This window comes from Elaeis guineensis, chromosome 15 (genome assembly GCF_000442705.2).
Source record: "Elaeis guineensis isolate ETL-2024a chromosome 15, EG11, whole genome shotgun sequence".
Classification (NCBI taxonomy): domain Eukaryota; kingdom Viridiplantae; phylum Streptophyta; class Magnoliopsida; order Arecales; family Arecaceae; genus Elaeis; species Elaeis guineensis.
The window spans coordinates 62,621,447-62,693,535 of NC_026007.2; the positions used below are offsets into that span (position 1 = coordinate 62,621,447).

At 37.0% G+C, this 72,089-nt stretch overlaps 1 protein-coding gene across 1 annotated transcript; it reads right to left on the minus strand.

The window, feature by feature from the left end:
* Window positions 1-2,418: 2,418 nt before the first annotated feature.
* Window positions 2,419-41,525, minus strand: LOC105058182 (homeotic protein knotted-1). The gene is made up of 5 exons (XM_010941025.4): window positions 40,807-41,525; window positions 40,584-40,706; window positions 40,339-40,474; window positions 3,358-3,608; window positions 2,419-2,930 (listed from the first exon to the last, which is right to left on the minus strand). Exons 1-5 carry the CDS (start codon window positions 41,140-41,142, stop codon window positions 2,721-2,723), a joined length of 1,056 nt encoding a protein of 351 aa, XP_010939327.1. The 5' UTR covers window positions 41,143-41,525; the 3' UTR covers window positions 2,419-2,720.
* Between the last annotated feature and the right edge of the window lie 30,564 nt (window positions 41,526-72,089).

The following is a 72,089-nucleotide window of genomic DNA, read 5'->3' on the forward strand; positions in this document are numbered from 1 at the left end:
GGAGTTCTAGACTCACTCATGACCACCATGATGTACTTTTACTCGTAGAAGAGACGCAAGGTATTTAATAAGAAACTAAACAAAGTTGTGGTAAAGACATTGTATTGAGTTTCATCACATGACAAAGAACAGCACTTCATTCAAACAGCACCAAGTTCACGTATATTTCAGATGCATCTAGATCCATGCCGTTGTGTAGCACTACATCAGAATGTGTTATTGAGCATCATACTATCTCCAGCTCAATAATAATGTAGACATGCACTACTGCTTCAGCTAGCAAACAATACACCAACTTAGAGATAGCTACTTATTTGGTATTGGCACCAATGGTGAAAGATCCAGTCTAGAGGCATTGAAACGTACAATATATATAAAGAAGCCAAAGATGTTTTCCGAACCACATCATCCGAGAGCTTTCACCATTGCACATCTACTTGTTATGGAGAGGATTCGAACCAGTTGGTACAGCCCTCTTCTCCTCCAAAGTAGTATTGATAGAAGAAGAGTAGGTGGGAGAAGGGGAAGAAGATACCGACCCGATCTCTTGAGCCAACATGACGGAGGTAGCAGCGACGGAGGCCAAGACCATGATAAAGATGATGACTCTGCCAACATTCTCCATCGGTGATGAGCCCCGAGAAGCCGATGAGAAATGAGAGCCTGTGGGGGGACTCACCTTTGGTGGTGATGAATTATAAGGGTGGAGAGGAGGAAGGGAGTACAAAGGAGAGGCTGAAAGGATGGTGAGCTGGGTTCTGCCATCTCTAAAGGAAGAGGGAAGAAGGAGAGGAGGAGTAAATGGCTGCCAGAAAGCTACCCAGAGGCCTTTGATCGCCCACCGGCTGCGTATTTAGTGCTGGTCTCTCAAGGGAACAAAAAGAGCCTTCTCTTTCTGCACCCTTGTTAGCCCCACCAGCTCTTCATTCTTTTCCCCTTTTTTGGGGTGTTGAAACATAGACACAAACACATACACGCAGAGAGAGACAGAGAGAGAAAGAGAGAGAGAGGAAATTTTTCCAAGGGCTTCCCAAAGGGTCAAAGGAGATCTCATCTCATCCTCTGTGGTATCTGTGTGCAGATGATTCCTTTCTACAACAATAAATAGGTGGAGGATTAGCTGCTTGGGAGGAGGTAACAAGTTGGTAGTACGGCCAAGCATCAATTAAGTGCAGTTGCCAAGGTTGCCGTGGAGGGAGTTGGGATGTTTTTTGGTTTGTTTAAACTAGCTGGCTGCTTTTTTTTCTTTTTTAAGAGGAGGCTCAATAGAACCAGTCAAATTTATTAAGAAAGTTCAGGGAAGATATGAAACAAGAGTTGCAAGAGAAGGATTACAACTTGTAAGCAGGGAAAAAAATCAAACAAAAAGATACAAAAAGAAGTGGCAAGCAACAATCTATAAGTCAAATAGAAACCATTCAATCAAATAGAACAACATCATATTGACGTTAGAGAATAACTAGCTAACTAGTTACTACAGTAGAAAGAAGAAAAAGGACCCCTCTGAGATCCCATCATGGAGACCTCCTGAATAGTGGAAAGTGGGGCCTTGGATGTAATCATCAGATCTCTGTTGTCTGCAAGTTTACTTGGTTCCTGTTGTCCAGTTCTAGTCCTCTCTCTCTCTCTCTTTTTACCAAGATGAGAAGCAACTAATTAACTAGTTCAACTAATGTTTGGGGGTAGAAGGATAGCTGAATGTTATTTATGTGGACGATCAAATCCGCTGCAGGACATGGCGTGAAACAACGAAGCCAAAACAGAGCGGATTTTTATCTAATCTTCGACTTAAAACGGTTGGATTCTGCTAAATGGAAAATAGTCGATCCGTGATTAGCAGCCTCCTTAATATACTGTTGACGATATACCGCTCTCAACCAGCTCTATGGTATGCCTGGAGCTGAAATTCTCCATCATGACTCAAGCCACCTTTCTTATCCTTATTTTGTATCAATTCATTACCTCAATGAATTGGGTTGGGAATTGGCAACCACTCTTCTCACAGATTTCTCTTGGCAGGGGAAGGAATCAAACCTTGGTGATGGTACATTACCTCCATATTGTGTTTAAAAAATCATTAATTGATGGTGATTTGATCAGCCGGACCCAACCTTTAATATCCAATCATATGTCCTAAGCGACCTGCAATGGGATTTGCAAAGTATGTTCACCTCATTTTAATTTTGGTTTCACTAATAGACCCATATCTGGCCAGGGGACAAAAATCCAAGCCCATTTTAGGGGCAACTCAAAATGGTTTAGCCCATAGACCATAGTGTGCCATGCCATATGATAGAGCTACTGTAAGGGGACTTGAACAGATTAAGGTCCAGCCCAATGGTAGTGCTAAGGCCGCCCAACGGACGTTGCCTTTAAATAAGGATATATTATGACCAGTCAGCAGATAACCTCAAAACTGATACAAAATTTTTCACACCATAAAACCATCAATAAAATTCAGAAATATTGCCTGATGATAAATAGATTTTTACACCAATAACTTCAATATATTTAACAGCGTACTAACATTCATAACCACTACAAACAGCATTACCACCTACATCACCGTCACCCAAATAAAGGCCATAAAAAGATGATGGGCATTCAAGAATCATGATTATTCCTTACCACCCACAAGCATTAGCATACACTTCCATTTCCCAAGCAAACCAGACTCCAGACAGTTCCAAGACCCGGCTCGGGTAAATACCGCGACCGGGTCATTGGCCCAGACGGTATAAGCCGTCACCCATGAAGTGCCCATCCATGTACAGAGCAGCGGCGTTCTGTGGATGATGGTAACCATCCATCACTACAAATTGCATGTCTTCTGATGGCTTCCAATGCCGCTTCCTTTGGTTTATGAACCAGTTGTTGATCTGTTTCTGATCAAGGCCCGTTGATTCAGCCAAGGCCACCTTCTCTGCCTCCTGCTTGTTCTTAAGCTATCAGTTTTACCATCAATGTGAGATATGATATATCATAAAAACAAGAAAAAATAAGATATCTTCTGTTAAGGCATACTTCCTATCTGATTATTGTACTGGTCCAAACATGATTAATATTTCCTCGTTTAGTCTTCGTTTACTTTCCTCTAGGCTATATATTGGCATGCATGTTAGTGTAACAGATACGATATATAGAGAGTAAATTTATCTTTATTGCACTTTCTCTCTTCTCTTATTTTTTCCTCTCCTTTATAAGACAAGGATCAACAAGATTTAAAGAGAAGATTGCTCAAGAAGGAAAATGATGGAATCTAGTTCTTCTTGTCAAGGAATGTTCATTACTAACACTACGGAGTGATGAACTTGGTTTGATTAGATGCAGTAAAAGAGAAGAAAGTGTAGCACCCACCGATGGATATGGCCACTTATAATGCAGCTCCCACCAACCAAGCAGCTTCTGCCGGGCTTCCTTCGGAAGCTTACCTTTCTTCTTCTTCTTGCATAGTTCTTGCCTGAGGCTGCTCAGGTATCCACTGTACTTCTTCAGAAGGTGGCGCTTTAGTTCTGCGTCTTCAGCACGGGGATCGATCTCAGGAAGCTCGGTTTCTTCTCCACTGCCTCCTTGGTCATCTTCAGAGGAACAAACTCCATGTTTATCATCTGGATGGTTTCAATGGAACAGAACCAACTTATGAGCAAACATTCACAAATCATCGGTTTGGGAGCTTCTCCAAAGAAAGAAGGGAGGCTAGAAAACAGCCAACCCAATTTTTATTAGAAAGAAAAATATGTCCAAATGATAAGAATCTCAGAAAGAAGTCATCAAAGGACAAATAAATACAGCTATTTAGTGCTACAGAAAGGAGTCAAAGCAAATTTAGAAACCAGAAGCAAGAAAGAAGATGTCAACTACAAACAAGTTGAACATCACAACAGAAAAGTTCTATAAAGAACCAAGAAACTTGAACATCACAACAGAAAAGTTTTATAAAAAACCAAGGACTCCAAGCACCAAAGATTGATCTATCCATTGAAGAGTTGTTGCACGGAAACGAGGACAAAACAGTGTCTTCACTTAGAGAGCTGCCCATCCACTCGAGCCAAAAGCATTAAACAAAGTTTTTGGTCCCCAACAAGTGATACATTTATTGAAAAGGAAATGAGTTTTACTAATAAAGACTCTTGGACAGCTCTAGCTATTGAACCGCATCCAAGGTACGGTCCACTTCAACAGCAAGAGCCATGATAAGAACGACCAAGTGCCATGTTAATATGCCAGGTGCATTGTCAATTGTCCGTGGATGAACCTTTATAACATCATAATTCTCAAATATCTACATAGATTCTGGTAAGTGAGAAATCAAATAAGGATTTAAATGAACTATGTTCAAACCAGATTTTCCTTACACATAGGTCTCTAAATTTTTTAACAAATTAGAGTGGCGCAGAAGATGCATGGTGCGCCCAAAACCCACAGGTCCGAACATGGAAACCTGGCTCTGATAAGTGTGGCTTCCGTCCCAACTCTTTACCCTTTTTTCCCTTTTTTTTTTTTTTTTCAGTACAAACAAAATTCAGGACATGCGCATATATCTAGATAAACCTATCTTTTTCCTTAAATTTTTCCCTCATTCTTTTTTTTTTTTTTTTTTGCAGTACAAATAAAATATGGGGCATGCACATACATGTCCTTCTATTTTTTTTTTTATTATTTTCTTTTTTTTTTTTGCCTTTCTCTTTTTGAGATACAGATAAAAACTCATAAACCCTTTTCTCCTTTACAAATAAAAATTTAGGGCATGCACATAAACGCAAATCGATAGTCTTTCTAGATATTGTCGTTGATGTATTTTAGTAGATCCGGGAGAAAAAATAGCAACATCAAGCACAATATTTCTCACTAAAAGACAATACATGACTAAGAAATTAAAATAAGAAGCAAAGTTCAATCAAGCAGGCAATTAACTACCCCAAAAAGGTTTATCAGTGTCCTCTCATTCATTGAACAGACTAGTATGCTTCAACTTGCATGAATCCTAGTCCAACAATCACAATTAAGGACATCTACAAATTGTAAGCATCGATCTAGAGGTCAATCATTGTCCAAATTCAGATTTTAAGAGACCTGGTCATTCATTGTCGATCTTTTCCATTCTCCCTATTTATTCCATGTGAGCACTAAAAACTCCACATGATCCTCAATACAAAAATAGTCTTTTAGTGGCCAAAAAAAAAAAAAACCATAAAAAGTCAAAAGAATTGCCAATAAATACTTGTAGGTATGCAAATGGTGCAAACCTAGGCTCATGATCCAAGCAAAATTTTGACATAGTTGGCACAAACAAGAGATGCAAATTGCTCGAGTCGACCCATGACCCCAGCAGGTCCCAACTGATCTATTTGAAGACCTGGGCATCGAGTCTGGTTCCAACATTGGATTCTATCTGTATTTGAAGTCTAGTCTGGTCCCGTATTCTTCAATCTGACTCGATCTAACCTATATACATCCAAGTCCGATGTGGATCAATAGAAAATGGGCCTGACCCAACCCAAACTTGATCACCCCAAAAACCTGAAGCATATAAACCCCACTCTCCTTCACTCTAAATATCTTTTCCATCTTAACAACTACATCTCCTCTTACTTATTTTCATTTAGTTATATTTATACACTTATATTTCATTGTTTGTTTTCATGGATAACACCCATTACAAGATCCTATTTAGTCCTTTGACTTGGGGAGACAAAGATAAGCAAAATTGTTCACTTGGTCATGCTTGCAACAAACTCCAAGGACTGTTGATATGGTCCATGTACACACATTATCATACCATATTTATGCCAAATGGTATATCTATTGCATTACAATTATATTTGCAATCAAGCATCACCTTTTCAGACACCAAAAACATCCAAGATTACACTTAAACAAGAAAAAAGGCCCAACAAACAACCCAACCATCCTCATAAAAACTTATTTTTCAAAGACATGGTGCATATGCTAAACCATGCAAGTTTGCACCTAGGCCCTCCCACATTTGGAGAGGGATTTCATGACACCTGGCTGAACTATGTTTGGTTGGTTATCCTCAAGAGCACTAATTTGTGTGCCACAACCCAATCAACCTTTGAGTTTTGATCACTATTTTCAAAATCCTTTCATGGCTTCAAAACTCCAGCCTTGGTTCCGCATCCACAAATTCTAAATTTTGTTGCACCAACTTTCAAGTATATATGAGGATACAACTCCATAAGACAACATCAATCATTGTGATATTAAATGGTGCACCATTCATCACTACAAAGTTCCAGAATCATAAGACTGTTTTCATCCACTACATAATTTGGGAACATGTAACATGTGTACTTCAGGCATAGAACCCATAAATGGAATAGTACCACAAAAGACCGTATTTTTCTCACCATGGACATCATAAAATCATATATTCTATCAAAAAGTTTCGCCATTTAGTGTTATTGTTTTGAATATAACTGTCACGCCCGGATCGGGCACGCGATGACCGCACATTCTCTAGTTGTCCTAAATAATATACAAGGCTTGTAAACACAATCTCAACATCCTATGAACATTATTGACCTCAATTTATAACAAGCATTCCATATTAATAAATATCATAGGTCGTACAAGTTAAAAAAACTCGATCATCCGATTTGTATTGATGATGCTCTATTTGATCAATCTTTTCAAAACATAATCTCAACCTTAATCTAGTACATATATCTTGTATCTCTGAAAGAAAAAAAAAAATTATGAGCTTTACAACCTAATAAGAATTCTCACACACTAATACCAATATAATAATAATTAATAAAAAACTAACAGTGATTGTTACTCATATAAATCATATGCCAAAAGATACCTCAATTCATAAAACATGCATAGTAAATATACGTCATTTTGCACCATAAATCAATCATATACCTATCTCAAACCAATATACATCAAATCCAATCATATTAAGATACTTGGCTCTAAACTACTATAATCACATTTTCAACCCATGGCAGGACATCAATATAGTGGCTAGTCCTATGGACTACTATAACCATGTCTTCAGTCCATGGCAAAGTACTAATAGCAGTTAGTCCAAAGAACCACAAGCATTCAACCCCAACTATCACAACTATACTTTTAGCCCGTAGTGAGGCACTAACAATGGTTAATTTGGGAGACCACCAATGCTCAACTCTGAACCACCATAACCACCACGTTTCTAACCCATGGTGGGGCACCAATACAGTGACTAGTCCCACAAACTACCACAATCATATTTTCAGTCTGTGACAGAACATCTACAACATGACTAGCCTAGAGCACGACAACCCTATATACCGTCACACAGCTCAATTACAAGCTTGTTAAATATTATAATTCAAAATTTTATTCTTTTACAAAATTTGATGCACATGATTACCAAAATTCATCCAAATTATATAATACATAATATCAAGTCATAAATATATCCTTAATAATTAAATATATAACATATCACTATCAAAAATATATGCATCGAAATTACTGATGCACCCAATAATTTTTATATAAATATATGATCAATATCCAAAAATTCTTATCTATATTGATGACAAACACTGGAACAGAATTTATCAATCCACGACTAGCATGTTCACTCAATGATATAATTCCAACACATCCTCAATCAACCATAAGCATAAAAAAAATTATCATGAAATTCTTATTTTAAAGCATTAATATCCGAACTACTTTTGATCCCACATATCTCGACCATATCTAATACATGACTAATTAATTAAAAAAATTAAAAATTTATCTTCATTTAGAGTTTGGGGCACCAATCCTCTTGTCCAACATCTTCTCATCAAATCAATCGCATCTTCGTACAAAAACTAATACTTATCATGAGACAAGATTGAAATGACGATGAGACTAGTTGGATAGCGGCATCTAGCGACCCTAATCAATCAAAATGGTGTAATCAAATTCTATAGATCACTAAACAGATGGCCCAATTAAGGTAAGGGCAACATATCAAGGATTGCTGACAGTGGGTCCACGTATATGATAGAAAACAAAGAAGGCAGTATGTGTAGATTTTAAAATTTTAAAAACATGCAGTGAAAAAAAAATCAGGTTAAATCCTTTAACCCCACATGCAAGATACCAGATCTAAACCTATCCAAACCCAAAAGAAAGCATATATAATTAATCTAAAATTTTAAAAAAATATGAGATCATATCTCATTACCTTTGCGCAGGTAGAAATTCACCGCTTCAGATGATCTCGGATTCGTAGAAGATGGAACCGCACACGTGTCCGACCTCAAAGGATATCTACCGAGATCAATCTCGAACTTTTCTTCTCATAAAAGATTCTTCTCAAGAAGAACCTTGACCTTGAAAACTCTGATCAACTATTTTATTCTTAACTGAGAGATCAACTCCTTGATCTGCAGCCTTTTTCTTCTCCTCGATCCTTGATCTCTAAGTCACCAGAACTCCTAGACGAGACGTGTGAAAGAGAGAACACCCAACCTTTGGGCATGGACAGGAAGAATATGAGAGAGCGGAGGCGTGGAGATTGAGAGAAAAAAGATTTTCTTGATGAAAAATCAATACTAAGAAATCCTAAAGACCTCCCTTTAAATAGACACAAGTTCTGACACATATTAGGAACCCTGTCATCTTAAAAGATAGATCCTCATCTCATAAGCATCTTCTACCTTTTAAATATGATTTATGCAAAATAAAATCAGATATAAAAAATAATTAATCAATCATTTTAAACATGTACAATAGCCATCCATGGAATACATGTCAGTTGGTTGGGATGCCAACTCTTGATGCCCCACAAAGGGATCTCCAACCATAAGAGATGGGGCATAGACCCCACCCTCTCTCCTTCACGCCATAACACATAAGAGGGAGTGGGCCCCTCTAGGATATGGCGCTCAATTTTTAAAAAAAAAATTACGCCATCCATTCTTCCATCTGTTCCATATGCATACTTAGAGATAATTAAGAGATATGAAAGAGATAATGTTAGGATAATTATGCCAACTAATTGACTTAATTAAATCCTCTTGGACTTATAACTAAGAGCTCAATTAAACCCAAATGAATTTAGATTAGGTTCAAGACTATGAATTTGATCAAATCAACATCTCGAAAAGAATTAAGTTTAACCATGTCCTAGCATGATTCTCACAAACCTAATAGAGTTTTAAATAAACCTTAACCCAATTGAAACTTCATAAGCCCCATTGGCAAATTCGAGATTAAATCCCTAAATGTGTGACCCCATATGTTCCATTCTATCTGGTAGTGAGATATATTATGATCTTTATCACAATATCATCGATACTCTTTTCGATAGATTAAAATATTTTCAATTCTACCCTTCGAGGGCCATCGATCATCAAGATGACGTCCGATGAGTCTCACAATCCACCAGTAACATCTAGCAGTATGTAGTGACAATCCAGTAGAATGAAAATACGAACCCCTAAGTACAGTTATCGTATGATTTAGTCCTATCGTGAGTTCCGATTTGACGGAGATCATGAAGAACTCGTCAAACCCCATCGTCAGTCTTATGTAAGATTGACTCGACACAAGTTTATTTGTGAATCCCATGAAAACTCTTTTTCAGTATTCATACTTGCTTTGGTCAAAAACTTTCTGAACTCAATCTCGCAAATCACATAGGACTTCTCCTTTTCTACCAAAATCGATAAAATTCATCTCAGTGCATCCTACTCCAAACAGCGAACCTGAACTTACTGAAGCCAACATATACAGCAAGGATCCAAATGGCTGGAGACCAAGAGAATGTACAGTCAAACTTAGTAGCCTCACTGCAAATAGCCAATATCATCGCAGATCAAAAGATCACTCATACCACTGCAGCATCGAGAAGACTACTGATGAGTGAGTAGACATCCATGTGGTTCTCGTGTTGGTCACGCTCAGTGCAAGTTCTCTAACAACCACCTACACCTTCACCCCAGTATCTCTATACTGCAGACCCAAGACTCATTTGCCCACAAGGAAGATGAACCATGCATCGATCTCAAATGAATTGATCACTGTCCTCCATGATGATCCCTTGATCGGGAGCATTTAGAAATTAATCACTAATTAATGTATGTCTCAAATTCTTAACTCTTTAAGAATATACAAAAATCATCTTTGTTAATTTCTAAGACAAATCATGGACAAGCATGATTGAAAAAAAAAATTCTTTATTTATAATAAAAATATTATAAATACAAATTTAGACCCTAAAAATACATAGTGTCGACCAACAATTGACTTGTTGGGCACAAATTCAATAAATTCTCACTTGAACTAAAGCCAATTGACCATGTACCTTAAACCCATCTTCTCAAGGTGAGCTTTCATTTTCTGTTGGCTGAGAGGCTTGGTTAGCGGATTCGCTATATTTAGCGCGGAGTCAACTCTCTGCATCTCGACAAACTTCTTCTCGAGGTATTCGCGTATGATGTGAAATCGTTGCTCCATGTGTTTGGACTTCTGATGAAACCTGAACTCCTTAGCAAGAGCTACGACGCCATTATTGTCACAGTGCAGTGCAATGGCATCTGATAGCATCACACCCAACTCTGCAACGAACTTCTTGAACCAAAAGACTTCCTTAGCAGCTTCAGAGACGGTGATGTACTCGACTTCCAGGATCCAATCTGCAATGATTGACTGTTTGGAACTCTTCCAGCTAACCGCACCACCATTACACAAGAAGATATACCTCGATGTAGACTTTCTATCATCGACATCAACCATAAAGTCTGCATCGGTGTATCCCTCAACTTTCAACCCGATCCTCCACCAAAGACCAACATTAAATCCCGAGTCTTTCTCAAGTACTCAAAGATGTTTTTAACAGCAATCTAGTGTTCATCTGGATTTGCCTGATATCTGCTCGTGACACTCAAAGCAAGTGCTATCTCAAGATGTGTACATAACATGACATACATGAGGCTCCCTATTGCCGAAGCATAAGAAATCTTGCTCATGCACTGGATCTCCTCAGATGCGTCTGGACACATCTTCTTGGAGAGATGAATGCCATGTCTAAGAGGCAAAAGATCTCCTCTTGGAGTTTTCCGTGCTGAATCTCTCCAGCACCTCCTCTATGTACATATGCTGTGAGTCCTATCATTCTCTTAGATCTATCTCTACAGACTTTTATACCAAAAATATAGAAAGCTTCTCCTAGATCTTTCATGATGAACTCTTTCGACAACCTTACTTTGACCGATGTCAGCATGGAAATATCATTCCCAATCATGAGGATGTCATCCACGTACAATACGAAAAATATGAGTGCTCTCATTGATCTTTTTATACACACATGGCTACTCATTTTTTTATGAAATCAAATATTTTGATCATATCATTGAAACGGATGTTCTAACTCTGAGTGCTTGCTTGAGTCCATATATGGATCTTTGCAGTTTGCAGACCTTGTGATCACTATCACTGGACACGAAACCCAGAGACTGCTCCATATAGATATCTTCCTCAAGATATCTATTTAGGAAAGCAGTTTTGACATTCATCTGCCAAATTTCATCATTATGAAATGCTGCTATAACAAGCAGAGTATAGATGAATTTCAGCATGACTACGAGAGAAAATTTCATGATAGTCGATGCCTTCGCGTTGACTATAATCTTTCGCATACCTTTGCGTTGACTATAACCTTTCACAACTAACCTTGCCTTACAAGTCTCTACCTTACCATCCGACCCAATCTTCTTTTTGTAAATCCATTTACACCAAATAGGTACAATACCTTCAGGTGAATCTACTAAAGACCAAACCTGATTAGAATGCATAGAGTCAATTTCTGACTTCATTGCTTCCATCCATTTCTCAGAGTCTACATCTAATATTGCCTCATCGTAGGTTTTAAGATCATTCCTAATGTCCCCATCTCCCACAAGCATTGCTTTTTCTAAATTCTCTATAAGAATACCTAAGTATCTTTCAGTAGGACGGGAGACCCTACTTGATCAACGAGGTCGAAGTATCACATCTACTGGCTCGTTACTAGGTTCAGATTCTCGAACTCGATACTCTTCAGAGACTTTCTCTTCGAACTCAATCTTCCTTCCACTGCCTCCATCTTGGATAAACTCTTTTTCCAAAAATATGACATAACGGCTCACAATCACATTGTGATCCTCAGGAATATAGTAGTATCCCATGATTTTCTTAGGATACCCTATAAAACGAATCCTAAAGGACCTAGCCTCTAATTTGCCCGCCTGCTGTCTCTTGACATGAGCCGGACATCCTCAAATCTTAAGATACCCAAGAGTTGATTTCTTACCATGCCATAACTCATCTAATGTAGTAGGAATGGATTTAGAGAGAATCCGATTCAAGAGATGAATCGCAGACAGCAAAGCATGTCCCCAAAGAAAGTCAAGAAGATCTGTGAAGCTCATCATGGAACGAATCATATCCAATAAAATTCGATTCCTCCTTTCAGATATCCCATTGAGTTGAGATGTCCCTGAAAGTGTTTATCGTGAGACTGCCATTTTTTTTGAGATAGGCCCGAAATTATCCACTAAGGTATTCTCCTCGATCTGATCAAAGAAACTTTATGAATTTTTCGATCTATTTTTCTTCATGTCTGAATTCTATGAACTTTTCAAAGACTTCAAACTTTCGATGCATCAGATACACAAAACCATACCATGAATAATCATCGGTAAAGGTTATAAAATAGATATAACCACCCCTGACTTCTACATCAAATAGACCACACACGTCAGTATGTACCAGGGCTAATATCTCAGCGGCCCTTTCCCTTTGTCCCACAAAAGACAGCTCGGCCATTTTTTCTTGAAGACATGATTCATAGAATGGATAAAATTCGAAAGTCAATGGTCCAAAAAGACCATCTTTCTCTAGTTTGTTGAGTCTATCCTCTCCAATATGACCTAGCCTAAGGTACCACAGATATTTTTGGCTGATCCTATCACTAGATCTCTTAGACCCTATGGCATTCACAATTTGCTCGTTAATGTTTACACTTGCATCGATATACAAATGGTATAGACCGTCAATCAAGAAAGCACGTGCCACAAGTTTATTTCCAAAATAAATAGAACACGTCTTTATTAAAATGAAAATTGTAATTATCTTATACCAGCACAGAGATAAAAATCAAATTTCTATTGACTACAGGTACAAAGTAACAGTCTTTCAAAAACAAACTAAATCCTAATGATAGTCGCAGAGGGTAGGTTCCAACAGCCACAACAGCAACCCTTGCTCCATTGCTGACTCGCAGAGTGATCTCGCCCTCCCTCAGCCCCCTAACTTCGTCAAGATCCTGCATTGAAGTGCACAAATGAGCACTTGAACCAGATTCAAGAACCCAATCAAAAGAAGAGAAAACCGTTAGATTAGTTTCTATAACAAAAGTGCACAAATGAGCACTTGAACTAGAATCAAGAACCCAATTAAAAGAAGAAAAAACTATTAGATTAGTTTCTATAACAAGCAACTCAGACGTATCTTCAGAAGATCCATCCTTCTTCCTGTTCTTGACAGTTGCCAGATAGACCGTACAGCTCCTTCTCCAGTGACCTTCGACATTGCAATGGAAACATTTTTTTTTATCGTCGGCCTTCTTCGAATCCTGTTTCTTGAGCTTGGACCTCGTTTTTTTGCTTCTTTGCGGACTTTTTCTTCTTGAAAGAAGACTTCCTTTTGGAGGAAGCCTGCTCCACAACCAGAACTGTACCCTCTGCAGTCACCAGCATATTCAATAACTCTGATAAAAAAAATATCAATCTTATTCATATGGTAGTTCATAATGAACTGTCCATATGAGTGAAAAAGAGACTGGAGGATCAGATCCACCTGCAGTTCCTTGTCCATGTTCATATCGAGCTGCTGAAGCTCCTCTATGTCCTTGATCATTGTCAAATAATGATCACTGACGGTCTGCCCATCACGCATCTTTGCTTTGAAAAATCTTCGAAAGACTTCAAAACGAGCTGTGCGACTCTGTTCACCATACAACTCTTGCAGGTGAACTAGTATTTCTTTGGCAGTCCTCATGTCTTCGTGTTGTTGCTGAAGATCATTGGACATTGACGCTAAGATGTAGCACTTTGCTTTGTTATCTTCATCCATCCACTTCTCAAGCGTAGCTCGTTGATCAGCGGATGGACGAGCAAATAACTCAGACGCTTTCTGATCGAGGACATGGGTGAGCTTTTCGAAATTGAGAACGATTCTCAAATTCTGAAGCAAATCTTTGTAATTGATACCGATCAACCTATTTGTATCGAGGATTCAGACTAGAGAGTTTGAACTCGACATGGTTATCTGCAGAGAGAACAGTTTCTAATTAAAATTTGTACTTATAATATTGTTTGTTTGAGACTTTAAAAACAAACAAAAAACTCCCACTATTTTCTCGAATCTCCGACACTCCTCAGGTGGAAAAACAAAAATCCATACGCGATCGATATCAAGTGGATACTACAGTCTCATTAATCTATACACACCTCACTTAACAATTAATGGTGAGTACAGACCGATGAGTGGACAACACTTTATCCATTGCTTCACTAAGCAAGATGCAGCGAGCTAGATCTCTAAATCCTGTAGCCTTACCTAATAGTTATTGACACATTCCTTAGTTAAGTCAAAACCCATCGTTCACCAACGGGTGCAAAGTCGTCATTGAGACCCTCACCTAACAGTTATTGGGCCCAATCCCATCTCTACCCTAAGACATCACATGTCAATAGAGTGATTGTACCTTTCCAATGCAACCGAACCACTATAACCAACCGAGAACGATCAACGCCACGAAGGCACTGTTGGAAAAGATGCAGAATTTCATGCATGAATTTCAAAATAATTTTGAAATATAACGCAGCAGAATATGTAAATTAAATAATTTAATCTATAAATGCATGTAATCAAATTACTAAATCCTACAATTAAGACCTAAAACATGTCATATTGCATTTATAAATTAAAAAATAAAAATTTTAATATTGATCAAATCAATATCCTAGATCTGAAACAGTTTCAGATCTAAAACCTAGATCAAATCTAGATAAGAAAAGAGATCAGATCTCTTACCTTCATGCGGATCGAGAACTCCACGGTTGATTTTCTTTGTTGCCTTTGGAGCCGCACAAGCGTCCAACCTCCACAGGTGATTTACACGAGGCTGCAACAAAATCAAAGGTTCGTCGAACGAAGATCCGCTCGAAGTGCTAGCTTCTTGCAAATCCCTCTGGATGGTTAATCTAAAAAATATTCTTCGGATCTCTTGGACATTCCAAGAGATGAAGAATATGAGGAATAAGAAAAAAGTCAAACCTTTTGATCTCCTTAAAATCAGAAATAATAATATAAAAGAAAAAATCCTAAGAGAAGACAGTTCTTCTCTTTCATTACATCAACGATTGATGTCCTGAGAACATCTCTATGCTAGGACATGGAGAGACCTTCTTTAGATATTTTCCAAACTTTCAGATCTCATGATATCTGATTTTTCTCATAGAAAAATCTCATGATTTATGGAGAAGGGTTCTAAAAGAAACCTTAAAAAAATACCTTCTTTTCTTCTTCTTCTCTCATCAGAACATGATCAGATTATGTCCAAAATTAGATCACCATGCTCCAACTCATTGGAGCATGAATCCACCATGCCATCCCTCGAGAAAAATCTCATGATTTATGGAGAGAAGAGTTCTAAAAAAAACCTTAAGAAAATGCCTTCTTTTCTTCTTCTCTCATCAAAACATGATCAGATCATGTCTAAAATTAGATCACCATGCTCCAACTCATTGGAGCATGAATCCACCATGCCATCCCTCTCTCTCAGATTTTTATCATATAAAAATACGAAATAAAGAGAAAATAAACTAAAAATAATAATAATAAGAAAAAAAATATCTTCTCTCTTATCCTTTGTTTCTACAAGACATCAACTTTTAATCTCTTGATAAAAGACTCTTCTCCAAAAAAATTTGATGCCTCAAACCACCCATTCCATCCTCTCTCTCAAATTTTATCACATAAAAAACACAAAAATAAAGAGAAAATAATATGAAAAAAAAACAATGAGAGAAGACAATCTTTTCCCTTACCTTTTTCTCTACAAGATATCAACCTTTGATCTCTTGATTGAAGACTCTCCTCTAAGAATTTTGGTGCCTCAAACCACCCATGCCTTTCTTTTTCTCCTCTGCTATTTTTTGTCTAAAAGCCACCATTTTTTGGCTCCTTTTTGATAGCATATAGAGCGGCAACTTTTTATATGGTAGACTAGGTCATAAAACCTAGTCTAACAAGGAGTCCATAGGGCGTCCAACTCCTGGACGCCCCCTCCCTCATAAATTTCGTGGAGAGCATGAAATAACTCACAAAAGGGGCTACAAAAAGAAGGGATAAGCTTGGAGAAAGTTGGCGCAAGAGAGGAGAGAAGAGTCCTTGTGAAGAGGGACTCTTTCAAATAATGGAGATAAACCTAAACCACTTTCCATAATTAGCCAAATCACTTTACATATTGAATCAAATCAAATCTGATTCAAACCTTTGGAGCAAGTGGTGTGAGAAAACATTCCTTGGACGTGGATATCATAGAAAAATATCTAAAAATTAATTAGTGGGCATGGGCTTGAGATTTCTTAGGTGGCGCAAGAGATGATATGGAATCCTAGTCTAACTAGGATTCTTATGTAAATTAGGTCAAACACTTTGAACCCAATCCAAATTAATTGTAACCTAATTAATGGTGATCCTACTCCAACTAGGAGTCCAATTAAATTAGATTAAATCATATTTAATTCTGATTTAAATCCTAACTTAATTAAGAATTAGGTGCATACAAGTCCTAGTCGAAAAGGGACTTGTTCTCCCTTGCAATTAGTTTATCCAATAAATCAATTAGACTTAATCCAATTAGATCCAAACTAATTCTAATTGAATCAAATTCAATTAGACTTGATCTCAACCCAATTGCTCAATCAGATTGCGCCAATTAGCAATCCAATTGCTAATCGATCCTCCTGCAACACTTGCATTAGATCAAACATTAATCACATTGATCATTTAACCTTAGAACGATTCTCAATCGTCGATTAACCATCTGATTAGGTTACAACCTCTTATGTGTGTGATCCTATAGGTTCGAACCTAAACCGATAACACAGGAACCAATTCCTATACCAGTCGAAATAACCATCTAGCAATGATTCCCGACGTCCAGATAGGTCGAATATATGCAAAGCAACATTCTAAGAACCCCGACCCATGGTTACCGTATAATTCATCCTTTTGACCAATAATGCTCAAGACGATTTCGAGTATGCTGTCAATACTCATATAAGTCATCTCTATTGTGTCTCAAAATTTTACAAATCCCGTGACTCACGAGGATTATCCAGACCTAGATTTTGCTAAATTGAAATACAGCAAGACATTCTCTTCCTGAAGTTAATCAGGAGTGGTCAATCCTATCTTGATTCACACCGACTTCACAAGTACTTGACTGTACCCAGAAATCTTTCGAACCTATATTAAAAATATAGACTGTCCGGCACCAAAGCACAGTGAGTTGCTTGCAAGTCACCGTGATCTCAGGTCGGAGGAACACTCATAGCCATTGGCCTTAGCTAACTACTCTTGACAGTAGAGTGTTACATTGATCACGTTCAATGCAGATGTATTCCTACATCTCACCTGGATGCCATACCAGTATCTCCACACCATTTGATTACGAGGACAACCAATGCATATGGCATACAGCGATCTACACTTGATAAGTTATCGTCCTTATTAATAACTTATCATTTGATCGTGAACAATTTAAGAACCATCCGATAAATCCTCCTTTATCGATTGATTGTGGTTCTAAAGACTTCATCATAATTTAGAAGTTCATTTAAGGAAGATAGAACTTTAATGATGAACCTGCCAAATAACTATTGTTATTAGATAATTTCTATACTAATTCCAATCATCTACCACTTAGATGATTGGCTTTAGGACACATTTTCCAACAAGCACCAGCATCTCTACAACGATGGAAAACCTTTAGACTTAATATTTAATGAGAAGATTTGGGTTCAAATCTCTTCTAAATCAGCAGATTTGACATCCGACTGATTAAATTAGATTACCACATCAATATATCTAACCAGCCTGACTGGCATGAGTGAACTCGAGTCAACAAGTAACCTAATATGAAACTAAATCTTCCAATATGGCCAGGTAAGTTAAAATGCGTGAAGTTCCCCCTGTTACTTTCTTTAGACACCAATCAAAATTGGTCAAGTCAAACAACAGAACCAATTAAATAACCACCATCTAAATACTTGCCTGAGACACCAAATTGGTCAATTAAAATCGATTAGATTAACCTATTAAAACAGGCTCGAGCCATTGAGCCAAATTTTAGTCTTGAGTCAATCAACTCACATCAAAATGTGCATCGATGCGACCAACTACAACTAAAGTCGATTTTGAACCCCTTTGATCTAAATCCCAATGATCTAATCCCAATCATCCGTCGATTAGATTCAATCAACTGCTCAAAATCGAAAAATAGGTTTTAACCTGATCTAATCAATTAGATCCTAATTGTAGTTTGATCATTTAGACCTAATTTGTTCAACCCATACCCACATGCAACAACTTAATTTTAGATCTAAAAATAATTTTAAATTATATTTCATTGCATGCTATTAATGATTTATAATCTTGAAACTGTTTCAGATCAGATCTAAACCTAGTTTCATATATCGAATATATGTAGTTTCAGATCTCAAATACATTAATTTCAAATCTAAAACTAAATTTACACACATCAAATATGTATAAAATCAGATCTAAAATAATGATTAAATTATTTTGAAAGTACCTTTACAAAAATTGATTCACATAAAAAATAGAACAACTTTTACAATATAGTGAATAAACCCTATATCAAGACAACTTTATACCAGTTTGATGTAAACTTTTAATCATTCTAATTTCAGAACTAAATCAAAAATAAACATATCATATATGTTAATTTTTAAATCTAAAAAATTTGATTTAATTATTTCGAAAATAATTTTCAAAACTAATCAATCTCATGCTAGGACAACCTTTACAGTATAGGAGGTAAACCCTATACCAGGATAACCTTATATCAGCACAAAATTAATTTTAAATCATTAAAACTTTTAGATCTAACCAAAAAATCAGATCGTGTTTTCAAAAAATTTGACTCTGATACCACTGTTAAAAAACAGAATAGACAACATGTGTAGATTTTAAAATTTTGAAAACATGCAGCAAAAAATAAATCAGATTAAACCCTTTAACCCCTCATGCAAGATACCAGATCTAAACCTACCCAAGTCCAGAAGAAAGCACATATAATAAATCTGAAATTTAAGAAAAATATGAGATCATATCTCATTACCTTTGCGCGAGTAGAAATTCACCGCTTTAGATGATCTCAGATTCGTAGAAGATGGGGCCGCACGCGTGTTCGGCCTCTACGGATATCCACCGAGATCAATCTCGAACTTTTCTTATCGTACAAAATTCTTCTCAAGAACCTTAGTCTTGAGGACTCTAATCAACTATTTTGATCTTAACTGAGAGATCAACTCTTTGATCTGCAGCCTTCTTCTTCTTCTCCTCCTCGATCTTTGATCTCTACTTCACCAGAACTCTTTCTAGACGTGTGGAAGAGAGAACACCTAACCTTTGGGCATGGAAAAGAAGAATATGAGAGAGCGAAGGCGTGGAGATTGAGAGAGAAGATTTTCTTGATGAAAAATCAATACTAAGAAACCCTAAAAATCTCCCTTTAAATAGACATAAGCCCTGACACATATTAAGAACCCCGTCATCTTAAAAGATAGATCCTTATCTCATAAAAATCCTCTACCTTTAAATATGATTTATGCCAAATAAAATTAGATATAAAAGATAATTAATCAGTCCTTTTAAGCATGTACAATAGCCATCCATGAAATACATGTCAGATAGTTGGGACGCCAACTCTTGGTGCCCCACAAAAGGATCTCCAACCATAAGAGTGTTGGGAAATGTGTCTTAAAACCTATCATCTAAGTGGTAGATGATTGAAATTAATATATGAATTATCTAATAATAATAGTTATTTGACAGATTCATCATAAAAGTTCTATCTTCCTTAAATTAACTCCTAAATTATGATGAAGTCCTTAGAACCACAATCAATCGATAAAAAAAGATTTATCGGATGATTCTTAAATTATTCACGACCAAATGATAAGTTATTAACAAGGACGATAATTTATCAAGTGTAGATCGCTGTATGCCATATGCGTTGGTTGTCCTCGTAATCAAGTGATGTAGAGATACTGGTATGGCATCCAGATGAGATGTAGGAGTACATCTGCATTAAACGTGACCAATGTAACACTCTACTATCAAAAGCAGTTAACTAAGACCAATGGATATAAGTATCCCTCCGACCTAAGATCACCACGGTGATTTGCAAGCAACTCACTGTGCTTTGGTGCCGGACTGCCTGTATTTTTAATATAGGTTCGAAAAATTTCTAGGTACAGTCAAGTACTTGTGAAGTCGGTGTGTGAGTCAAGATGAGATTGACCACTCCTGATTAACTTCAAAAAGAGAATGTTTCGCTGTGTTTCAATTTAGCAAAACCTAGGCCTGGATAATCCTCGTGAGGAGTCGCGAGATTTACAAAATTTGAAAACACAATAGAGATGACTTATATGAGTGATTGACAGCATACTCAAATTCGTCTTGAACATTATTGATCAAAAGGATGAATTATACGATAACCATGAGTCAGGATTCTTAGAATGTTGCTTTGCATATATTTGACCTATCTAGACATCGAAAACCATTGCTAGATGGTTACTTTGACTGGTACAGAAATTGATTTCTGTGCTACCAGCTTAGGTTCGAACCTATAGGATCACACACATAAAAGGTTGTAACCTAATCAGATGGTTAATCGAAGATTGAGAATCGTTCTAAGATTAAACAATCAATGTGATTGATGTTTGACTTAATGCAAGTGTTGCAGGAGGATCATTAGCAATTGGATTGCTAATTGGCTCAACCTGATTGAGCAATTGGGCTGAGATTAAGTCTAATTAAATATGATTCAATTAGAATTTATTTGAATTTAATTGGATTAAGTCTAATTGATTTATTAGATAAACCAGTTGCAAAGAAGAACAAATCCCTATTTGACTAGAACTTGTATGCACCTAATTCCTAATTAAGTTAAGATTTAAATCAAATATGATTTAATCTGATTTAATTGGACTCTTAGTTGGACTAGGATCACCATTAATTAGATTGCAATTAATTTAAATTGGGTTCAAAGTATTTGACCTAATCTAAATAAGAATCCTAGTTAGACTAGAATTGCATCTTCTCTTGCGCCACCTAAGAAAATCAAAGCCCACGCCCACTAATTAATTCCAGATAATTTTTCTATGATTTCCACATCTAAGGGAAGTAATCTCACACCACTTATTTTAGAGATTTGAATCAGATTTGATCTGGTTCAATATAAAAATTAATTTGATTCATTATGAAAAATGATTTAGCCTATTTCTCTTTTTAAAAGAGTCCCTCTTCACAAGGACTCTTCCCTCCCTCTCTTGCGCCAACTTCCTCCATGTTTATCCTCCTTTTTGTTGCCCTTTTTGTGGTTATTTTCACGCTATCCACGAAATAAATGAGATAGGGGGCATCCAAGAGTTGGACGCCCCAAGCACTCCTTGTTAAACTAGGTCTTATAACCTAGTCTGCCATATAAAAGGAGGCCGCCCCATATGCCATGATATAGGAGTCAAAAAATTCATGAAAAATTGAGAGAATTACCAGAGGAGAACGAGGAAGACCTGGGATGTTTGAGGCACCAAAATCCATAGAGGAGAGTCCTCTAACAAGAGATCAAAAGTTGATGCCTTGTAGAGAAGAAAAGTAAGAGAGAAGATTGTCTTCTCTTATTGATTTTCTTTCATATTTTTTTTCTTTCTTTATTTTTGTATTTTTATGTGATAAAAATATAAGAGAGAAAGAAGGATTACATGGGTAATTTGAGGTGCCAAAATCCTTGAAGGAAATTCTTCAATCAAGAGATCAAAAGGTTGATGTCTTACAAAGAGAAAAGTAAGAGAGAAGATTGTCTTCTCTTATTGTTTTTTCTTTCATATTAATATCTCTTTGTTTTATGTTTTTTTTTTATGATAAAAAATCTGAAAGAGAAAGAGGGATGGTGTGGTGAATTCATGCTCCAAAGAGTTGGAGCATGGTGATCTTATTTTGGACATGATATGATCCTGTTCTGATGGAAGAAGAAGAAGAAAAGATCTTTTCTTAAGATTTCTTTTAGAATCTTTCTTCTCTATAAATCATGAGATTTTTCTATAAGAAAAATCAGATATCATAAGATCTAGAAACTAAAAAAATATCAAGAGAAGAAGATCTTCTCATGTCCTAGCATAGAGATGTTTTCAGAATATCAATTGTTGATGTACTGAAGGAGAAGATCTGTCTTCTCTTAGAATCCTTTTCTATTAAATACTAATTTTGATTTTAGGAAGGTCAAAAAGTTTGACTTCTTCCTTATTCCTCCTCATATTCTTCATCTCTTGGAATGTCCAAGAGATCCGAAGAATATTTTTTAGATTAACCATCCGGATGGATCTGCAAGAAGCTAGCACTTCGAACGGATCTTCGTTCGACGAACCTTCGATTTTATTGCAACCTCGTGTGGATCACCTGTAGAGGCCGGACGCGTGTGCGGCTCCAAAGACAGCAAAGAAAATCAACCGTGGAGTTCTTGATCCGCATGAAAGTAAGAGATCTGATCTCTTCTTTTATCTAGATATGATCTAGATTTTAGATTTAAAAATGTTTTAGCTCTAGAATATTAATTTGATCAATACCAAATCTTTTATTTTTTGATTTATAAATGCAACATGACATGTTATAGATCCTCATTGTAAGGTTTAGTAATTTGATTACATGTATTTATAGATTAAATTGTTTAATTTACATGTTTCGCTGCGTTATATTTCAAAAAAATTTTGAAATTCATACATGAAATCCTGCACCTTTTCCAACAGTGATATCAGAGCCAGGTTCTTTTATAACATGTTCATAATTATATTAAAATAAATCTAAAAAATAAAATAATGATCGCACGGACTGTAGGTTGTCCTGCTGTAAGGTTTATCCCTTACAGTGCAAAGATTGTCCTGATACGTTGCAATCTAGAAAATTTAAAAGAGTTTAAATAAATCTTGTCATGAATGTTTTAGATTAAGCCTATTTCATTTCTTGAATTTTTATGTAATGTACATAGATTAAAATCATCAGCCTAGAACAGAATCTTGCGAAGGTTCTATTTGCTGATCGGACCGGCTCGACCAGCAAGCCAGCTCGACCAGCATGCCAGCTCGACTGAAAAGTTGATTAAATTATATTTATGACTGATTTTAATTGTTAGTATTTGTTAGTGAAATAAGCCGACCCATTTTTGAGATGAGTCGATCTATTTAGTGAAACAACACTAGATTGTATTAAACCTTTCAAAAGTTGAAAATATTTTTCAAAATGCCGAACCCAAATCCTTAGCCATGAACTTAATTAAAAAAATTAAGTGATTGTTTAGGATCTATGTTTGTGATTTAAAAATCCTAAGACAATTTCATAAAACATGGGTTAAAGGGTAATGGGTTAGCTTTGATCAGATCATTAACTGGGTTAGACCTAGGATTAGATTAAATATGGACTAAGTTAAGAAATTGATCAAACCTAATTAAAAGTTAATTAGGATTAGATCATTTCTATAGATCACTTCAATAGTTGTAGTTGATGAAAGTCCATATATCTAACAAATGGACACTGATTGTGGCTCAGCAGCTGAGCCCGAATCTTTAGGCAGACCAAATCAAAATTGATAAACCAGTTGGTGTCTAAGGTAAACTTGACCGGTGGTTTTTAATTGGAAGCATGCTTACCTGACCATTTCTTATAGTGTCTATGGCAAGCATTGGCAGACCCTCCGATCGATCATACTTACCTGGCCAATGTGGTTAATCAGGTCTTGATTAGGTTGCTCATTGATTCGTGCTAACCCATGTCACATAAAAAATTAGAGAGTCTGATTTCATTCAGTGAGACTGATCTAAGTGCCCATGGACCAAATTTGATCCTAATCCTTGTTAATGACTTGAGAAGTCAGTGAGAGGACTTGACTTGATGAAGTCAGTGGGAGCGAATTGGTCCATGTCTTTTCTATCCTTAAATCACTGATAATTTTAAATCCTCTAAAATTATTAAGCCCTTAAAATGACAAAGTTATGGAGATAACTGAGTCATAGCCTCCGATTAAGGTGTTTGATAATGAGTCCATGAACTCAATAATCATTGCAGACCCAAAGGCCTGATGCTTGTTGAATAATGAAATTATCACTCATCATATGACAACTTGGATGTCTCTCTAATGGTGGTTAGGTTAGCCAACCAAAATTGGACTTAATCATTTGTTGATTAGATGCACCAAATATGGTCATGTTAATGGTTGGACCTAATCGGATCCTTACAGTGGAGGCCAAAGCCTACTGATTAGGTTTCTGGGGCAAAATTAAATTATTAGAAGTTGTTTGGAGAAACAATTGGTGAATGAACCTACCTGTAGATGCACATGGGTTGGCCGACCAAAATCAGGCTTGTGTGTAATCTATGTGGATTCTAATACCTACTAGAAAATTAAAGTAATTTTTCAAATTAGAGATAGAGACTACCAATTTGAATAAAATAGTGGGAGAACCTTGAGACTAAAGTCCAAGTCTCTAGGCTTAAAATAATTCATATACATTAGGTCATTGTTCTCTTTTTTTCAAAATAAAGCTAAACCTTAATTGCTCCTATTGCTGTTAAACAGTGATGACTTATGGGACCCAACTTCGTTAATTAGTATCGAAAGTTGAATTTAGTTCAACAGTACGAATGGGTTCGTATTGGGGCTTCTTAGTCTAGTCAAAATAATTAGTCCAAAATTGATCCAAATCAGGCAAAAGCACGGGGTCATAGGAAGAAGAATTGTCTTGCTTCCCTTAACCATAATAGACTGAACAAGAGAAAAGAGCAAGAATTGCTCATCAAGGATGTTATATGATAACACCTTAAAGTTTCTCTATATAATTCCACTACCTGGGTATTAAATACCGATGGTTTTATGCAATTTATTGCTAGGACTACAAGTAGATGGAATATTTGAAAATGATGAGAAATTCTTAAATGTTAGGGATGGAAGTTTTATTCCAATCTTAACTTTAGAAATTGTAGAGCTTATTTTCAAATATTGTCATTTAAAGTAATTGTTACAATTGTCCATTGTTTATAATCTTGATCATCATTCATAAAGAAAGATTATTGTGGTATTATTATGAATAATGTTACAATAATACATGGACAATAAGGAAATGATATTTACACAGCCTGTTAAGTGTAATGTACACACCCAAGTTAGATAATGTCATGAATGTCTATCTTTGGCATTATAGACTTAGTCATCTTGACAAGAACAGGATAAACAGGTTAGCTTGAGAGGAAAATCTCGACATCAATGATTGTGAATCATTGATAGCCTGTGAGTCTTATCTTCTTGAAAAGATGACAAAGTCACCTTTTAATGAAAAAGATGAAAGAGCTGATAAAGTTCTAAGTCTCATACATAGTGATGTATGTAGACCTGTGAACTTAAGTGCCAGAGGAAGATATTAATATTTCATTACGACGACCTATCTGGGCATGGATGCGTCTGGTTAAATCATTTGAAATGTTCAAATGATTCAAACGATGAAAAGAATGACATATCTAGGAGAGAATTGGATTCTCTCTCAGTGGATTCTTTTTTAGAACACTGTGTATCTGAAACAAGAAGTTGAACTTTGTTAGACATGATTCAATCCACGATAGGATTCACTAATCTGCCTGTTTTAGGATTGTACTCTTGTGTGATTACTTGTTTTACTCTGGAAATATACTAAGTCTGTTGTGCAGATTCCATATGAGATATGGATCAAGCATAGAACTAGACTCTCTCACCTTTGGGTTTGGAGTTGATCGGCCTATGTCAAAGGTTTGCATACAGATAAACTTGGTTCATGATCTAATAGGTATTTAAGGGTTACTAATTCTATCATGCTGAAAAACATAAGATGCTCATCAGCAGTAGGGCATTCCTTTTGGAAAGGAGTTCCTTAGAGAAGGAACTAATGTCTATCAAATTGAACTTGAAAGTTTGACTGGTAGAAAATGAACCAACATAATCTAATAAACATACAAAACCGGATTTGATTAGATCAAACTCGGAGCCCATTAAAGTAAACGCAATGCAGTGGTCTAACTCTGAGAAGTGACTTGAAACCATTAAATCCAAATTGAAATCCATAGAAATCAATAGTGTATGGATACTAGATGATTCACCTGAAGAAATAAAACCCATTGGGTGTGAATGGATTTTTCAAAAGGATCAAAATGGTAGTGAGCAAATACCAGTCTGATCCAAGTAAGAACCACTGGAAGATTGTATAGACAAGCCTTAAGTATTTGGAAAATACTAAGATCCAATGACTCAAATATGGAAATACTGACTTTAAACATGTGAATGTTTCGATTTTAGTCAGATCAAGATGACAACAAGAAAGTGTCGGATTATACCCTAATTGTAGGAACAATCTGCTGGAAAGGATCCAAGCAGGATACTTTAGTCTACTCAGTTAATGATGTAGAGTATATCGTAACATATGATGCTGCCATGTAAACTGTGTAATTGCTAAGCTTCATTAACAGGTTTGGAGTGGCACCCTCCATCGATGGTCCAGTCCTATCGTAGCACTGGAGCCATAAATCTGACTAAAGAATCGAAGGACCAACCTACTCTGTACTTTTGATTTTAGATCAGGATGACTTCGATCTTTGAAAGATCGATGAAAAGGGAGAACTTGACCGACACATTTGCTGAGGCCTCGAAACTAGAAAGTTCTACGAACTCAAATGGAAGATAGGATATTTTATATCGTTCTGATTGGCTTTAGTACAAGTGAAAGTTATTGGAAAATGCGTCCTAAAGCCTATCATCTAAGTGGTAGATGATTGAAATTAGCATATGAATTATCTAATAATAATAATTATTTGGCAGATTCATCATAAAAGTTCTATCTTCCTTAAATGAACTCCTAAATTATGATGAAGTCCTTAGAACCACAATCAATCGATAAAAGAGGATTTATCGGATGGTTCTTAAATTGTTCACGACCAAATGATAAGTTATTAACAAGAACGATAACTTATCAAGTGTAGATCGCTGTATGCCATATGCATTGGTTGTCCTCATAATCAAGTAGTGTGGAGACACTGGTATGGCATCCAGGTGAGATGTAGGAATACATCTGCATTGAACGTGACCAATGTAACACTATACTGTCAAGAATAGTTAACTAAGACCAATGGATATAAGTGTCCCTTCGACCTGAGATCACCACGGTGACTTGCAAGCAACTCACTGTGCTTTGGTGCCAGTCTGCCTGTATTTTTAATATAGGTTCAAAAGATTTCTGAGTACAGTCAAGTACTTATGAAGTCGGTGTGTGAGTCAAGATGGGATTGACCACTCCTGATTAACTTCAGGAAGAGAATGTCTCGCTGTGTTTCAATTTAACAAAACCTAGGCCTGAATAATCCTCGTGAAGAGTCATGAGATTTGCAAAATTTTGAGACACAATAGAGATGACCTATATGAGTGTTGACAGCATACTCGAAGTCGTCTTGAGCATTATTGATCAAAAAGATGAATTATACGATAACCATGGATCAGAATTCTTAGAATGTTGCTTTGCATACATTCGACCTATCTGGACATCGAAAACCATTGCTAGATGGTTACTTCGACTGGTACAAAAATTGGTTCCTGTACTACCAGCTTAAATTCGAACCTATAAGGTCACACACATAAGAAGTTGTAACCTAATCAGATGGTTAATCGACGATTGAGAATCGTTCTAAGATTAAACAATCAATGTGATTGATGTTTGATCTAATGCAAGTGTTGCAGGAGGATCATTAGCAATTGGATTGCTAATTGACTCAATCTGATTGAGCAAGTGGGCTGAGATCAAGTTTAATTGAATATGATTCAATTAGAATTGGTTTGAATTTAATTGGATTAAATCTAATTGGTTTATTGGATAAGCCAGTTGCAAGGGAGAACAAGTTCCTGTTTGACTAGAACTTGTATGCATCTAATTCCTAATTAAGTTAGGATTTAAATCAAATATGATTTAATCTGATTTAATTGGACTCCTAGTTGGATTAGAATCACCATTAATTAGGTTGCAATTAATTTAAATTGGGTTCAAAGTATTTGACCTAATCTAAATAAGAATCCTAATTAGACTAAGATTCTATCTTCTCTTGCGCCACCTAAGAAAATCAAAGCCCACGCCCACTAATTAATTCCACATAATTTTTCTATGATTTCTACATCTAAGAAAAGTAATCTCACACCACTTATTTTAGAGATTTGAATCAAATTTGATCTGGTTCAATATGAAAATTAATTTAGTTTATTGTGGAAAGTGGTTTAGCCTATTTCTCTTTTTGAAAGAGTCCCTCCTCACAAGAACTCTTCTCTCCCTCTCTTGCGCCAACTTCCCCCATGTTTATCCTCCTTTTTGTTGCCCCTTTTGTGATTATTTTCATGCTATCCACGAAATAAATGAGATAAGAGGCATCCAAAAGTTACGCCCCAAGGACTCCTTGTTAGACTAGGTCTTATGACCTAGTCTGCCATATAAAAGGAGGCTGCCCCATATGCCATGATATAGGAGTCAAAAAATTTGTGAAAAATTAAGAGAATTACCAGAGGAGAACGAGGAAGTCCTGGGAGGTTTGAGGTACCAAAATCCATGGAGGAGAATCCTCTAACAAGAGATAAAAAGTTGATGTCTTGTAGAGAAGAAAGGTAAGAGAGAAAATTATCTTCTCTTATTGATTTTCTTTCATATTTTTTTCTCTCTTTGTTTTTGTGTTTTTATGTGATAAAAATATGAAAGAGAAAGAAGGATTACATGGGTGGTTTGAGGTGCCAAAATCCTTGGAGGAAATTCTTCAATTAAGAGATTAAAGGTTGATGTCTTGTAAAGAGAAAGGTAAGAGAGATGATTGTCTTCTCTTATTGTTTTTTCTTTTATATTAATATCTATTTGTTTTATATTTTTTTTTAATGATAAAAAATCTGAAAGAGAAAGAGGGATGACGTGGTGAATTCATGCTCCAAAGAGTTGGAGTATGGTGATCTTATTTTGGACATGATATGATCATGGTCTGATGGAAGAAGAAGAAAAGATTTTTTCTTAAGGTTTCTTTTAGAACCCTTCTCCATAAATCATGAGATTTTTCTATAAGAAAAATCAGATATCATAAGATCTGAAAACTGAAAAAATATCAAGAGAAGAAGGTCTTCTCATGTCCTAACATAGAAATATTTTCAGGATATCAATTATTGATGTACTGAAGGAGAAAATCTATCTTCTCTTAGGACCCTTTTCTATTAAATACTAATTTTGATTTTAGGAAGATCAAAAAGTTTGACTTCTCCCTTATTCCTCCTCATATTCTTCATCTCTTAGAATGTCCAAGAGATCCGAAGAATATTTTTTATATTAACCATCCGGAGGGATCTGCAAGAAGCTAGCACTTCGAGCGGATCTTCATTCGACGAACCTCCGATTTTGTTACAGCCTCGTGTGGATCATCTATAGAGACCGGACGCGTGTACAGCTCCAAAAACAACAAAGAAAATCAACCATGAAGTTCTCGACCTGCATGAAGGTAAGAGATCTGATCTCTTCTTTTATCTAGATATGACCTAGGTTTTAGATCTAAAAATATTTTAGATCTAGGATATTGATTTGATCAATACCAAATCTTTTATTTTTTGATTTATAAATGCAATATGATATGTTATAGGTCCTAATTGTAGGGTTTAGTAATTTGATTACATGCATTTGTAGATTAAATTGTTTAATTTACATGTTTCGCTGCGTTATATTTCTAAAAAAAATTAAAATTCATGCATGAAATCCTGCACCTTTTCCAACAAATAGATGGGGCATGGACCCCACCCTATCTCCTTCACACCATAACACATAAGAGGGGGTAGGCCCCTCTAGGATATGACGCTCCATAATTTTCAAAAAAAAAAATTATGCCACCCATTCTTCCATCTATTCCAAATGCATACTTAGAGATAATTAGGAGATATGGAAGAGATAACGTTAGAATAATTATGCCAACGAATTGACTTAATTAAATCTTTTTCGACTAATAATTAAGAGCCCAATTAAATCTAAATGAATTTAAGTTAGGTTCAAAGCTATGGACTTGATCAAATCAAAATTCCAAGAAGAATTAGGTTTAACCATGTGCTAGTATGATTCTCATTAACCTAATAGAGTTTCAAATAAACCTTAACCCAATTAGAACTTCATAAGCCCAATTGACAAATTCGAGATTAAATCCCTTAATGTGTGACCATAAGTTCCATTCTATGTGGTAGTGAGATATATTGTGATCTATATCACAATATCATCAAAACTCTTTTCGATGGATTGAAACATTTTCAATTCTATCCTTCGAAGGCCATCGATCATCAAGATGATGCTCGATGAGTTTCACAATCCACCAGTAACATTTAACAGTATATAATGACGACTCGGTAGAATAAAAATACGAACTCCTAGATGCAGTTATCGTATGATTTAATCCTTCTATCATGAGTCCCGACTTGACGGAGGTCATGAAAAACTCGTCAAACCCCATCGTCAGTCTTATGTAAAATTGACTCGACTCGAGTTCATTTGTGAATCCCATGAAAACTCTTTTCCAGTATTCATACTTGCTTTGGCCAAAAACTTTCTAAACTCAATCTCGCAAATCACATAGGACTTCTTTTTTATCGAGGTCGATAAATTTCATCTAGGTGCATCTTACTTCAAACAGTGAACCTGAACATACTGAAGCCAACATACACAGCAAGGATCCGAATGACTAGGGACCAAGAGAACGTACAGTCAAACTCAGTAGCCTCGCTACGAATAGCCAATATCACTGCAGGTCAAAGGACCACTCATACCACTGCAGCATCGAGAAGACCACTGACGAATGAATAGACAACCATGTAGTTCTCGTGTTGGTCACGTTCAGTGCAAGTTGTTCTCTAACAACCACCTGCACCTTCACCCGTGTCTCTACACTGTAGACCCAAAACTCATCTGCCCACAAGAGAGGTGAACCGTGCACCGATCTCAAATAGATTGATCACTGTCCTCCGTGATAATCTCTTGATCGGAAGCATTTAGAAATTAATCACTCATTAATGTATGTCTCAAATTCTTAACTCTTTAAAAATATACAAAAACCATCTTTGTTAATTTTTAGGACAAATCATGGACACATAAGCATGATTGGAAAGAAAAAATCCTTTATTTATAATGAAAGTATTATAAATACAAATTTAAGCCCTGAAAATACATAATGTATCAGCCAACAATTGACTTCTAGGGCACAAATCCAACAGTATAGCCAACAAAATCTGAGATATGGGTCAACAAGATAGTATCGCCCATAATTTTAGTCCAAAACCCTTCACTAGGTCAACCCGAGGTCCACAAATCAAGAATCTTAGACCCTCAATTGAGTCCCATAGGCCATGAGAGTAGAGAGAGAAAAGAAAAGAAAGCAAGTGAGAGAAGAGAGAAAGGAGAGAAGAGAGAGCTCTCATCTCTTTCTATGAAAGAGCGAAACTCCCCCTTTTCTTCCCAACTTAGCAGCAGCAAGGTCCGAGCGAAAATATTCTAAAATTTAAGGCCCGAGCCCAACTCGAACTCAATTAAGCCGCCCGAGCCCGAGCCCTGACCAAAACCCCTCCCTTTGCCTCTATTTCGCTTTCCTTCCTCTCTCTCTCAACTTTCATAGCTCCCTCTCTTTCATGTCATCGACCCTCTCCTCCCCTCTATCTCCTCCAACATGGTACGGTTACATAGATCGGAACTGACGTCGAAACGGTAAGGACCGTCGCCAGAGCGATGAGGACGACTGCGAAGATGCAAGACACGACAACGCCATGGTTGCTAGTGAGGTCGTAGGTGAGGTAGACCGCGATGACCACCGCAATCGTGTTTATACTTAGTCTTGATCTTGTCCTCCAACATTGCCGCACTAGCAAGGGACTCACGGAGGAAGAACATGGCAACCATGAAGACGACGGTGCAAACAACGACGGGGACAACGTACATATGGAAGGCAGCTGGGTCGTTGCTGAAGACGGCGGTGCTCAAATTCGGAGATCTGATGCTCCTTAAGTGCAAGCCACTCACACGCGATGTTGGTGAATGAGACAGCGATGATGATCATCGGACCGACGGAGAAGAGGGCACTGACATCCAAGATTTTAAATCCCATGGGATGGAGCTGTTCTGATTTTTTCATAGAACAGAACACACTGCTGTCCCGCCCTGTCCCAACACTTGGGACAGATAATGTCCTAAGACATCCTGATCAAAATACTGAGATGCTAACGAGATAGCCCAATCCCGATACATGAAATGGTACCCCATCCTAATGACTCTCGAGACATCCCACTGAGACCTAAATCCTTACTGACAATGTTCCCTCCGACCACCTGCCCCTGGCCTTCGACAAGGAAGATGGTGAGGCTAGTGACGCCTGGGGGAGCTAGGGGAGGAGTCGAAAAGGGATGGGATCTCGAAGCGGCCGTGGAGCCGGTCGGTAAGGCTATGCCTCAGTTTGAGGAAACAAAAAAGAGAAAATGAAGAAAATTAAATGGGCTCGATCTTGCAGTCGAGCTCGAGCCCAGGCCATGCTCAAGCTAGGCCAATGATAGGCCCGATCCCAACTAGAAAATGAAATGAACTCCATATCTGAACCCAAATCCGACCTAATTTTGTTCGTGCCTAACCTGCAGTCGGGTCGGGCTAAAGGCCCAAAGCCTATCAAGCCGGCCTGAGCCCATTCTAGCCTTACCGACGAAGATCCCGTCGGCAACAGCGGCGATGGACTGCGTCATCTAGAAATAGAGGAAAAAAAGAACCAATTGCTAGATCAGCTCAAACATAGAACATTAAGGCATTCCAACTCACCAACCGATGGCCAGGACTTGGCTACAACGACAAATCACTGCTAAAAACCCTCTAACCAAGAACATTGGTCCAAATCTCAAAGAATCAGGTGAAGAACCAAAATAGGGAGACAAAAACAGAGCATCCCATCTCAACCAAATCCAACAACTTGCCGATGGAAATCCGATCAACAACAGTAGCAAAAGAACTACAAAAAGATGGAAAAAGAAGCGAGGATCTTTTACCTTGACTCCGACGAGGTGTTTGGTTCTCTTCTGATGAAAACCCGCAATGGCTTTCCAAAAAACTTGGCGGAAATTGAACAAAATCCCATGGATTCACCAGCAATTGATCGAGGATTGAAAAGCGATGCATAGGAGAAGGATTTGGGGCCTTTCATAGACCAGTTCCTAAGGCTTTTGCCAAAGTACGACAAGCCCTAGAAGTCCTTTTCCCAATGAAAAATGGAGAAGTAGACCCCATCAGGAATCTGCCTTTTTCATCAGTGTACAACAAATTAAATTAAATCTTTTAAGTAGACTTTGTAAGAGTATTTGATGGTGTGACTCAACCCTACCATGAGGCAACCAAATACAACCATCATGCAACCTGATGGTCTTTCTTGTGTGACCCTAGAAGCCCCTAAGCAAAGCTGGTACCAGATTAATGGAGATATGGATTCAGTGATTACTGGTGAAACTTCTGCCAAATCAAAGGATATTCAATCACTAACACTCCAACTAGCTAGTTATCCTAAATTAGTTTTGCTTCTAGTAATCTTCTTGTTTACCTTCTAGATCTCTTGTTTAGGTTTAACCTTTTAATCCTTTTATTTATTTCCTTTGTATTGAAATAATTATAAGAAAAACACAAAAAACTACTTTTTGTTATTTATTATTCCTTCGAGAAAAGACCTTTTCTCAAGTTTTGCTAGATTTTTCCTAGCAAAATTGAGAATTCCAATTCTATCCTCCTCGCATGCATCCTTGACCTTCACTTCCATAAACTCCAATCTGTGATTCACAGTTGTGTTGCTAGAGCCCATTAGCCAACACAACATCTAGTGAGGGCAATTAATATCTTAAGATCCATTTGGTTGGAGATAATCTGGCATGAGAAAATGAATCCTATGTCATATTACCATGTTTGGTATAAAAAATGGAAGAAAGAGATGGTAAAAAAAATTGATGGGCCCCATATTTATTTTCGAAGAAAGAAGGTAAAACAAATACCATAGAGGATTTGGTATTTGATAAATTTTAAATTATGGTAATTCATACTTGACAAAAATACCACCAATAAAGCTGTATATGTGATCATTGAATTTGTTCTAATGTTTTTGCAAATTCATTCAATAAAGAGCTTTTACAAGATAGAGATAGCATTATATAAAAGGCTATGTGATTAAAATCATTACATAAAAACTAATTAGAGATGACAATGTTATCCTAATATTAAAAAATTATTTTATGTTGAAGGATATATTTGTAAATTTGGCCATATCCCTATATAAATTTACCTCCAACCAAACGTAGTAATCTTTTTCCAATATTATTTTCTAGAATAATTTTACCACCAACCAAACATAGTAAAGTTATTTTTCAGCTGCAATCATTTTTTCAGATAAATGATTCCCAGGAATTATCTAATCTCACATACCCCAACCAAATAGACCCTTAAGGAAGCATCCTACATAGCTGAAAAAGCCTACAGCATCTAATTCCCACTTCATGCACCACCCCATATCCAATAAATAGCATTCCTTCTCTAGCCTTCAAGATGCTTTAGATAATTCAAGGTCAGCTTGTGGCCATCTTCCATGACAAAAAACACATGAGCATTAGTCCATTCCCTTCACATAGATATTTAAACTTATGGACAATAAAAGGTGTCCCACCCATCATTGCAGGATCTGAATGGGTTAGATGCATGCAGCCTTAACCTAGAAATAACACTTTGCTATTCAAAATCTGCATATTTATCTTTTACTATAAGCTCATTAGATCACGAACTTCAGGCATAAACAACAAAGCTACGTAGAAGTGCTAATTAAGGTAGAAAGATCCTTACAGTCATCAGGCAAAACTCAGTCACCATCTAGATTTCTTTTTCAGATAAAGGCTACCTGCATACAACCGTAGTAATAGGACAGATCTGACATAATGTTCAATTAGTCAAGCTCTAAGCTTAAGTTCAGAAATATAATAGATGAGGTCTATATAGCAAACTTGCCAATCCAATTGCAACCTTGGCTTACTGCCAATTAAGGACCTCCAAATCTTAAAGCTCCATGGTTCTGCACCTCAAACAAAGTATATTCTTATGATTAAAAAATCTTTAGTGAGATTATGAAATCAAATGCAATGGAACCAGGTTTTGAAGAACAGCACTAGCACATTCAGTTATTTAAAAGCCACACAGATACCATAGTAGCAAATGGTTATGTGCAAACTGCCATGACTCGTATCTTGCCATCATGTACTACCACATCAACTATGGGAAAGAAAATTGGATGCCATGCATGTCTAGAGACAATTGTGGCAGTGTCGTATATATCTGAAGATAGCACCGTAGCAACATGACTTTGATACGAAAATACACAACCTTGAATATAACAATGCTAAAGAACCACAGGAATATGTACATTAGATGAATTGGAAGGTGTTTAAACCACAAGATTATCATATTTAAATAAAATCTAACATCACAGACACCTAAAACAGTCATAACCATGACCTCAAAAATTGCACAAAAACAACAAATTAAAGATGAACGGTTTTTAAGCTCACAGAAATTGCAAAAAAATATGATACTGGATTAAAAAATATATATAAACAAAATAATTCTAGCACGAGAAAATAATGAATAGATTGGACAGGTAGCAGCAACCAGACAATATATGAGAATGCAAATAAAGAAAGGATCTTGGTTGAGTGTTGACATCTCAATTGGAATGAAAATTTGGTGACAGCTGATATAACATTATTCAGATAGATGAATTTGCTGAAATACTAAAATTTCATTGGTGGACAACGCTCATGGACTAACATCTCCTTTCAGCCTCAGAAACCAGGTACTCTATACTGTAGGATACTCTCCATAGGTAAATATTCTTTCAAATGGTAAACATTGAGTTATTTCAGATCATTTAAGAAGTCATATTACCCTGGATCTTTTTAATTTATTCAGAGAATAGACAAAAGTAATTTCATTTTGAAAAAATAAAACTATCAATTCAACATCGATTGTTTAGTGATTAGCAATATGTGAAATCTCTTAGGATCCGTTTGGTTGGGAGTAACTTGGAAAATGAATCCCATGTCAGATTACCACATCTGGTATGAAAAATAAAAGAGAGATAGTAAACAAATTGGACCCCATGTTTATTTTTTTAAAAGAGAAGATAAAACAAATACCATGGGGGTTGGTATTTGGTAAATTCCTTAGTGGTAATTCATACTTGACAAAAATACCCCTAATAAAACTGCATACATAATTATTGAATTTATTCTGATATCTTTTCAAATTCATTCAATAAAAACCTTTTGCAAAAAAAAAAAAAAAAAAAAGATGAAGATTGCATTATACAAAAGGCTATATGATTATAATCATTATATAAAAACTATTTGAAGATGACAATATTATTCTAATATTAAAATATTATTTTATGTTGAAGGGTATATTTATAAATTTGGCCATATTCCTATATAGGTTTACCTTCTATCAAATGCAGTAATCTTTTTTCAGTATCCTTTTCCGAAATAATTTTTCCACCAACCAAATATAATAAAAGTTATTTTCCTTTGCAATCATTTTTTCAGATAAATGACTCATAGAAATTATCAGATTACCCTGTAATCTGACATACCCCAACCAAATGGACCCGTAGTGTCAATTCATAGTGAGAGTTGACCAATTACACTTTGTTTACATCACAAATTAATGATACTATAGTAAGAAGTGGATGTCACAACCATTTTCATTGGAAAATGGCTCAAGGGGATGATAGTTATGCTGCTACTTTAGTGTTAAACAAGCGAGATATATCTTTTCTCTTAAACCTATTGACAAAAGGAGAGAGAATCGGAATATATTGCGACCTGTAGTGAAAGTAGTATCTCTCCACCTGAAAGACCATTGCATAGCAACGTATATAGAAGTGAGAATCAAATGACAAAAATAGGTGACACTTAAATGCATTTTTCAAGGTGAGGTGGCTCCTCTGGAGCTAAGCTCACCAAATATGAAATATGCAAACAAGAAAGCAAGAAAAGAGCATTAGAAATTGTCAAAAATTTAAAAAAATAAACTCAGACCAATTCAAGCAAATTTGAAAAAGTACAAGAAATAAAAAAATATTTTTTATCATTTTAAAACAAATCAAATAGTATAAGACCAGCATAGATTTTAAAATTTTAATACATATGGGAAGACCCATAAATATAGCAATGAATTGCTATGTAAGATTCAGTGTTCTTTCTTTTTTTTTTTTTTTTGAGATGAAATAAAGGGAGTAAGAGGCTCCCTCCATTGGTATACAGACAAAAGATTAACAACCCCATTATTCAGTTGGATGTCAGTTGTAAAAATTTCCAACCCCATTATCCAGAAGATCAGCAAAACATATAGAGATTTCATATGAGGAGATAACTGAAGGTTCAGTTGTCTTTCATCAGTTCCAGAATTTCCACATATATTAACTGCAGTCAAAGGTCTTCCATCCAGTCCAGATATCATAAATTCTGGGGGTGACCCGAAACTTCACAAGAAAGCATGAAAGGCGTTACTTAATTGCTCATTAATGCTTAACTAATGCATGTAGTTGAGTTACGAGCAAAATTTCAGAGTCGTACATCTAAGCAGCTCGATAGCTAGAAGAAATAATCATTTAGTTTCCAGCATTCTTTTATAACATCCTTCAAGCATTTCAACAGTACAATCTATCCCGCATTTGCATTACACACAAGTTGTCACATGGCTTTGCTTCATGCTATAAGTTTAAGCCTTTGTGTAATAGCAGGCAGCAAAAACTCACTAACACCTTGATGCGTTCGCCTGGTGGCAATTACTTCATGATGCACCCTATACCATTTCCTTGGTACTTGAAAAGAGACCCTCCGGATCATTCTTTTATGCGTAAATATAATGAGAAAGTTGATCAACTTTTCTGTTGACCAACTTAATTACCCAGATTCTCGTACTTTTCAAGAATGATAAGTTTCTTTCCATGGATAGCATTTATCCATAAAATGGTGAAAAAATCTTATCCACCTAGAAGATGGCTAAATCATTTTCCCATCAACCAGTAAAGTATGTATTTAATTTTATTCCTAAAATACCCATCCTCATTTCCACTGTACCTAATAACTCGGTCATCAACTATCTCTAAATCTTAAAAGCATAAAAGATATTATTAAAAATAAAGATAAATTTTAGCAACTTATCCAAAAAGATAGTAATGCAAAAGAACATGAACAACAGATTTCCAAGCAACTTTCTCATATGTAAAAAAACATGGATGAATTATTTTCTCATCTAAATATTATCTGAAAAATATTTATCTAAAAAAATATAGATTTTCAAATAAATTTTTTACCCAACAAGGATCGGACCCTTGAAGCTTAACCGATTGCCAGTCAAAGCAACCCCCTGGAACAACAAGGACTGATACCTAAAACCCCAAGATCAGCTGCCGCTTATTACGAACAAAAGCCCTACAGGCACATTAACAGCTAAAAAGCAGTCTCACAAGCACAATTAGTACAATCACTCAATAGCAATGTTTCATTACATCCACTCCTATCGGTGCCAATTTATGAGCGATCCCATCGTCGCTAACTAACAAAAAAAGTTTCGCGTTCATGGGAACCGCACCCAAAGGCCAAAGAAAGCAACCTAGCCATCCCATCCGAAGCGCCAAGGCCTCTCCCACTGGCCTAAAGCCTAAAGCTCAAAGTGCTCTCTCTCTCTCGCTCTCTGCGTGTGCCTGGATGTGTGTCGGCGCTTGCACACTAGGATTCTTTTAATATGCAACATAGAACTCTACATGCAGTCATGTAGGAGGATGCATCGAACTACAGGTACCATACAAGAGACATAGTGCTGTCACACCACCAAAAGGGTGGAGGAAACCTGACAACTAAAACGTTCTAGAAGACGAATAGAAGAACTAGCAGCGAGAGTTGGAAATGTGGGTGGGTGGGAGGGAGTGATTAAAATAGCATCCGAAGTTATTTGCTCTACACTACGAAGCCCATCACATGGTGGCGGTGGTGGTGGTGGTGATAGAGGGGGGCGAGCACAAGGTGTGAGTTGGTATTAATAAAATAATAAATAGGTAAACAAGGGGAATAATGCAACGATTATTCTACAGGCCGTGGAAACCTAAGAGGGCACCTGTCCACAACGTAAAGGCAAATATTTTTAGACACCAAACTGTGTCTTCCCATCCTCCTCCTTTCTAAACATTTTCATATTAGACTGTACCTGTATAGACCCCCTCCCCCCTCCTTTTTTTTTTTTTTTTTTTTTGGATGAGATATAGACGCCCTTCAAACGAGCCCCTTTTGTCTTCCTCCTCCATTCTTTCTTAATGAACACCAAATATGGTAGAATGGAAATGATAGCTACCTAACTACTATAGCCTCGTGACACCGCCACAGGAAGCCTTCGTTTTCTGTTTATATCTCCCGTCAATATATCACATAAATCAACATAGAAGGATCATCAAATAATACAGTACTATAAAAGACTTTTTTTCCTTTTTGATAAAGAGAACGGTATATAAAAGTATAAGGGAAGAAGCCGCCGGTCAAGATTCTCTCGTTAATATGGAACGAAGTTGGCGTACCGACCGCCACACGGCCGTACGCCTCCGCGTTGCACTGTTGCAGTCCAAGCGTCCCAAACCCAAGCACCACAACCGCCACCTCTCCCTCTTTTCCAGGTGGAGGAGCAGCCGATGTTTAAGGGGGCAAAACTAATAATAATAAGCCAACAGACACATCTTCTAGCCCAATATCCCATGGCTTAATTGTTTAAGATGCTATAATGTTAATTAATTATTGTAAAACTTTAAAATATTTCTTGCCAGCTGGTAGAACAACTAATTTAATCAGTACCAGCGATGGTTTACCAGAGGAAAGGATGCGAAAGGATCCATTGGTTAGGGAGTTTAGCTGCGACTCGACCCTCCTCAGAAAATCCGTAGCCTCCTGCAACGGCCTCGTGAGCTCCTCCCTATACTTCACTAGCATATGGTAGTATGCCTCCTGTCACGATTCAAAATTACAAATTATTGACCAATTTGGAACTTGAAATTTACACCAAGATGGCCAATTGGTTCAGAAACAAGCGTGGGTGGTGGTTAACCATTACTACCATGAATTGGTCGAGCTCCGGATCGGCCGGCGGGTCCCGGCAGCGTATCCCGGCCCGCTGCCTCGCTTCGAAGTCGCTCGCCACCGCCGAGAGCCGGTCTGCCACCTCCGGCGGAGCTCCCACCTGTTAACAAATATGTATGTGTGTGTGTATATATATATATATACTGTTCATTAACTTCTAAAGTTGTTGACAAGAGGAGGGGAGAGATTTGGAGGAAAACCTTTTGGCAGTCCATGTAGGCTTTGAGGAGGTTGGAATAGTGGGGGTGGGAGATGATCCGGGCCTTCATGGCGTCCACGTCGGTGGGTCGAGCGAAGGGGTAACGGTGGGAGGAGGAGGACGAGGCCTCGGGCTTGGGAGGGTGGAAGCGGGGGAGAGTGCTTGCATTTAGGTTTGGTCCGCAGTAGATGGGAACGGAGGCAGAGGTGGGGGGTGCAACCACACCGGTAATTGGGGTGGTGGTGGTGGTGGTGTTTGAGGCTGTGGCCACGGAGGAGGACGCATATCTGAAGCCCCCTCCTCTAGGGTTGTCTCCCAGATGGGACAATTCCTCCATGCCTCCCCCAGCTACCAGCCCTCCAAAGGTATATCAAAGAAAGAAAAACTAACAATAGAGTACTCGCTAGAAAAGAGAGGAGCTTGAGGGAAACTAAGAAAGCAAGCAATCAAATTAAGATGCAGATGGTAGGAGAGAAGATGGAATTATTGATCATCAGAGGTAGAGGAGACGACGGAGGCTGGATGGATGGTGACCACCTCCACAGATAGAGAGAGAGATGGGGGGAGGCATAATCTCTGATAGCTTTCTTTTCCTATGTCAAATCAAGAAGACAGGACTAGTTTTCGCAGTGGCGGTAGAAACTCCAAGTCTCAACCACAACAGATTACCCCAGCGTCCGGAAATGAATTGATGGAGAGGTAGAACACCACATGTGGGCGTTGGTAGGGTTGCACCGTAATAGTACAAGTAGTTGTTCTTCTGTGCAACAAATATATATAAATTGATTTTACCAAAAAACTATATATATAAATAAATTAATATATATATATATATATATATACACATATATAAATAGACGGACGCAAGTCCTTCGGTTCCATGTTGACTCTTGTTGTGCTCCGTGTGAAAAGCGGATTAAAAAGCTGGAAAAAGTACAGTAAGTCTTTTCAACAAATATATATTATTACCAGCTTACGGCATCCCATGTTGGTTTTTCTCTTTCATGGTTTTTTTTTTTTTTTAAGCATCGTACCGGACAGCGACTCTGAGAGGAGATGGAGGGATAATGATGCAAAGCGGGGGCATCCTGGGAATAAAGCGGGAGACGTGAAGGTGGGAAAGATGCTAAATGTTGAGCAAGGGGTGTTTTGGGAATATATGTGACATGACTCGCAGTCTATTTAGGAGACCTCATGATGTAAGGCTTATCTTTTCGTTGTCACATCTCTGGTTGAGTATATTTCTCACATTTTGCTCATCTATACGTATAACAATAGATGTCACCACTTTACGGCCGAAGCCCACCCCCGGCGTTTGAGGTACTTACAAACTTGACCAAACATTTCGGGAGTATACCTGCAAATTATAATCTTCTACCATTATTTTTTAAAAAAATTATCTCTTTAAAAAAAATCCTATAATTCTTGCTGGCATCATCACTTTCTTACCTATTTAAATCAAAAATATCTTATATTCTTTATTTTTTTATTATTTTTTAAAATTTAAAATTTTTATGTTAAGTCAAATAATTATTTCAAACATTGAACTTGTGATGATAATGATAGTCTCGTCAAAAATAATATATATTTTATAAAATTTAAAATATTTATATATAATGCATCAATCAGAAGATAATAATAATAAATTATATGAGTTTATCGGAAGTCTCAACCAACTCCTATGATATTTTATGTACGATGCCATCACAATGCAGATTCTAAATAATAAAAAAATAATAATAACTTATCATTACCACACAAAAAAATGGTTACTTTGCCGGATAACTTATACTAAAATTATCCAAAACAAACTATCATAATAATATTTTGAGAAATACAACAAAAATATTATTATTTATATTTAAAAAAAAATGATAAGATTATCGATGGAGTATATTATGAGAAATTAATAGTAATTATAATTTATACATAATTGGATGCTCATTATCTTGACATCTGGGCAAGTATTAAGGTAAAAATAAGAAACTAATATTACTTAAGGTATAAAACATGAAGCAATTAAATCAAGTCATTATAATATATAAGTTAAAATGATAAAAATGTGATTTACTAATATATTAATATCATATTAGATTAAAACATATTGGTTTATGATAATTGAAAAAATAAATGATAAAATTTTAATAAATATATTATAGGAATATGCAAATGATACAAACTGGCGACCCCATCAACATTTCAGTTGAAATGAAAATTTTTATTATAATCAATCTTATCTAATAATGTTTAAAAATATTTGCATGATTTTTTTTTCTTATGCAAATAAGTTAATAATTATAAAACTAACATTGATCCATCCAAGTGAAATTAAATTTATAATGTTTATATTTATCATCCACATTAAATTATAATTTTAATTATAAATTGTGATTTCAATAATGTTTTTAATGTACAAATAGTATTATTAATTATATTTTTTTGTCTTTTGAAGATGAATATTTTTTTTTAAAGTTATAGATCAAATAATCAAATGGTGGTGCTGCAACCAACTTTCATATATGTCCACAAATCTTGCTGGATTCATACACATGATTTAAATGCAAAGTTAAGAATACACTTTAAAATTTAAATCAAAAAAAAAATATTGTTCTTTTTTAACCAACCCTTTCCTCAAAGGAAATCTTATAAAAAATATAATTAAAATTATTATCAAAAAATATAATTAACATAATAAAAAGAGTGTTATGCTACAAATATGGCAAGTCATATCTAAAAGGCTAGTTGATGTACAAAGGAAATATTATTTTAGGAAAAAAAAGAATAAGTCTTTGACAAGAGTTTTAAAGACCAAGCATCATAGTTTGTGAGGCGTATACGTAAAATGTCTGACCTCAAATATAGTTTTTTTTTTTTTTTTTCTTTTGGTAATAGACCTCATATATGCCTTGGTGCTCATAAGGGAAGCTGGACATACAGTCTTTTAATTATTTGATGGCCAATTTTATATGCCTAGCATTTTAAAAGATCCATCGGCTAAGCCAGCATCCACATGCATATATATGCATGAATTTCTACGTAGCACAAGTGAAAAATTATATGAGCATACATACAGCACTATATCAATTTTGCAGTAGATAAATCTTAAATATTTATATAAAATAAAAATTTAATTAACATTTTTTGTTTGATATAAGATTATTTTTATTTTAAAATTTTTAAATTATTATAAATTATATTAAAGTTAATTAAATTTATGTTCTATGCATTGAGAGATATTAGAATGAGAAATGCATTGTGTACCGGGATGGTGCATATGACACACACCGTCCACGTTGATTGGGTTGATGTGGAGCCGGAATACAGTGCCAAATAAATTTTTTTTTTCGATCTCATATGTAGATCAATCATTATGAACGGTATGTATGATGCTGCACTACCCACGGTGCACATAGCATTTCTCAACTAAAATATGCATCCATTTAGTTGATAACAGATTGATTATGATCCATTTGAAAAGGTTTATATCCTTATTTCAATAAGGACGCAGGGGTATAAACTACAGGAGTATGTGAAAATTTGTATAGGATGTGTTTGGTCTTATATTATCTATATAGTAGATAAATTATTGATATTTATATAAAATTAAAAAATAAAAAATAATATATTTTTATTGAGTTTTTTTGTACGAAGTTATAAAAATAATATATATAGAGAGAGAGAGATTTTTTATAGGAATTCGTGAAGAGACCATGCTAATGGCTTTGTGAATCAGACTAAGAGTATTGAGAAAGCCGCGATGCTCTTCGTTGTTGATATGCACTCTGGATGGGTGACTATCCTCGTACATGGTCATCATCTTCAACCAATTTTTATTTTTTTTTTTTGCTGTAAACACCAATAATATAAAAGACCCGCAAGAAAGTTATTGTAAACATCTCATTGCACCTATCTCCAATAATACGCACAATGTTATACACCGACCGCCCATGCCGAATCTAACGGGAGAGTTATAATATTTATGTACTCATGTGACATGTTTTAGAATTTTTATGTTGCTGTAGCACGGCTCTTCCTGTATTTGTGCCCTCATGGCACGTACACCTGCAACCTGTTCCAAGTCTTGGTCCCTTGCCTCCGATGAGCGTGTTAACCTTGCAGAAACTAGAAAGCAGGGCAAGGAGAAAAACAGACAGAGTCTGACGTACGAATATTTGTTCAACGGTAAACATCAGTAGGGTCAGTGGCTCACGTGGAGAAAGAAAGAGAAGAAACAGGGGGAGGGACGACGGACCCAAACCCAAACCCCCGGGTCCTGTTTCTTTCGAGGGGCCAACGGGAAGAGGAGGGGAGGAGAAGCCAAGGAAAAGCATTTGGTTCTGAAGGGCCGTCGTCCTCAAGGGATAGGCCGTAGCTATTAACTCTGGGGATGGGGCCCGCCACCTAATGCGCCCCCGAGACTCTCGCGCTATCCTCCCTCTGCCGCGGGACCCATCGACAGCTTTGCCTGGTGACGAGACATTTCCACGTTGACAGGCACCCATCGCGTCGCTCCCACCCACGGTCGCCGTTTGCCAATGCCGTCCAAAGTAAAGCAAAACCTCATCCCAGTCCCATCCCGTTCACTGTTCGTCTCTCTCTCACACGCGCAAACACTACCATGGAAGCGGCAAAAATCCCCAGCAATTTGTTCATCAGTTGCTTTTCATGCGTCGAACATATTCTTTTATATATATATATATAATAAATTAAAATATAAAATTAAAATTAAATCATAAAAATTTTATATTAATAATTTAAATTATTAAATATAATTTATTATTTTATAATTATTTATACGTCAAAAATAATTCAAAGATTCTGATCTATACATCAAGTGATAAAAAAATACATCTAATTCAATTTTATTTAGACTGTCAAATTTTTGACAATTTGATGCATAGACTAAAAATTTTTCAAATCATATAATTTTTGTATATAAATAGTTTTGAGATGATAAATCATATTCAACAGCTTGAATTATTGATCTAGGACCTCTATTATAGAGTTTTGACTTGATCAGATTTAAGTCTAAATTCGATCGATCTGATTCTAATCTGACTCTCTCTTTATGTATATATATTATTGTGGTAGATTTCTAGCTTCGATCGGAGTGGCTGGAGTAGGTCGGGAATCACAGATGCAGTGAGACTTATAAAATAAATCTCGACTGGAGTTGACTCCGATGGGGATCTTCTGACGACAAAATCAGAAAACTGACACATGAGAATGAGTGCGAGAGGAGGAGAAAGCGTGAGTCTTGCGTACCTGGAAGATCTCTTTTTTACCTCTATTTATAGAGAGGCGAGAGTCATAAGGAGAAAAGTGATAGAAGATCATTCCGGCCTTTTTGACCATATCACTCCATGGTGTCCGATATGAGTTTTGATGGTGAACGCTATCTTATCCGAAGCATAGTCAGTTATTCTCAAGAAGGCGTGATTTGACGTGACCTCATTCAGCGCGCAGCCAGCTGTTGGAGTGACGTAACTTGATGAAATTGTGTAGGGATCAATCTTTCCCAACATGGCAGCCAACAATAGTCAAAGAGAATGCAAACTGCGGCTAGAAACAAGAATCGGCAAGAGATCCTTTGATCAAAGATGATATTGGGGTCAGGATCTTTTTTGAATCAATATCCGATGTCTGGATGTTATCCTGATGCCAATTGTTAAAGACTTACGATTGAAGCAAACATTGGCAACCAAATTTTGGATTAACAGCTGAAGTTAAGATTGGCAACCAAAACTAGGATTGGGAGCCGGAGTTAAGATCGGAAGCCAAAGCAGCATCGACAGAGTTTTCCTTTAGGAGCTTCATCCGAAAGGGAGGGTCAGAGTGTGGATAAGTGAAGTCTGAAGTAAAATCTTCACTGCATCATTATATGTTAAATAATTTTTTTTAATATATTTTTTTATAATTTCGAAATAGTATATCTACAGTTGAGATTATACTTATTATCTCCTATCATTACTGTAGCGATGACCTAATGTACTTCATCATGAGTCCCCCCTGACGTATGTCTTTAATACGGGTGACATACCACCCCCAACATATATATTCTTAAGCTATAAGCTTCGCTATCATCATGTGCTCGATTGAAACGAGATAAAGTAATTGGAGATTCAACCATTTCTTCGTAATATTTAGAGTTTTTTTCATCTTTTCATCATAATACCTATTCAACAGAACAATATAATAAATTAAATTGTATTCTTTATTGCTGGACAGATCAGAAACTGAATCTATCGTCAGAATGATACTTATCCATAGATTTTACAGAATATTTTATTTTTTAATTTTTTAAATTATATTTATATTATAATAGTATGATCGTCCGTTTTTATATATATATAAAAGGTGCTAAGTGCCTGTGCATTGGATGATATAAGACATGACGCTACAAGTTCCAATCTACAGAGGAGCATATTGTTCAGCATCAGTCATCACCAACTGATTTGGTGTATTAAGAGACTAATTATTGATAGCCTAAGAAATGATCCGACTGCAAATTAATATTTTATAGAGGCAACCTTTTCTTTTTCATGGAAAAGGAGATAAAGTCTCCATTAACTTCCATCTTCCTTAAACAAATGAAGAGATTGTGCACAAAAGTTCATGGGGGCGGCCCAGGGTACGGAGATCAAAAGGTAAATAGGAGGAAAGTAGGTAAACAAAATACTGAGTAATTAGCAACCAAATATTAGCGGTGTTGTCCGTACTGCAGTGGAAACGCCGGAAGTAGGAATGATTTGCTGAGAGTAAATAATGGAGACAGCATCCCATATTCCCTTGATTGCGGTAACAATTTTTTATTAATAAATTTTTTAAAAAAATTGATGCATGAATATAAATATTTAAATAAAAAAATTATATATTTATTTTATCATTAAAAAATATTTCAAAATGATTCATATTTAGCAAAATATTTTTATAAAAAAATATGTGAAATATTTATTATATTCTTAATAAAAAAATGATCTTGTCTCATTTTATTTAAAAATTTTAAAATATTTTTTAAAAAATATTTTCATATCATATATGAATTTTTTTTCATAATATATGGAAATTTTATTTTTTAAAAAAACTACATTTCTAAATTTTTTTTTAAAATTTTATATATTTTTTTATTTTTTAATTAATCATATTCTCTTTCCTTCTCCCCTCACAAACCAAACGAGTCACTCTTGAGACCCATCCACCAATCCAAAGATTTGCTGAGGAAAATTGTGATTCCCCCCTCTCCCGATAACCTATCATGTGACAGATTTCAATGAAGTCCAAGAAATCTTGAAATAAGCTCCTATTCTTTTGAAGACTTTCAGACAATGCCATTTATCTAATTTATCTGAGAATTATTTAAATCAGAGCGTTAAGAACTATATATGACTTGGCTCATGTTGTACAACTCACTCGCGTCAAGAATGATTTGCCCATTGATGTGCAGGATAAGGAGGTTGGTAACCAGCCTTAAAGCTTGCCGCTCTTGGAATCCAATTACAGATTGAGATCATCCGTCTCTCCGTCAAGATGACTTCACCAAGATTCAGCCTTAACGCTTAATAGCGCATATATATATATATATATACACACACACACACACACACAAATCATGTGAAATAATTGTAACATGACATGTTACATTTTTAACTAAATAAATAATTTTAATTGCATATAACTAGATTCACAAGCAACTTAATGCTTTGCAAATGCACTGATAAAAATGTTGCCGCTGGATCTCAAAATACTGATATGTATCATCTTCGTGGACCTCCGAAACAACAAACAAAAGGATGCAGGCATGTTGGATTGGCTCTAGCCAAGCCACCTGATACTTAAAGCCGATAAAAGTGTCTTCGACAAACAAATAAAAAATAATAATAATAATAAATAAAAGTATATATTCTCTTCTATGTTTGGAATATTATCTTTTTTGTTTTTTTTTTTAATCTTAAGCATTTGAACCTATTTATAGTTAGCATTTCAAATATTTAAAGATCACGTCCCTACAAATTTTGAATCATAATATAACAAGTTGCAAATATAATGCAATAACCTTCAAGATATTCCATAACAACCTAACACATGGTGAAGCTGGATGCACCTTTAGAGAACGTTTGGTATGAAGTGATCCATCCAAGATCAATGATGATGTAGGTGGAGATGATAAAATCACCATATTAATTTGACTGTACTATAGTGATCCTATGTGGATTTGATTTCAAATCACCACGACTCCTCAAATCATCGTTCAGCATAGTAATAGAAAATTCGCTCTTAAATATGGATATCCAACATTGCTCCATCATGGTGAACCAAAATATCCTCACGATTGACAGACTTTTGAAAAAAAAAAACCTATTTTTTTGCGGTGATATTTTTTCCACGTGCATCATCTCCACGGAAGAGAAGGAAATCCTTCTCTCGTCGTACTGATTAGAAAGAGAAAAAATCTATTTAATTTTATTTTAAAATTTTTTGTACTTCTAAACAAGTTGTGAGGGACATTTTTGGTATAATATCATCAGTGATATTGAATTTTTGTAGCATACCAAACAACCAAATAAATAGTCTGTATATATCCAAAAATCTTTAATCACTGTACTATAGTAAATCGAATATCATAATTTTAAATTATAATAAATTAGATTATTTTAAAATTTGAATCATCAGTAATTTTAGATCATCATGATCCAAATTGAGTCATCAAACGCCTCCTCAAGGAGGTGGAAGGCCCCGTGCTTTTGAGATGGTGGGAAGCTGAGGTGGATGGGCTCTGTTCATCATGATTTCAACGGTGATCAGACTGTTAAGCCAAACTAGAAGGTGCAGATCCCAAAGATTGGATGCTTTTATTTTGTTTAAGTTTTATTCAACCTCCTCTCCGTGTCTATCCAAAGAGGTCGAGCTAAGATGCTTGTGAGGATGCCCGGATGCATCAGGATCACCGCTTGGGCTATTAGCCCCATCAATTCTTATACGCTACATCAATACATCATCTCGATTATTGATTACCATAATTATGATGTTGCCAATTCAGCTGCTCTGAGGAGTTTTGTCGTGCCATGTGTATCTCAAAAAAGATGAATGTTTAGGATATGGCTTGGGTTCTGACTCATGACTGGTGTTGAACAAGGCCCATATGGCATGTTTCCCAATTGAGCCGGGGAAGAAATCCCCATCTGAGACGGAGACGAAGACCGTCTCCTTCTCAAACTCTGACAGCCTCATTTATATATAAAAGTATAAATATATTATTAATTAACTTAAAGATTAAATATAATTTATTGATTAAAATAATTATTAGTTTATATAAAAATTTAATTAATAATTAATTTTAAATCCATCTCAAATCCTATAACATATTGTTAAGCAGATCCTATTTAGATTTAGAATGAATTGGATATCCAAAAATTTCCATCCATCTATTGTACATAAGTCCATTGCAATATTTAGATACACGATTGACTTATCACATTTTCAGATATTTTAATATAATTTTTTAAATTTTTTAAATAATTTTTAATAATTTATAAATATATAAAATATTTAAATTTATTACATATGCAAAAAAAATGATGAAAAATTAAAAAAATTAAAGTTAACTATATTAATTGGATGGCATTATTTTATAAAAAAATATTTTTTAGATTTTTAAGATTAATTTAGGATCTTATAATGAAATATATAGAAATATTTATATTTATTATATGTGGTCTAAAAATATTCAAAGTTTAAAGAGTCTTTCTCTTCTATTCTGAGTTGGGACATGACGCATTGGGAAGATTTTAATTTTTTGAGCTGGCAATACTATAATACTTCTTTATAAAAAATATATATATATATATATAATGATATGATTTGATAAAATTAATGAAAAATATGAAACTTAAACATTCTTTGCTAATAACTAGGCAACGATACACCCTATTTAAGCAATCTTGAATGGTGGATATATTATTGATTTTGGCTAATCACGTCGGCAATGATACTTTGATTCAACATCAATCGATTTGAAGGAAGTAGTCACATAAGACCAGCCAACGGAAAGCCTGTAACAGCAAGCAAAACTACTTACTGGATATCCTAAACAATTAGCAGTCAGTGCATCAGGAAAAATGGGACCCAAGAATCTCATGATTAATTTTTCAATTTCTGATTTGCTTACCTACATCACTGTCAAGTTTGGAGGAGTCGTCCTTGATTACCATAAGCTTAAGACAAAAATTAATCAATGGTCCAAACTAGGGTTTTTTTTTAATTTTCTTCTTTTATGGGAGGCATAGAGTGCCGATTACATGGACCTCCAGCTTGTCGATGCTTGGTACATACTTGATATGAAATCCCTGCACCTTTGCGTTTGATTGCCTTGAGAGACCAAAAAGGTTCTCACGTGCATGGGAGATAGGGTTGGTGAACCATTTCCGGTTCAATACCGGTTTACAAATGCGAGCCGGATCGAATCTAAAATATTTGCCACGTGGGTGAGGTTCAACTAACGGGGGACCCACCAAAGCTCGACAAAAACTGGCCTGGCGTGCGGCCTCGACCGGTCGGCGAGCACCGCGCGGGGTCTGTCGGGCCGACCGCGAAAGATTCGATCCCGATACGATCCGGACGCGTCACGTTAGCGTCCGTGCGGTCGTTGGCTGATTCTTTAGAGACGACCCGCTTTCTCAAGTTGAGTACATATCGCTGCACAACCCAACGTGGTCCTGATTTTGAGTCCCTCAATACGGTGCTCTTTGCAATTTTGGTCTCTCCTCACCACTTAATCTATCCTACAATTTTCTTAAGATCTATTTTGTTTTTCCTTCAACGATTGGGGCATCGCTACCATTTTGAATGGGATGTACAACGACTGCCTCGCATTAAAGGAGAGTTGTGCAAACTAGCTAAACCCTAAGGTCCATGGGAAATTAGATAAAAATTTGATGAAACAGTTTGGTTGTCTTTCTGTCATATATAAATATAGAAATTAAAAATAATTTTTTATTTCAAATCTAGAACTAAAATTTTATGAAGTTTTCGATATTTTATTTCTACAAGAACTCTAACTATGATTTTAGATCAATGTAAATTTTTTTTAAATAATCGACAATACATATTTGCTGTATTGAGATTTGAGATTAAGAATATTGAATTGCCTTCCTACTCCAACCGCTTGGTCTCTTTTTTCTCATCTCTCTTCTTTCTTTTCTTCTACTTATTCTTTATTCTTTACGTGTCAAGTTTGATATTTGACCATCCCATCCTCTCTATCTTGCAAGTTTGTCGTACATGAGAATTGTTTATGCACTCATAAGCACACTAATCACATTACTGCATTATATGAGCAAATAAATATCCTATAAATTTGTCATAGAGTTCTTAAGTTATTTTTGTTTCATTTCACAATAAGATGAATTATCTAATAGTTTTTTCATCATTGAATTGAGCATGAACGATCCGGCTATGCATTGAATAGTTTTTGATGTAGACCTTTTTGCATTGAATATGAAATTTATCATGTGATGCTATGTTTGTTGCTGATAGCAATGCTGCTTTTGCTATTATTCACATCTTTTATTCAATTTTTCTTTCTTTAATTCGAGATGTTCGTGCAAAGCTGAATAATTTTCTAATGCCAAAACTTGTGACAATAAGCGCTTGAGCTACAATTCCCCGCAGCTTCGAGTGCTAGGGGCAGGCAAGTCATGTGAGGTGGGAGCCGCCACTTGATATGGGCATGGTCTCTAACAATTTATTGGTTCGGCTAGGCAGTGGGTTTGGTGGTAGTCACGTCAAGTACTAAGATATAAAGATAGATCAATAAGAAAGGATTATAAACTGGCGCTTAGGTGGAGTATTTCAATAGAAAAGAAAATTGTTTAGGTGGAAGCGCGGACACCGCTCTAAGCGATTGGGACGGGGGATTTTGATTCTTTGGAGCCACCATGGTTGTCCACTCCAAACACCACTGCATTAATATATGATGATTAATTAATAACTATATACTCGGATCCATTCAGATTTAAATAAGAGATAAAGGTCCTGTATCATTGATATGAATTTTCAGATATGATTTACTAGTTTTTAAATTATTTATATATTAAAAATTATATGATTTAAAATTTTTAGCTAGTATTTATATGCATAATTTTCATTTTTTTATAGAAGATAAATTTTATATTTAGATTGGAGATAGATGTTCCAAACCTTTGATCTGAATTTTCAGATATGATCTACCAATTTTTAACTATCTATATATCAAAACTTGTATGATTTGAAAATTTTTAATCCATATATATAAGTTACAAAAGAGGATTCATTAAGAGAAATTAAATTTTTTATGAGATAAATATTTAGTAGATTAAGTTCGCCAATCTTCAAAGTTTTTCGTGCATATATAACCAATCAAATTCTCTATAGAATCTAGTAGCTCTTAAAAGTATATTCAAAGAAAGATCAACTTTAAAAAATTTTCATTAAATATTATAGGAGAGATGAGTAAATTAATAACTGAAAGAGCATTCTCATCGTATCTAATAATCTATCATCATGTGACACACCACATGGTATGTCGGTGAGATCCAATCCTCTCCATTTCATACATGATAGGATCCGATCTCAACACTGATGAATTTTGTCAAGTTGTGTTGTTTGATATACAATTTGTGATATGACAATTATAGCAAGACTGTGCAAAGAGTCATACCAAATTTTGGAGCAAATATTATATATATCCATCTTAACGATGAGAATTGAAAGAACGGGTAACATTTGACGATTGTTAACTTATAATAGCCTTTACAGAACATAAACATCAGTTATTATTTAAAATCCCCACTGCTTTTCTTTGGTCACTGCCAACTTGCAATAGCCCTTACATAGCATGCACATCAATCGTTATTTTAAATCTACAGTACTTATTAAAATAAATTTTGTTTCATTAAAGTTTTGAATTGACCGATTCTTTTTGATGAATAGCACTTTATGAAAACATTATTTTGATTTTATTTTTTATTTTTGATTATTTGTTGCTTTTTAATCCCAAATAATCATTCATGCAGATTTGTATAAAGATGGCGATCACAACTCATGGCAATTGGTAAGAATAAGATCACATGTTTCACTTTAAATCCTTATAATAAATTAAGTTGCAAATATGGCACCTTCAGAAAGTTCTGTTAGTTTTAAGCATCTATCTGATTATAAGTGGAATACACAAACTTGCGTTTTTTGAAAAAAAAAAAATCTGCCATTATATATTTTTTATTACTTGAGTAGAAAATTGATAAATTTAAAAATATTTAAGACATTGCAAAAATATAATTTTTTGCTGTTCGGTAGATTTTCTTGCAGTAAAATAGATTCTTAAAAGAACTATGGTATGATAATTTATTATTTATTTAAATTAATAAGATATGCATGGTATTACCATCAAAATTTGACGTTGATAGTCACAAATTACAGTCAAGAGAACAGCTTGGATGGGCGGAGATTTAGAGTTTAGGTAAAATATAAACCACAAAGTGTTTAGTATATTTGGAATGTTTGTTTGTGTAAAAGAACGCATGATACTGAAAATGTAAGAAATATAGATAATTGGAAGATCACCACCAGCAACATCATCTAACTTCTCTAATTTTTGATTAAATCATGAATAAATTATTATTAGTTTGATTTACTTAAAAAATAATAAAGGGTTATAGTTTGCCGCTAATGTGTTTATGATTCAAAAGATCTTGTCTAGAGTAATTCTTTGCACATAGCATGTGGTGTAGAAAAAATACATCATTTTACTTGATTAAACTACATAGCCACCGCTTTCTAACGTGCATTTAATATCTGTAGTTTCATTTTTTTATTTAAAATATTGAATGATGAAAATATCTCTTATTTTTTAAAAAAATTAAGATATCATGTGATCATATTATGATATTCTATGGTCAAATTATAGCTTCATACAAACAAAAAATATAATTTCATTACAGGATGTCATAAAAGAAAAATATTTTTATCATTTAAAAATTTTATAAAATTTTAATCATAAAAATATTTTTTTTCAAAAATTATGATATCCATATACAAAAAGTTATAATTGGACAGCAGAATGTCATAATATGGTCGTAGGATATCATAAATTTTTTTTAAAAAATATTTTTATTATTTAAAATATTAAATATAAAAATAAAATAATAAATTTAATATATATTAAAAAATAATGATTATACGGTCTTATTGGATTCCTTGATGTATTTTTTTTTATAATGCACGTGGTGTACGAAGAATTTCTCATCTGAGATATATGGGCTTCCGTGTAATCTATAGGCTTTGTTTGTTTCTTCGCGGCAATGATTGCGATGCTTATAAATAAATAGGCCACAGAGCTATGCTAATGTAGAGGTCATGGGAGCTGTTGAAAGGTCCACAGGGTTACATATGCCTACAGCATCTAGGCTATGATTAGGTAACTATAGCTATCAGAGCACATTTATTTTTTTCTAGATATAGCATATTTTATGAGAAGTTAGAAGGAGAACTTGCCACCGCTGCGACCTTTTTCGTCCCCTCCCTTTGCGGCCTGTCGCACCGCTAATCTATCTACACCATCATGGTCGAGCTCGTGCTCCGAAGCCGCGCCGCTTGGTGGCACCATCTTCACCGCAAGGAAGTCTGTGTTTGCCGGTCTCCTCAATCTTGCTACGGGGCTTGGCCCCTCTCCTGGCAGAATGGGAAGAAGCATGCATATGTTCTTGTCCTTGATACAATTTACCTTAGAACTCATATTAAAAAAAAAAAAGAGAGAGAAAACTTAGAACTTGTCTGCTTCGTGAGAAAAGGAGGAAAAAGTATGGCTACCTGGAAAATGAAGAAATGCTTCGTGACTGAAATTTTCAAGATGAAAGATAGTTTTTTTATGAGAATAAAATTTTTATATTTTATGAATAAGAGAAATTTATATGGGTTAGGGAGTTGTATTTAAAAAAAAAAAAAAAATACTCTTATGCTTCTAAGTAGAATGTGCCAAGAGGATTTTGTTGTGATAATTTTTTATATTATTTTATAAAAGATGGGAGATATTTTAATCCTCCAATGAGTGAGGAAATTTAAAAAATTTTATCCTCAATAAGTTAGTATATGGTTAAAAATATATTGCCAACTTTCTTTTTTATTATTTTTTTAAAAAATAATATTTAAAAAAAATTATGTTTTGATTTGATTGAACTAAGTAAGAACTAAAGTGGCATCGGGTTTAAAGTTGACTCAACCCGATCTCTCTTTTTTTTAATATTTTTTAAAATAAAATATTTTAATATTTTTTCATCCCTTCCTCCACCTCCATCCTATTTGAACCCCTTTTCATTATCCTCCTTGCTCTTGCACCCCCAACCCTCCCCCCTTTCTCACCAATTCTTTATCCACATCATTGTCATTGCCCTGTTAATCTCCACGCCACACCGCCATACTACCTCACCATCGATTTGCTACAGTAAATTTTAGATCCATGGAAGTGAACGGGGCTAAGATAGTAGATATAGCATTGGTTAAACCGACGTCGATGGATCTCTCTTTTGCATCAAATCCATCGGTGCAAATAGATTCTATTGGAGTAAACCGACCGATCTCTGACACACCGACCGACGTATGATTCTGACCCACCAAACGAACAGACAATCCTGAAAGCGACTACCGACTATATATCGGCTGAGCAGGCTGACACTGCTTTCAACCGACCGACCGAACTTCTTTTACCGACTTGATATCGGTAAGCAGCTGATGTTCGAACTCTACAGACAACGGATTACGAATATTGGTATCTCAAATCTGCTAACTGACAGTCAAGCCCCGATATTTGGTCAGTCGGCTTATTCAAGTATCGTATAACTATTATGTCTCAGACGGTTATCCTACAAATATCATGGCGTAATCCTCGGGGATTGACAATCCATAATGGGATTACAGTCTAATGATTTTACGTCACTAAATGCGGGACCATATCTGATGGTTACAACCATTTTTTTCTATAAAAAGAGAGGTAAAGCAACAGTAGGGGTGAGCCAATTTTTATACGCTGAGCTCTGTCTCCATTCTTATACTATTGTTGTCCAGTCTCTCCCTTTAACTTAGGCATCGAAGGATCCCTACCGGAGACAACTCTGGTCAGTGAGGACTTCATTTTGTAGGTGCTCGTTCCCGGCGAACAGGCGATGAGGAGATTAGCAGCAACAGTTTGGCATGCCAGGTAGGGGAAGACAGCGGTAAGAAGAAAACTCGCAATGACGAGAACTAGAGCTCAATGATCAATGACGATTAGATCGGCAAGACACTCTTTCCGTTGGGAAGAGGCCCCTCCCCTGCCTCCGGTAGCATAGCCCAGTTTTTCACATCCCGTGGTTACCACAGATGCTCAGATTGCTGCGATCGTGCAACAAATGAACGTTTTCGCGAAGGCAGGCAAAAGCCTCTAACAACAGCAAACCCAGCCACCACAACCATCGGTGGAGCAACCTGTGGCGCATTCAGCACCTTCCAGGCATAGCCACCGTCATCTGCGATGATCTCCATCTTCTCCACCAGAGTGGCAATCTCGGCTCTCTCAACAGGATGAGCAGTAGCACTCGCAGCACTCTCGACACGCGACTCACCATTCACGGCACTCCTCTTTTTCTCAGTTAGATCGAGCAAGGAAGAAAAAGCGACCGCGAATACTATCTGTCTCTCCCTCTAATTCATCGGGAGAATCAACCCCTGGAGTCTCCTACCATCGGCGGCTTGAAGACTACGAACGTAAGTTTGAGAAAATTGACCGCCGACTCGTCCAGCTCCAGACGGACGGTCAGAAATCGTCAAACGACTTTGATTTTCATACCGCCCAGCCTCTCTCCCGACTTATTTTGGACGAACCGACCCCGACTCGGTTCAAGATGCCGCATGTGGAGCCCTATGACGGTTCTACCGACCCAATCGATCACCTCGATAGCTACAAGGCTCTCATGACAATCCAGAGAGCAACCGACGCCCTCCTGTGCATCGACTTTCCGACTACACTTCAGAAAGCTGCTCGGGCCTGGTACTCTAGACTTCGGTCGGAAAGTATTCACTCCTTCAAACAGTTGAAACATTCCTTCGTGGCCCATTTCAGCACCAGTCGGAGGCCGCCACGAACCTCAGATAGTCTCTTTTCGATCAAACAAGGAGAGACCGAAATACTCTGAGATTTTGTAGCCCGATTCAACGTGGCCACGCTTGAGATCAGGGATCTCAATGAAGATATGGCCATATCGACCATGAAAAGAGGTCTGAGGGGTCCCGATTCACATACTGGATAAAATCCTCCCTCGGACATATGCTGAACTCTTAGAATGCGCGTATAAATACATGCATGTGGATGAAGAAATTTCTAACCGGTGTCAGACAGAAAACAAAGGTCAGAAGAAAAAGTAGAAGAAGAGTGGGGCTCCGACCGAAATAAGTAGGGCCCCATCCAATAAGCGAGCCTCACTCCGACGATGGAGTCCGAGGCCGACATATAACAAATATAATTCTTATACCCCTCTCTCTGCTCCTCGTGGACAGATTCTCATAGAGATCGAAGGGACGGAATATCTACGACACCCTCCATCGATGAAAGCGAGGAACCATGATCGAAGAAAGTATTGCCGGTTTCATCGAGACTATGGCCACGACACCGAACAATGCATCCAGTTCAAGGATGAAATAGAAGTCCTGATATGATATGGCTACCTCAAAAAATATAGGAGGGAGCCGCCGACTCAATCCCCTCCCAATCGACGACCCCAAATGACTAAGGAAGCTGTGAATAACCAACCGACCGCGGGAGTCATCAACATGATCATCAGACGGCTGGATCGAAGGGCAACTTCCGACGAGGAGTCAATGAAGCGATCAAGACTTCATGATATAATAACCTTCTCAGAGGAAGATGCTCGAAGAATTCAAACTCTCCACAATGACACTGTTGTTGTTTCAACAATAATAGCGAATTATGATGTAAAAAGGATATTTATTGATCATGGAAGCTCAACTGACGTTCTGTTTTACTTGACCTTCTCTCGAATGAAATTGCTGATTGACCGACTTAGAAAAATCTTGACACCATTAGTCGACTTTACTGGAGATGCGGTCACAGTGGAAGAAAAAATCATCTTCCCCCTAACCGCTGGGATTGAACCATAATAAAGCACCATTTTCATAATCTTTACGATCATCCGAGTACCGTCGGCCTACAACGCTATACTCAGAAGATCCGGACTAAACGTCCTGAGAGCGATAGTCTCGATATACCACCTGTTGGTTCGATCGATCAAAAAAGGCATCGGAGAAATGTGCGGAGATCAACAACTTGTCTGACACTGTTTCATAATCTCCGCCCAGAATAATAAATCTGAGGACTCCCTGTCGGCTGACAAATTAGACCAAAGAGAGAACCAGGAAAGGGGTGAGCCAGCCGAACAATTGACTTCCATCCCAATAACAAAAAATCCCGAGCAAACGATTCGAATTGGATCACAATTGTCTGACTCAGAGCGGCAACAACTCATCAAATTGCTTAAAGCCAACACCGACGTCTTTGCTTGGTCAGCCATGGACATGCTCGATATTTCTTTAGAAATAATGACTCATCGGCTCAACATCAATCCAAATGTCAAGTCAGTGAGATAGAAAAAGCGGTCCTTTATTCCAGAAAGATAAAAAGCCATCGACGAGGAAGTCGATAAACTACTCGCAGCGGGCTTCATCAAAGAAGGCACATATCTAAACTGACTCGCCAATATAGTCATGGTAAAAAAGACCAACAGAAAATAGAGGATCTGCATCGACTACATTGACCTGAATCGAGCTTGTTCGAAAGACAGCTTTCCACTGTCAAAGATCGACCAACTGGTAGACGCGATATCAGGTCATCGACTACTGAGCTTCATGGATGCCTTTGCTGAATATAATCAAATCCGTATGGCACCAGAGGATGAAGAGCACATAGCTTTCGTGACCGACAAGGACTTATATTGCTATAAAGTAATGTCTTTCGGTCTGAAAAATACCAGAGCCATCTATCAACGACTCGTCAACAAAATCTTCAAAGTACAGATCGGATGAAATATGAAAGTATACGTGGATGACTTGCTGGTGAAGAGCACTCAGACTTCAAATCATATTCGAGACTTGGAAGAAGCTTTCAACACGCTCCGATGACACCAAATGAGGTTAAATCCGACCAAATGTGCATTCGGAGTGACCTCAGAGAAATTTTTTGGATTCCTTATTTCACAACGAGGGATTGAAGCCAACTCTGAGAAAATAAAAGCTATCATCGACATGAAGCATCCAAACATGAAAAAAAAGATACAACAACTGAATGGCAAAATCACCGCACTCAGTCGATTTATCTCTAGGTCGGCTGAGAGGTATCTACCATTCTTCAAGACTTTAAGGCAAATGAAAGACTTCTCCTAGTCGGATGAATGCTGACAAACCTTTTCGATACTTGTTTGAAAAGGTGAAAATAAAATTCACCGACCCATCTACTACACCAGTAAAGTACTCCATAATGTCGAAGTCTGATATTCAAGAGTGGAAAAAATGATCTACGCTCTGATCATATCGGCGCAACGGCTTCATCCTTATTTTCAGGCACACACCATTGTGATCCTTATCGATCAACCATTAAAAGCAATCTTGCACCGTCCTGATACATCAGGATGAATGACGAAGTGGGCGGTAAAGCTAGACGAATTCGACATACAATACCGACCACGACCATCCATGAAGGCATAAGTTCTAGCCGACATCATCGCAGAATGCATAATAGCTGACAACAAGTCGGAAGATACAACTACGAAGGAGGCTGCAACCTCCGAGCCCGACCTAAGGTCGATTTGGGTGCTGCATATCGACGGGGCATCGAATGCTCAAGACAGTGGAGCTGGCCTCATTCTCACCAACTCAGAAGGGGTAGTCACCGAGTATGCCCTTCGGTTCGACTTCAAAGCTTCAAATAACCAAACCGAATATGAAGCTCTCCTAGTCGGTTTGAAAATGACTAAGGAGCTCGAGATTGACAGTCTGAAGATCTTCACCGACTTTCAACTGATCATGGGACAAGTCAAAGATGAATTCGAAGCTTGGGACCCGATCATGGCAATACACCTTCAAAAGATGAAAGATCTCGTGACGAATTTAAGATACTTCAAGATCTTCCACATACCCAGGATTGAGAATGCTCAAGCCGATGCACTTTTCAGACTGGCAACGATTGCTTACAGTTCATTGGGTCGAATATTTGTGGAGTGTCTTAAACAACTGAGCATCGATAAAATTAAAAAAGTGTTGCAGCTAACAGTCGAACCAAGTTGGATGGACCCAATCATCTGGTATTTATCCGATGGAGTCCTCCCTGAAGATCCTGCAGAAGTAAAATGAATCGATGAGCAGCTTCCCAGTATGTGATGATAGATGGTCGTCTCTACAAAAGATCATTCTCCCTTCTCTTACTGAAGTGCCTAGGACCGACCGATGCCGACTATGCACTTAGAAAAGTGCATGAAGGAATTTATGGAAGTTACTTGAGAGGCAAATCTTTGGCCTACAAGATTTTGCGACAAGGTTACTATTGACCCATCATGAAAAAGGATGCGGTTGACTTAGTCCGGAGGTGCGAATCATGCCAGAAGTATGCCAATATACATCATCAACCCGTCAGTCAGCTAACGTCCATTATCGCACCCTGACCTTTTACTCAATGGGGAATCGATATACTCGGTCCTTTTTCCCCGACGTCTGGCCAAAAAAAGTTCATAGTGATCGCAATCGACTATTTCATTAAGTGGGTGGAAGTCAAATTTCTGGCCCAAATCATCGAACGTAAAATGAAAGACTTCGTCCAGAAATCCATTATCTACAGATTCGGATTGCCGCATACCATCATCACCGACAATGGAGATAATTCGATAATCAGGACTTCAGAGAATTCTGTACAAAGTTTTATATTATACATAAGCTTACATCAGTCAGACATCTGCAATCAAACGGAGAGGTTGAGATGATCAACCGAACAATCTTGCACGGGTTAAAGACCCGACTGAATGAAGCTAAAGGTCTTTGGGTCGAAGAGTTATATCCAGTCTTATGGGCATATCGGACAACTCTCCGTATACGGACTGGAGAGTCTCCTTTCAGCTTAGCCTACGGGATGGAGGCAATGATCCCACTCGAGATCGGATTACCATCGACAAGAGTTGAGCAATACAATGAATCGAACAACTCCGAGTGTCGGAGAGCTGACTTAGATCTCCTACCAGAACTCCGATACGAAGCTCAACTTCGCATGGCCACATATCGACAGAAGATAGCTCGGTACTATAACACCAAAGTCAAGCCGAAAGTTTTCCGATCAGGAGATCTAGATCTGAGAAAAGCAAAAATTTTAAAACCTCTAGATCAAGAAAAGCTATCTCCGAACTGGGAAGGACCCTACAGGATATTAGAGACAAACAGATCGGGTGCCCATCAGCTCGAAACTTTGGAAGGTTCGGCTATTCTTCGAACATGGAATACCGATAATCTAAAGTTGTACTATCAGTAATCCTTGTACGTACTTGAAAATATAGTTCTGCTCCGAAATCGTAAACCAGACTTCTAATGAAATATCGGTCCTCGTTGTGGAGGCCGGATCATCGATGTCACGACTTGGGGTCTGACTTTCCTAAGAAGTCAGAAACCTTCAGCCTGACCACCGACAGCATCTTGACTCCCCTGCAGAACCCACCTATCTACTTCAATGGGAGGCTAGTGCCGACCACGCAGATTTTCTCCACAAAAATCGCGCCGCCCCCATAGTCAGCTTTTTATTCAAATGACTAGCTAATTTGCCGACTTGGTATCAACTAAGAAAGGTAAAATACCGAAATGACCAAGGTCGGATTGGAATTATACCGATATGGCCATGACCAGTTGAGAGATATTCGGCTTGCTACCGTTTATCAGATAATACGCCGTATAAACCCGATCAAGATCCGGATAATGGATATACGATTTACTATCGTTATCCTAACTAAATATGTTGGAAACTACACGATTGGTAGATCTTACAATCTGCAGAATGGTCAGATCTATGATCTACATTCGAAGATTATTCTACAAACGGACATCACAGACATTTCAGCAAACAAAAATTCTATCTTGAAGAAAAATATTTTCATTCATTATCAGAAAAAAAAATACAAAATCGGATCGAAGTCCAACTACAAGTATCAAGCTACAAAAAAAAAAAAATATAGATACACCGACTAAGCTTCATCATCGTTCATTTGTTCAGGAGTAGCATCGTCAACTTGAATGATTTCAGGCCCGGTTGGTGCTTCATCCTGTGTCGGAATGGCTTCTTCTTCATCAGTACCATCTTCTAATCTTAGAGGGACGATGCTGCTCAAATTGAGGTCCAGATATAACTTTCCAACCGCATCGCGGCCATCTTCATACCCGACACAGTACGAAGTGAAGCCACCTTCGAAGATCTCTTCCTTGAACTCTTTCGAGCCTCGAAAATCCTCGACTGCCTGACCCAGTGCTTCTTTTGCCGACTCTGCTTCCGCCTTTGCCAAATCAGTATTAGCTCAAGTAGACAATAATTCTTCTTCGGCTAGTGCCAACCTTTCCAGGCTGGCCCGATGACGCCCACATTCGATTTTGAGTTCTTCAATGCACCCATCTCACTCTCGTTGAAGCTGGTGGAGAGAATGCCTCTTGCTCTTGACCTGCGCATCAAGAGCCAAAATAGTCTCGTGAGCCGATTTAAGTTCGGCCTCCGAGGATGCCAAATCGTCGGTAAGTCGAAAAACCTCCTTCTAAAGTTTAGCTTCCCACTTCATCGTTGATTTGAGTTGTTCAAGCACGGCTGTCTTCTCGGCATCAGCGACCGCCACCTTATTCTTCCACACACTCCGAATGTCGGCAAATTTTGTGTAGCTGGCCTCCAGATTGGACATGTCGTGGATCAATTGCAGACAAAGGATAAGTCGGTTAAAAAAAAAAAGAAAGAAGGGTTTTACCGAAGAAACTTATTTCGATGATTGTCGAGTAAAAGGACGAGAACATCTCGACCATCGATTGCTTCCTCCGATGCTCCCGATCAACCGGAAGAAGGGTCACCTGGCACAGTCGCTTGGCTAATATAGAATTGACCAAAGCTGATTCATCTTCGGGCACTTGGAGGTCGAAGTGCACCGCGTGGCCCTCTGAAGCGGCTTCATCCGTTGATGCCACCGAAGCTTTCCCTCGATCTCTTGTTGGCGGCCCCATGTTCGAGAGCGAGGAGAAACTCGAGCTCGACTGTGCCTCGGCTGAAGGAGCGACCGGTGCAGTCGCAGATTGCTCGGACTCTCCTACCTCGGCCCGAACCTCCTCGGATGGCGGGACCACTGATGTTGCTTTAGTGGTCCCCCTTGCCACCCTCTCCTCAGACGGCGCAGCAGGAAGCACTGCCAGAGCTGACAGTGCCAAGATAGGTTCGAAACTCGATACTGATGGAACGTCGGGTTCCATAGTCGATGTCAAAATATCGGTCGAAGCTGGTGCCTGATGCCTCTTTGGTGGATGCGAAGGTCCGACCTCAGATGCTGCCCTCTTCTTGACAGCGTACTGATGAATGTTGACATCCGACACACGTACTCTTTGCTGCATAGTTGCAATTGCAATGGAGGTTAATGCAAGTTAGCAAGCAGGAAGAAAATCAAGAATAATTGACCAAGTGTACTGTACTATACCTAGGCGAGGAACTGAACTAAGACTGGCACCATAAAGAGCTTGTTTGGTTATAAGTTCTTTCTGCTTCAGGACCGACATATTTCTCAACCGATGAAAGTCCTCCTGGTCGTCAACCTCCACTCGGCTGTTGTCATTAGGACCAGTTTGGGGGTTGCCCCAACGAGAAGGAAAATCCTAGGGAAGAAAAGATAAGGCGAAGAAAAACTGGTTCTTTCATTCATGAATGGACGATGGAAGATCGGTGATGAATGAAAGACCTTTTCGGAGGTTGAAGAACCACCACCCTTGGACCTTCGGGTGAGGTCAGAGGATGAAAAAAATTCGAAAAAGAGAAGGACGAGGGATGGTCGGCAATATTTGACAAATAAGGCAAAGCTGATTATCAGTCGAACCGAATTTGGTGCTAGTTGAGCTGGGCAGAGTCCGTAGTAATTCAAGATATTTCGGACAAATTTTGGAATCGAAAATTGAAAACCCGTCCGAAGATCTTCGACGTAGAAGGCCACCTGACCTGATGGTGGGTTATTCACCCGACCATCGACCTCAGGGGTGGAAAGTTGAAACTGCTCCGGGATGCAAAACTGCTCCCAGAGCCGTTCAACGTTCGGTTCTGAAAGTGAAGAAGCCTCCACGTCCGGATTCGATTGGGACTCATCAATCGAATTCTCCGATCGATCTTCCCGAGAAGGAGAAACCCTAGTCATGAAAATGACTCTAAAGAAGACAAGAACTTCAAGGAAAAAGGACTCAAAAGAAAAGTTAACCTAAGCTGAAGCAACAACCTTGAGTGTAGGGGCAACAATCCGGCAGAGTCTCAGTACCAAAAATAGGAAAAAATGAAGATTTGGCTAAGAGCGACCCTATATATAGGATCTATCAACGGTCGAGATGAAAGCGGTCGAATCAAAGATCTGTCGGATGACGACACATGGCAACATCTGGGCCGATCATGGATCGGATGGTTCGACGCACCTACCCCAGATAGAACCATGTCATCCCTATCCACGTGAACGTCTCCGACCCAATGGCACCTCGACACGTGGCAAAAATCTATATGCCAGAATTAAATCCCGTGACGTTGGTTCACATTTTCGATACGATGCCTGACACCAGATCCTCCTATTAAAATAACTGTTCGGCCGTACTCCAACGAAAGTGGTGTCAGAGTCGGGATTCGACATGACAGACAATAACTCCTTTCGTCCAAGGTAATTAACCACATGACGACGCATGCGATGATTCACCATTGGACTCAAGAGTGGGGGGGACAACTGTTGGAGTAAACCGACCGACCTCCATAAACCGATCGATCTTCGGCACACACTGATCGACGTCCGACTTGACCCACCAAACGAATAGACAATCCTGGAAGTGACTACCGACTATGTGTCGGCTGAGCAGGCCGACACTGCTTTCAACCGACCGACCGAATCCATTTTACCAATTTGGTATCGATAAGCAGCCGATGTTCGAACTCTACAGACAACGGATTACGACCGTCGGTATTTCAAATCTGCTAACCGATAGTCAACCTCCGACATTTAATCAGTCGGCTTATTCAAGTATAGTATAACCATCTCAGACGGTTATCCTACAAATATCACGGCGTAATTCTCAGGGATTGACAACCCATAAGGGGATTACAGCATAATGATTATACGCCACTAAATGCGGGATCATATCTGACGGTTACAACCATTTTTTCCTATAAAAAGAGAGGTACAACAACAATAGGGGTAAGGCAATTTTTATATGCTAAGCTCTGTCTTCATTCTCATACTACTGTTGTCCAGTCTCCCCCTCTAACTTAGGCATCGGAGGGTCCCCATCGGAGACAACTCCGATCAGTGCGGACTTTATTTTGCAGGTACTCATTCTCGACGAACAGACGACGAGGAGTTTGGCAGCAACATATTCCTTCTCCTTACTCACCTTCTTGCCATTGGCAGGTTTGTCTGGTTCCTCCTCTACTCCAGCCCTAACCTCATTGATGCCATTTTTTTTGTATGATTTTCTAACCCCTCCCCCTCTATCCTTAGTGACAATTCAAAACTCAGCCCTTGCCCCTTTTACTCCTCCTCAATAATAACCCAATCTCTTGATGCCTCATGCGAACTAGTCTCCGAATGCCACCATGCGGCACCATCGTAGGCAATCTCAATATTCCTACCTCTGCTTCCATGCCCTTTGCATCTTCTCTAGCTCTGCTCCTCTTCTCTGCATCCCTTTCCTCTAGCCACTTCTATTAGGATTAACTATGTCCTCACCTTTGTTGCTGTCTGTTAGGTATTGGGGGATCAAGATTAGGGAGGCAAGACATATGAAAAGAGTGTTTATTTTTCTATATAGTTATAGACTTGCCACTTATTTTTATATAAAAATAATTTTAAAGTTTGAAAAAATTATTGCACCAGCAACACAATTATTTGGCTAAAACTGGTTGCTAAATTAAACGGCTAATGGAAAGGCAGCAATCAAAGAAGAAAGTTGTCTTTTGGAGAACTATAGTAAAATTTTAAGGTAAATTTTTTTATTAAAAATATAATAAATATTTTATAATTTTTTTAAAAAATAAATATTTAATAATATATAAATTATTTTAAAATATATTATTTTTTATAATTAATTATATAAAATATTATTTTTTTTAAAAAAATATTTTATTTAGAAAATTTTTTTTCAACGAATCAAACGAGTTCTTACAGTCCATCCAAGAAGGCAAAAAGGCATCGAAGTCCCTTAAAGGTCTACCTTAAATCTTTGGCGCCGAACTCAATGTTTTCAAATATTTTATTTTATTTTGAAGGAGCTTATCACCTCCATGGTGGAAGATCAAATATTATTATGGGCTGCGAATCATGTACGATCTCGAGTCTAGGAAATTGCCGCAACATGGGTACGTTACGAAAGCGTGCAGCTCTCGATTGATTTATTTGTTTTTTTTATTTACTCATTTGCTTACTTTTTGGGAAGAGGGGGCTGGGCTGGGATGCACCCCGCCACCCGGGTCTGCTACTCTTGATTGTTCTCTGATTTATTCAAGGTGGGTAATATTGTGAGGAAAAAATGGTAAGCCTCTTCTGAGAGGGCAAAGCCTAAGCCTGTCAAAACCTTTCAGAGCTCTTTTAAGTTATAGGGATTCTTGGGGACTCATTCATTCTGTAATTTGCTAGAACAAAGATGGTTCAAGTTAAAATCCCATCTGGTGTCAGTGACCAGGCAGCAGCCCAAATGCATGATAATTGATAAAGAGATCGCACATCATGGGGCCACTGAACTTTCAGTCTATTGTTTGGGTCCCTCGAGCTGTCTGGGTAATCAGTTATCAGTACTTGGTTAGGGTTTGGGTTCCGAACAATTTCGGTGCTCCGAGCCTGCTCGCTTAATTTCTTGTCTTCTCAACAAGTCTATTGTGCCTTGGCTTGATTTACAAACTACTTTTCTTATGTGAATAGCTAATGCATTCATAGGTTTAAAGTGCACCCTGAAGCCCCACACTCTATCAAGAGCATGTTTGATTGGAGGGAGCTGGATTCTAAAATAGGAATGAGAATGGATAACTCTCATTACGGTTATCTGATTGGAATTCATTTTGATTCTAAAAGAAAATAAGAATGCCTCAATTCTTCAAAATTTAATTCTTATTTTTCTAATATTTAAATCACATTTCAATTCTGATTCTAATTTTTGGTCAGGAACTAAATATATTGGGGGATATAACCATTTCAATTTTTATTTCAATCATTCCGATTTCAACTCCCGTCGCAAATCAAATGCACCCCAAGTTTTGAATGATGTATCATGGGTATAATGAAAATGAGCCCACCTTGACAGGCCAAGGAGAGGTTCCTTGAGGTGTCTTTAACTTTTTCTTATTCAAATCAAAATTAGGCAAAGTCTAATCGCTATCAGTAAGATAATCGGATGAAAAATAGACAAGTAAAGTGATGCAAAGAAAAAGATAGAAAAAGAGGGAATAGAATAAAAGGAAGAGAAATAAAGTCAAGTGGAAAATCCCCAAGCCTCAATATCAAAAGCAGCATTCTTTCAGAAAGAAATTACAGGCCCAGTAAATGGGCTGAGACGAAAATTGATCCGACGAATGGGCCTATTAACACCTTTGTGAATGTTGACACTTGACAACATGGTCCAAAGAATGCGATAACATGAGCAAGATTCCATGTCATCTCCATGTGGTGGAAACCATCCCATAGTATATATGTAAATTAAAGAAGTTTTGTAAAGATTGTCTTTTGGCTCTATATATCTTTGCTTTTAGAGAAAAAAAAAAATTGTCAAATCCTCTGCCTGGCTCTTAAAATTTTGATATATGTGCTGCTAGGATGATTCCTACCTCAGTGGAAATCCAACAAAACCTATATCCAAAATGTATTTGCGAGATAAGCATTTGTGCACCATAAATGGACTTCATCATCCACTGTCTTGCTTGCTTTAACTTTACAAATTGTTTAAAGAAGTATGAGAACAAGAGGAGTCATAAGATAACACTTTAACATCCATTATTGACTTTCTCTTTCTCTCTCCCTTTTCTTCTTCTTCTTCTTCTTTATTTTTTTTTTTCTGAACAATACTGTAAGGTAACACTCAGAGTTTGAATCCTAGATCTCCTTCAAGAACAAGCTCTTAGAAAAGGGATGCCAGCAAGCTACGCTAATAGCTATCGGCAACATCTATGATTATATAAACACCTAAAGAAAATCATTGAGAGATCGCGACAATCACTAAAAGCATAATGGGTATGATTAGAAAGGTGGTTTATGGAATAGCATAATGTTTTTTCCTACTAATGACGCAGGAATTATAACTTTCATGTTATGTTTCCATTTCACTGCAGAATGAGTTAGGGAGCCTAGGTTCCACTCAAGTTGGGCCTAGTTGGATGGTCCACTTAAGTTTTCATTACCAAACATGGGACCACCTCTAACTTATGTGGTCCTAAGCATTCCCCTTTGCCATAAATCCTACAACAAGACACCATTATTTATTGCCCTCCTCCAATACGTGTGACATGATGTCCTTGTCTTTACCCTGCGAAGCAAGTAGTCTCCTTGTCATCATACGCTTTGGATCACTGTGGTTTCTGCCACTGAACAAAGTAGGAAACATTCTAGTCCACATGCGGGCAGTTTCATGAAAAGATCTATGAACTCGATGACAACGAGGGACCAATCAATTTAAAAGTAGGAAGATAAGGAATTGTGTAACCAATGGCAACAGAAAAATCAGAGCATTCTACTTAATATTTTTTTGGTAAGCAGTGGCCATCAAAGATCTCTGCTGCCTCGTATGCTTGAACATAGGGCTGTCTAGTCCATGAACATCACTTTAATCCAAAACAAATGATCGAGATTTACAAAAGGGCAAGGTGTAACTGACAAGCAAAAAAATGTGGTCTTCCTGAATAATTTGATGAGCAAGTAATGAACTGAGTGCCAACATGGTGATCATAGCCTTCCACTTAAATGGAAGGTCCTGAGTTTGAGTCCTGGGAAATGCTTCCTTGTGATTGTCCCCCAAATTAAGTAACATAACAAGGTGCTACACCTCCAGGTATTTGTATAATTGGGGGATCCCGGGGCAAGGGTCCCTCCTGTTATCAATACTAACAACAACAACAACAACAACAAGAATAAGAATAACATTATTAATGATAATAGTAATAGGAATATTAATAGTAAAAATAATATTAATAGTCATACTAATAATAGTAACAGTAACAACAACAACAACAACAAAAGTACTAATAATAATAGCTGTTGTGGTGTAGAAGAAAAAGCATCATTAGTCCCACATGGGTTGGAGTTAAGAAAAAATCTAGCTTATATAGGAATAGACCATCATTCTCACATGAAGCGTCTTTTAAGAGGCAAAACCGTGAGATTCAAAAACGGCCCATATAACCCCTGAGCTATGAACCATAGGCTAAAACGGACAATACCTCACGTGCCAAGCTATGAGCTATTGACTGCAACAGAATGGCGCTAGAAGGAGAGCAACATCTTCAATGGACTATGGGACTCTTTTTGCTTAAACACCACTATGTGGGAGTACATAGATACGGTCTGTGGAGTACAACTATTCTTCTCACGTGAGGTCCTTTTTAAGGGACAAAACCGTGAGGGCCAAAGCGGACGATACATAAGTACAACCATTCTTCTCACGTGAGGTCCTTTTTAAGAGACAAAACCGTGAGGCCAAAAAATGGTCTATATAGTCCTCAGACTACAGGTCATAAGCTAAAGCGGACAATACCTTACGTATCGAGCCATGCCATGAGCCTTTGACTACAACAGTAGCAGTAGTAATAATAGTAATAATAAGATTAACAGTAGCAGTAGTAATTACTGGTATGAGAATGGGTATCTTGAAACAAATACTTATGCAAATGCAACTATTTTTCTATGGGAATGTAATGTCATGAGCAGCACCAATCATTTTATAGAGAATTGCTGCAAATAAAATCTGGTGCTAGTCCCTATCCCCACCACCAAATCCTTTCTTTCGGTAGAGAAAAGTCAGTTACCTATATCAACCACTTAATTAGAGAGACACCTCTGCAGGTTCACTATGAAACCTCTTCATGGTAGAAGGAAGAAATATCTTGAACTGTTTCAATTCGAATCTTTTAGAAGGACGTTCAGAAAATAGAAAAATTGATGAAAGTAGAGCCTATATTTCCTTTTATTAGATTAATCTATTATTAAATAAGCTACGTGCCTTTATTTATACGAGTAAAATCCATCTTTATATAATTATATAGAATTTCTCTTATAGCTAAAAAGACTATAACTTTCTCGAAATAGTTATATTCACTATAAATAATCTTGAAAATTTAAAAAATCTTTAGGAAGTAGATCTTGATTTTCAAATCAACTATATTTTTACTTAATGCAACCACTAGACTGTATGCCTATTGGATAATGCTAAAGCAATAGAAAAGAAGTAATATCTTAAAAAATAAAGGTTAGTTTCCAAAACTTTTGATTATGAGAGATTCACTTCTAAGGCACATATATTTCACCCTCTAAAGATGCTAAACCAAATTGTAAGAGTTAATTGCTTGCTTTCATGTTAGCTTTACAATATTTATCCCATGTTTGCCTTGTCAAAGCAACTTGCTTATGTATGCTAATCGGCAAAAACATAGGAGGAAGGCATTTGGTTAGGAACAAATAAGACTTTAGCACACATGTGAGGAGATAATTTGGATAAATTCAACCATTTAATAATGCAGGACTAACCAATATGGAGGACCTTTATAATGGAAAGATAATGAATGTAGGAATTTGTTTTCTTGATAAATATGTTTTTGGTTGTGTTTCTCAAATTTATTAAACATCTTGTGTTAGTGATCAACAACATCACCTAACAGCTGATAACTATCGTCTATTTTTGAGTAAAGAAAAGGGTCCTAACAACCCATTTTTTACAAACTTATAATTTTTTTTTCATGTTAGTAATCCATGTTTGATAGTGACATTTGCATTGGACATAGAA

Bases quoted from the DNA above. Each gene is read 5' to 3' on its own strand.
- LOC105058182 (XM_010941025.4), bottom strand. From the start codon at position 41,142: ATGGAGGAATTGTCCCATCTGGGAGACAACCCTAGAGGAGGGGGCTTC. The intron at 40,707-40,806 runs GTTTTCCTCCAA...ATTTGTTAACAG, and splicing joins CCTACATGGACTGCCAAAAG to GTGGGAGCTCCGCCGGAGGT. The intron at 3,609-40,338 runs GTAAACCATCGC...GAAACCATCCAG, and splicing joins CTTTCGCATCCTTTCCTCTG to ATGATAAACATGGAGTTTGT.